A 72,089-nucleotide genomic window follows, 5' to 3' on the forward strand; every position below is an offset into this window, starting at 1 on the left:
TTAGAGAGAAAAATTATCTTGTTATTTCTATTTTTTGATTACTCGTTTGTATTCAATTCTAAAATTAAAAACAATATAAATTGAAGACTGCAAAACACATTTTATGAACTAATGTGTTTTTTATGGTTATAATTAAATCAGTTTTAACTAAGCCTATAAGCCTACAAAATTTATGTGTATAATTGTTTCTATTGTTATTGGTAACAATGAATGAAATTATGGATAAATGAAATTTTCTTGCTCATTGAATAATTTTTTGTGATATCTATAGCTAATGTTTTTGTTGTTATATTAATATATGCTTTAATATTGCCTATAAAATCATATAGGGGGAAACTTTATATTCAGCTTACAATATTTTGAACACAAAAGATTGTGATAAAACTTGTTATGAGTTATGAAAGAAAAAAGAACCACATTAAAAATATTTCAAAGTGTGGGGGTGTCTTGCAAAGGTTAATATACCTTTTAATGAGAAAAAAAAATCTTTGGTTATTTATACCGATAAATATTTAGAGATGTTTCCTTCAAATAATAAATTGACTAAATTTGTTTATGATACCTCGAGAACTATTTTGCCATCTAGTGTAATATTATTTGTGTTTCTATATTATGGCAAATATAATTTTAAAAAATAAATAATTAAAATAAAAAACTTACTGTTACTGAAGTTTTTATAGACCTTTAATTTATGGGTTAATGATTTTTATGGCTAACGGCTATATTCTTATTACTATTTACTTCTTTGTTTCTATTTTCTACCTATAAATACCACCTAGGTGCATGGGGAAAGAAATAACAACAAAGACAACAAACGATAGAGTTTTCTTTGAAATGTTCTTATTTTCTTCTCTATATTATCTTTAAGACAGTGGTGTTCATAAGGTTTGGAGATCCTTCGCTGCACTCGATCGATCTGACGGGTTGTTGTATCTTGGGAGAGAAACGCTTATGATTTAAAACACATATGATTGTGTATTTGTTTAGCCTTGTGCAGTAGAGGCGTTTTCTCTCTAAGGATAGCGCTATGCGTGCCTCAACCCAAGATATTTCTACTTCTTACCTTTTATCTATTATTTATTATTGTTAAAATAATTGTTGATCTCTGATTAATATTCATTGTTTTATATATTGTCTTAGTATTATTATTGATTTAATAATTATTATTATATCATTTTATATTTTTAGTATTATTTGAGTAATCATTTTCTAACACCACGACCCTCCTTGCTCGTGGTCCAGTAATCACAAACTCCTCATACCGCTTGGATTTAAAACACAAAACTTCCCTCTTCTCGCTTCGGCTAGAAGCCTCGATTCAAGCAGAAACACACAAATTTTCTTACCAATACTAGTTTTTAGCAAAAAGAAAGTTTAACTTGGTTCTTACCAAGGTTTGAACCCATAACCTTGCAAATGCCAAATCAATGCACAACCATTCAACCAATTCATGTTTCGTGATAATTCATATAATTCATTGATTATATTATCACTCAGCATGATCCAACACGTTATTAAAATAATATAAATTTAAAGCACATAAACATCATACATATAACTTGAACCCAAGTCCTTTCGACACACCTAAGTACTCTCAACCACTTGAACTAGTACTTTTTCACGTCATACATGATATGATTAAATGCCATAAAGGCTCCTACTACCTGTATTTATTATTTAATTAATTTATTTTTCACGAGTCTTACAACATCCATCTTGCCTTAGCCAATAAGGCTTCTAGAATGTGTTCATGTGCTCCTTTGTTGTCCTACTTTCCAGACTCTATGTTTTGTTATTTGCATTGTAATCCTTTTTAGTTTATTTGTTTTTACTAAGAGGCCCCTAGACACTTCTATTTAAGGGGACCTCTAACACTTGTACAAGGGTTGAATATTTTGGAGAAATTAAAACACCTTTGTGTATCAACCATTGTGAGAGTCTTCTTCCCTAGGGAGTGAATGCTTTAGCCTTATCTTGTATCTTGATTCAAGTGGCGGCACACATCCACTAATCTTCAAGGTTGCCATGGCTTCTTCTAGCCTAACCTTGTAGTGGCGTACTTCTCACATTTTTATCATTCCTTTCCTTTCCATTTTATGCTTTCTTCTTCCTTTATGTGTGACTTAGGTTTTACTCTTTTTATGTGTTGTCCACTCTTATTTGTTTTGAATCAATCCATTTTTCTCTTCTCTAGAACCTTGGAAAGGAACCTTAACATCTAGTTAGCTTGCTAACTTATTGTCCAGTGGGGATTTCCTTGGTTTTCTTAATCGATCATCACCATATTCAATAATCTTCTAGGCTCCAACCATCACAAAAGAAGGAAACTCCAAAGATTTCTAAGTTCTATGGTGGATGTGATCCCAAAATCTACCTTGATTGGGAAGTTCAAGTGGAACAAATTTTCAATGAAAAATCATGTAAAGGATCAAGCACAAGTTGATCTAGTAGTGTTAGGATTTTTGGAGTATGCCAAAACTTGGTGGCATAAAGTTTGTAAAAATTATGACCAAAGGCCACCCGCAGCTTCTTGAATGGACATTAAGACTCTTATGCGCGCTAGATTTTTTTCCTTCCTCCTATAGGAAGGAACTTCTTTTGAAGCTCCAAAGGCTTCACCAAGGTCCTATGTGTGTTAGTGAGTACTTTAAAGAATTAGAGTCTCAAATGTTTAGGGTTGGAATAAAAGAAACTAACAAAGAAAAAATGAAAAGGTTTGTGAATGGTCTTAGGAGAGACATACAAGACCAAGTAGAGTTGTATGAGTACTCCACCCTTCAAAATGTTTTCACACTTGCCCTTAGAATTGAAACTCATTTGAAAAGAAAGAATAGGGTAAGGAAGAGTTACTCACCCAACCACTACTATAGTCACTCATGGAAGGGAAAAGCTAAAGAGAAACATGATAAATCTCCTTTTAAGTCTCATCAAGCACCATCAAGTAAAAATAAGTCACCAAGTGGTCACACTCACCATTCCACTTCTCAAAGATCAAGTTCCATTGAATGTTTTAAATGTTTGGCGTATAAACACATTGCTTTGAATTGTCCAATCAAGAGGACAATGATCTTAAATAAGAGTGATGATGAGAGTGAACATTTTTCTTTCCCTTTCCCTAAAAGTACTTCTTCCCACACTTCTTCTTCTTCTTCTTCTTCTTCTTCTTCAATTGAAAGGACTAAACCCCTTGAAAGTGGATTGTTAATGGTAAGGCGCCAACTAGGGCAAGTTCCCAAAGAACTTGATCCTTCTCAAACACAAAACCTTTTCCATGGGAGGTGCCTTATCAATGACAAGATATGTCCCTTTATCATAGATAGTGGAAGTTGTGTAAATATGGCTAGCCCAAGGGTGGTGGACAAGTTTGGCTTGAAAACTATTCCTCATGTCAAACCCTACAAGTTAGCATGGCTTATGGAAGAAGAAATAAAAGTAACTAAACAAGTCTTCATTAACTTTTCAATTGGCAATTTTAAGGATGAGATATTATGTGACATTGTGCCTATGGAAGCCAACCTTATTTTTCTAGGTAGGCCATGGCAATTTGATAGAAAAGTTGTTTATGATGGCCATGCAAACACCTATGCTTTCTCCTCCCTAGGAAAGAAGTTCACAATACTACCTCTCCCATCTCCACAAGAAAATGAGGACAAAAATAAAATAAAGGATGAAAAAGAAAAAAAAAGGCAAGCTTTCCCTAAAGAGTTACTCGCCTACAAAAAGATTTTTTCAAAGCAAGAGGTGCAACACCACTCTTCATTCTCTTTCCAAACAAAGAGAGATGAACAAAAACACAAGCAAGAAAGGGAGATTTAATGTAATTTACATATTCTTTTAAAAAGATTTAATGTGGTCATATTAGATTAATACAAATATTGTTTAGAGATAACAGTTTGATAGAATGATGTCAACCAAAAACTTGGTAGTGAAAAACCAACACGGCAAGTGCACCGGTCGCACGTAACAAGTAATAAGTATTTTATCGTTCTCTCCCAAGGGACTTGTGCAATGCATGGCAACTCTCACAATTCACGACTCAATTAGACACAAAGTTCACAAAAACACAATGGAAACTTTTTTTGTATTTTTATCAAACAATTGGTGTGCAACAAGAAATTAACATAATGTATTTACAATTTGTCAAGATTAGACTTCAATCATTTCATTCTCATGCATTATAAATTATCCCAAATCCATATTCATGTTAAAATCAATTCACAAGAATACTCAAATCCTGTTCCTAGAGCCTTTGAGCCTATGATCACTCATCAAGTTTCAATTCCTTGAATCCTCAACAAGTGAAATCATGCATTAGTTTCAAGAATCTAAGATTACTAATGAACCAAGTTCTATTCCTAGATACAAGCATCCATTAGGTATTTAATTTCAAATCTAGATTCTAAAGATGTTTCCCAACACCTCAAGAATCATAAATCAAGCATGGGAACAATCCATATCAAGCATTAAGCATGGAAATCAAATACTAACATGAATTGGAAAAGCATATAAATTAACAACACAATTTTACGCACGAATTCAATGTTTTACATCTAATCTCAACAAATAGAAATTGCTCTCCATGGGGAGAACCTAGGGTTTTACAAAATTGAAGAATAGGGAAGAAATTGGAACAATAAAGTAGAAACAATCCCTCTCCCAAGGTTCTTGAATACTGCTCCATGCTCCACTTGCGCCACCCATTCACATCTCCGCCTCCAATTTTGTAGCCCATCATCCTCTCAAACCCAAAAGGGGTAAAATCTCCATGGATGAAGAAGGAGACCCAAGAAGGAGAATGGAGAGTTTCCCAACACCCCTAATAGCCTCCAAGAGTCTCTCCCAAGCACCCAAGGTGTTTCTATTCGTGAAAAATGAGGAATCCCCTAATACTCTCGTAGAAACATGATTAAATAACCATATTCGCGTATTGGGGTCGATATTCTCGCCTAGCGGCTTCATTCTCACCCAGCGAGGCCTAAAATCGACGTTCTTAGACATGTAACTCGCTGGGCGAAAATATGGTTCGCCCAGCAACTCGAATACTGCAATTTTGGTCTGTCATTTTCGCCCAGCGATCCACCAGCTCATCCAGCGAGTGACCCTGGCACCCAATGGTCATTTTTTGGCCTTCCAAGGTTGGTCCAAGGCAGTATATACATATAGGTGAGTCCTTTCTTGATGTTTGTAGTGTTAGACTTGATCTCGGTGCCCCTCGACATGGGTATTTGTGTAAAAGTCAATCTTTCATGTCCAATCATGCTTTCTTGAGTTTCAGCTTGTTTTTCTCCACCAGAATTGCTTCGTATTGTTTTATTTCACACACTCATAATAGAGATTAGAAGTAAAAAATCATAAAACAACTAAAATATGAAATAATGCAAAAACAACATAAACTAAAGGATTAAACAAGATAAAAGTTATGTAGGAGTTGATTTTACTCACAAAACTTAACATCAATAAAAGGTAGAAAACAATGTTATCACACACACACACACACACACACTTGAGATGGAGAGAACATGCATTTTACTCCTTTAATGTAGTTTATTATGCTTATCCTCTTCTCTTTTTTTCTTGTTCTCCTTTTCTTTATTCTCATTTACTCACAATCACATAATAATAAGTTCCAGAAATTGATATTAAAACGTTAACAATATTATTGAACAAGACAACAAAGAATATCAAACTAGGACTCCAATCGGTAGAATAAACAAACAAAAATTCATAATTATCAATGAAAATTTATTAACGAAAATAATTTGTTGGTAAAACCAAATTTTTTCGACAAATTTTATTGTAAGAGTTTAGAGTTTCAATTACCAACGAAAATATCCTTGCATTGAACTTGTCGATAAATTTTGTTGGTAGTATCTATCGCAATCGAAATCGTCACGGAACGACGAACCAAAAAATAAAATTTGAAAAAAAAGAGCTTGGAGTCATCACCATAGTTTATTTTGGAAAACTACAGAAAAATAAAAAAAGATAAGTCAAGGTCTACAAAAAAATAAATTTTGGATCCGATAGTCAATTACGTGTGGGGAAGGTATTAGCACTCATAGCGTTCGTCCTAAGACGATACCTTTAATTAAACGTGCAAAAGGATGTGGTTTTTCAAAATATTTATTTTCCTCGAAAATAATAATAAACGAGTTTACAAAAGAAACAAAAACATTGTTTTGATTTTGTGGGCCCGATGATGATAAATCTGCTCCTATGTATCTCCATTCATAATGGAGAATCAGGATTACGTAGTTTTTTTATGAAAAACCTATTTGAGAAAAGATTTGATTTTAATTTGGTGAATTTTGAAAACATTTTTATATATGTTTTTGGTATTTTTAATTATTTGGAAATGAGTGTCATGCGATGCGAACGACCGGACAGGCACAAAAATTAAACAAAGAAAATTGTTTTTTATATTTAGTTCTTTATATTTTTTTATATTTTTTAAGAAAGGAAATTTTAAAAATTGGTGTCTCGCGACGCGAGCGGTCGAACAGACACTAAAAGAAATGACAAAAACTATTTTTATGATTTTTATAATAAAATATTTACGAACAGTAGAAAATAATATTCATTAAGCAAAAGGCCGAAGTTAGGTGTAAAACTAAAACACATTCAATATTAAAAGATAATATAAGAAAAAGGAATGAATAAATAAAAAAAATAACGACAATGACATACCTTCTACACTTTTCAATTCCTCTTCTCTTGTATCAATCTCACCCTCTCATTTTGTATATTATAACTATTTTTTCTCTTTTTTTTTCTTTTGTCTCCTTTTCTAATTTTTTTTATCCAAGAGAGATAAAAAAAATGATGTATTTCTATATGGGTAGCAATGAGGAGAGAAGTGTAGAGAATGTTTTTGTTTCGATTCCTTTTCATATGACAGACTATGTATTTATATTCATACATTGCAATATCAATGCAATTCCAACCTTAATTATAATGAACAATATAAGGAATAAATTGGTCATGATACCAACACATTACGGGAATCAACAATATCAATCATTATCAGTAATATTAATTATAATCATTAGAATAGATATTGCTTCTAATTATTAGAATCATATCATTATGTTGAGTTGTTGGGCTCATGAGGAGGGGTGTGGTAATTAAAAATAAATTGGGCTCTTCCTTTTTTTTTCTTTTTTTCCACCTCTCTCTCACTTTTTTTTTTGTTTAATTGTGTCTTTGGTCCCCATTTTTGTAGCAAAATATTGATTTGGTCCCTTTATTTTTTCTTATCTCAATGTGGTCCCTATGTTGGGAAATTCGATGCAATCAAGTCATTTTCGTTAGTAGTATAGTAACAATGTTAAAGGAGTGCTACGTGTTAGTTCCTGAATTTTTTGAATTTTTTGAATTTTTTATTTTTAAATTTTTATTTTTGAATTTTTATTTATTTTTTAAAAGATTTTAAAAATTTGTCACATGTCACGCTAACGTCTTGCCACGTGGCATTAACAATGTGATGTGATTGTGAAAGTGCCACATGTTACTATTATGCCATGTGTCATTTACTCATTCTCAATTTGGTCTCTGTATTTTAAATTCGATCTCAATTTAGTCTCAATTTTTGTAAAAATGGAGCAATTTTGTCCCTCTCCAAATTGAAACTAAATTTAATTTCTATATAAATGTACACAAATATTTCTATCCAAAATTGATATTTCAAGTAAATATTTTTAACAAAATTAAGTTTATTTAAATTTATATTTTACATTGAACTTTATTTAAAATTGTTTTAAAATTGTTAATAGAAAATAATGCTGATAAAAAAAATCAGAAATTATATTGATATTTTATTACATCATACTTTAATATTGTTTTTTTATTTCAATTTATATTTCAAATAATTGTATATTTTTAAAATGTGTAAAGTTCAATAATTTCTATCCAATTTTTTGAGTTGGTGTAAAAATCACAATAATAAAAAATTTAGAAATAATTTTAACTAGTTTATGTAACAATCGAAAACAAATAAATTTAAAATTTGAAAACAATTAAAGTAAAGTTGAATGTGAAACACAAATTTAAATAAACTTAGTTATGTTAAAAATATATAATAAAAATATCATTTTGAATAAAAATATTTGTATAATATTTATATAAAAATTAATTTTGTTTCAATTTGGAGAGAGACGAAGTTGCACTATTTTTACAAAAACTATGACGAAATTGAGACAAAAATGAAAATACAAGGACCAAAATGAGAATGAGGAGATGACACCTGACATAATAGTGACACGTGACATCGTCATTGCTACGTCACTCAATCATTGCCACATGGCACGACGTCAACGTGACATGTGGCAAATTTTTATTTTTTTAAAAAAATAAAATAAAAAAAATAAAAAAAAAATCAGAAAAAAAAATTCAAAAAATCCAGAAACTGACATGTAGCACCTCCTTTAACGTTGTTATTGTACCATTAACGGAGAGGACTTCATTGCATCAAATTTTCCAAAACAGGGACCAAATTGAGATAAGAAAAAATAGAAGGACCAAATCAATATTTTGTTACAAAAATGAGGACCAAAGACATAATTAAACATTTTTTTTCTAAAATTAAAGTTTGAAAATCTTCGAAGAAAATTTTATTTCACCTTTTTTTTTATTTACCATTAATTAAAAAACATTTTTTATTTTTTTTTTAAAATAAATTTATTTACTCGGACGAAATTGGATGTTGGCAGTATCTATTGGCAAATTCAAATTTGTATTATCAATGGATATTTTCATCAGTAATATATCTGTCAATAAATCTTGTTTGTAATTTTTAGTTGTTATTACAAATGAATTTATATGTCAATAAATTTTATTGATAAAAAGAGTGTCAAACTTCCCGCTTTAGGTTTGACCAATTCGTGTAAAGTCCATTGGTAAAATTTGTTTATAATTATATGTCTTAAAATTCATCGTTAATCTATAAATATTTTACCAACAAATTTTTCTATCGGTAAATCTGTTGTAAAAAAAAATACTCATGTTTGATAATATTTTATTTTTATAAATTAAGTGGGATGTGTGAGAAGAATACAAGAAGAAAAAGGAGGAAGAGGAAGACGAGGAGGAGGAAAAGTCAAAGTCGGTGTCATCGACACTATGATGATAAAGCAACAGTGGATTAGTGACGGTGGCTGCGAAAACAATGGCGATTGGAGGTGAAGGAGGTGGTAAAGGAGGATGAATAAGAAGAGGAAGAGTTGAAAGGATAGGAGGTGAGGAAGAGGAAGAGCCAGAGGTGGAGCCGAAGGTGGCTAATTTGACGAAGGAGAAGGAGGAAGAGGAGAGGATGGAGAAAAAGAAAAAGACACAATCATGGTATTTACTTTCCGATTTTACTAAGGCCAAATGCCATTGGTAATTACTAACTAAAATCTACCAACGAATTTAAGTTATCAGTAATTACTCATAAATATTTATTGACAAAATTTTAGCTATTGATAATTATCGACAAACTCTTTTATTTGTTAGTAAAATTTATCGAGAAACATTCAACAAATTTTTAGTCTTCGATAAACTTACATTACCAATGAAATTTTTTCTATTAATGATTTTTATCCGTTTATAATTAACAATTTTATCAAACTCACAATCAACCCAACAGAACACCACCCAAATGCATGAAACAATGAAACAAGAATAAGGAATCCACAACTACAAGCACAATCGTTTTTTTGAAAAAATTACTCACCAAATCTTGCAAAAATTGAATCTTCAATCAACCGACGTAAAATCTTATTTCACTCTCTAAGCAAAACATATTTTTCATTTCAGTAAATTCATACGTTGCCCAAACAATATCCACGTAACCTCCTCAAAATGTCATATATGTATCTAATTATTATATTATATCTAATTTCCACTTGATTTTCAAACATGTAATATATATATATATATATATATATATATATATATATATATATATATATATATATATATATATATATATATATATAAAATCATTATACTATATCTAATATCCCCTTGATTTTCTTTAATTCAAGCAATCTAATAGGAGATTTTTATATTCTTTTTATTTAGTATTCTTGGTTTTTTTTTTTGTAAATCTTCTTTAGATTTCTTTGTTGATACTTATTTATCACATAAGATTTATTGTTTATTTATGCTATAAAAAAAAGTAGGGTTAAATATGTTTTTGGTTCCTCAAGTTTCCGTGAAATTTGAAATTAGTCCATCTTTAAAACTTTCAATCAATTTAGTCATTCATCTTTAAAAATACGTGAATTTAGTCCTTTTAATCAAATTTTGTTAAAGTTTATCTGACGTTTCAAGCGCATTTCATGATAGTATTTAAATTGTTTACACCATTTGACACATTTTTGCTTTAATGTTAAATCAAATATTATCATAAAATACGTTTAAAATGTCAAATAAACTTAACAAAATTTGGTAAGAAGGACTAAATCCATGTATTTCTAAAAATGAAGGACTAAATTGATATAAAATTTCGAAGAGGGTCTAATTCCAAAATTCACTGAAACTTGAGGGATCAAAAACATATTTAACCTAAAAAAGTAAAATATTAACATGAATGGTTTTTTGTATATTTATCAGAAGGTGTTTTTTCTTTCTTATAATTTTAATATATAATAATTATGGTTTGCATAAATCCATATGCACATGCACTCTTTTAAAAATTGTTATTCAATAGATTTTTATTTTATAATTAATTGTGAGTTGAAAATTTGAGCATTACTCCTCATTATTAAAAAAAAAAACATTAAATTTATAATTCATCATAGTAGTATAAAGAATCTCTTAAAAAATTCTCTGAAATTAATAGAAATTGGAGATGCTATAACACCGTTGCATTAGAGATGCTAATATGCTATCCCTAGTCACCATCCATGACCCTCTCCTAAAACCAGCAACTTCAATTCTTTAATTTTGTTGACGCTTCATCATCCACAATTCTCACCGATAAAACCTCTCATTGTTCAATATAGTCTTCATTGAAAATTATTTTATGTTATTAACTTTAATTATTCTTTTTATCTTTTGTCCACATCTAATACTATATACAATTGTGAACTAACAAAAGGCAAGTTTTTACATTGAATAATATATCTGATCTTCTTCATAATTCAAATTTTTATCTACAAAAGGAAAAAGAGCTTACGTGTCACTCTCTCAGCGTTTTCACGTTTTAAAAAAAATTGCAAAAACGTCTGAAAATCTGAAGTTTATATTTTCTTTCTCTCTCTTCCGAGTCTTCTCAGCTTCCTCTGTCTCAATGCTTTCTCTCTCTTGCTCATTTTCTCTGCGACCGCCTTCTCTCTTCTTTCTCTATCTTTCTCATTCTCTCTGGCAGCGGCTTCTTTCTTCTTTCTCTATCTTCTCATTCTCTCTGACCGACCCAGCAAAAAAACCATTCTGGAGATGCTTTTTTTATTTTTCTTACATTTCATCTGTTCATCTTCTTATGTTGACCATGTTTGGTTTGTTTACAGGCTTCAACTGTCGCTTATAAAGACATGCATCTCAGATTTCCTGTTGATCTATCCATTTTTGTTATGGATGTTTAATTTTTTGGGTTTGTCAAGCTAACTGGTATTTTTCTTGATGTTTTTTGCAAAGATCTGATGGTTTCTTTTGTTCATCTTATTTTTCAGGTATATAAATGGTTGAAATCAAGAGTACAACCACAGACATCTTTTTTAACCACCAAAAAACCGATTATGGAGATGTTTTTTTCTATTTTTCTTACATTTCATCGTTTCATCTTCTTCTGTTCATCATGTTTGTTTTGTTTTCAGGCTTCAACTCAAGGTTAAAAAGACATGCATCTGAGATTTCCCGTTCATCTGTCCATTTTTGTTGTGGATATCTTTTTTTTTGGGTTTGTCAACCTAACTGGTATTTTTCTTGAATTTTTTTACAAAGATCTAATGGTTTTTTTTGTTCATCTTATTTTTCAGGTATATAAATGGTTGAAATCAAGAGTACAACCACAGACATCTTTTTTTTCCCCCCAAAAACCGATTATGGAGATGTTTTTTCTATTTTTCTTACATTTCATTGTTTCATCTTCTTCTGTTCATCATGTTTGTTTTGTTTTCAGGCTTCAACTCAAGGTTAAAAAGACATGCATCTGAGATTTCCCGTTCATCTGTCCATTTTTGTTGTGGATATCTTTTTTTTTTGGTTTGTCAACCTAACTGGTATTTTTCTTGAATTTTTTTACAAAGATCTAATGGTTTTTTTTGTTCATCTTATTTTTCAGTTATATAAATGGTTGAAATCAAGAGTACAACCACAGACATCTTTTTTTTCCACCAAAAAACCGATTATGGAGATGTTTTTTCTATTTTTCTTACATTTCATCGTTTCATCTTCTTCTGTTCATCATGTTTGTTTTGTTTACTGGCTTTAACTGAAGCTTAAGAAGACATGCATCTGAGATTTCCCGTTCATCTGTCCATTTTTATTGTTCATCTCTTAACTTTTTTGTTTCTGAACCTAACTGGTATTTTTCTTTATGTTTCTTTCAAATATCTATTGGTTCTTTGCTTGATCTTATTTTTCAGTGTTTAAATGCTTCAAATGAAGAGTACAAGCACAATCTTCTGTTTAAAGCAGCTAAAACTCGACTCTGGCGAGGCTATTTATATCTTTCCTACATTTCATCTGTTCATCTTCTTCTCTTCATCATCTTCCTTGAATGGGTTTGCGTTCAACATGAAGACTACAAACACGTTCAACATCAATACTGGCTTCTCTTCAGATTTCTTTGTTTTTGTCGAAACCTTTTATTTTTTTGGTTTCTCAATCGAACTGTTATGGTTCTTTATGTTTTTTGCAAAGATCTCATTGTTTGTTTTGTTCATCTTATTTTCCAGGTATATACAAGGTTGAAATGAAGACTACAACCACATACATCTTTTTTAACCACCAAAAAATCGAGTATGGCTATTCTTTATCTATTTTTCTGAGCTTTCTGCAGATCATATTCTTCTGTTCTTCTTTTCTCGATATTGCTTCCTCTTAAGTTTGAGTTTTTTGAATTCTTGAAATGAAGATTAAAACACAAACATGTTGAGCAATTTATTTCGAATTTGTGTGGTTTTTTCGAATTTGTGTGATTTTTTCAAATTTGCCAGACATAGATGGCATGTTTTTTCATGTTGTAATTTGTTATTATTTTTAATTTATTTCGACTTCTTCTTTTAATTTTTAGAAACTCTTTGTATTCTCTGTGTATTCAAAATAACAGTTCACAAAGTTTAAATTTGTAATTGTAATTATTTATTTATTTATATTTTTTTTATTATTTCAACCCTATTCTCTTTTAAGTCGTCCTTTTTTTCACTTTTATATTCACAATTAATTGAATAAATTGTGATGCACGCTTCACCTGTAAGTACGGACCCTACCAAAAGGAATGACTTATCCTTTTCTCTTTCTATATATTTGCAACAGTAATGACCTTTCGTTTTCTCTTTCTATATATTGGCGTCTACATACTGACAAAACATATTTCTTTTCTGTGACCCATTATCTTCTCTTCCAATTATTCTTCATACCCACTATTTACTGAAACAATGGAATGCGTGCGCACACAACAAGCCATACTTTCTGGCAAAATGCTTGGCGGTTTCGTCACTATGTTTTTGAAACACCAGGTTTTTTCTTTATTCATTCACATTCCTTTTTATTTTTGGTTTGTATTTCTTTATTCTAACCTTCCTTATTTTGAAGGATTTTGGGTACGTCGACCGTCTCTTCATAATACGTAATTTGAAGGACCTTGGTTCACAGTGGACCATTGTTGATTACGAAAGGAATGTTCATACTGTTACGTACAACATGAATATTCACACTCCAATGATCACCCAAGGCTGGAATGATTTAATCTCTTTTTATGCAGATGAGTCTGACAAATTGGTTGTCTTCAAATATTTTGGAAATTCGTCCTTCCAACTACACGTCTCTAAACGTGTTTGCGACTCAACATTGAAAGCCAACTTCTTCAACCATCTTTCTATTCGTCGTCCTCTACATACTTCATACTTAAAGCATTTTGAAGTTCAACTATCAACATATTACTGTCGATCCAGCGACTTGGTTAGTTTTTTTTTTCTTTGATTATTTATTTACATGGATTCTGAATAAGTAAGATATTTTTTCCTTTTTGTTGCAGTATTTGAAAAAAGAATTTGCCACTTATTTTAAAAACAGTGGTCTTAGATCTATTGTTCTACACGGACCACGGGGACAAGTCGAATGTAAACTGATCATAAGACGTAATTGTGTTAAGATTGGAACTGGCTGGAAAAGTTTTTGTAATCTTCATCAACTTTCTGCAGATGATCATCGTCAGGTTTTTTTTGAAGTTGAAGGACACACAACAACCAACCATATCAAAGTGTTTTATCCATTAATCTGGTTTTAAGTTATAACATGTTGTATAGTCTTTTTGTTAATCTTCTTTTATATATATATATATATATATATATATATATATATATATATAAGAAGATTTTTAGGTCAATTATATTTTGTATGCACTTATAACATATATTAGTCTATGTGTTTGCTTTTATACATTTAGTTTGTATGATATTTTTTATTTTTTCTTATGTTTACGAGTTTTGTACATTTTTATCAAAGACATTAATGACTAATATATTTTTATAAAATTAAACTATTACATTTAAATCAATACTTTAAACAAAATATAAATTAATGTGTTTTTCAATTATAATTTTAATCAAGCACGTCATTAAAAGACATTAAATTTGAATCATTATATATTTGTTGAGCAACATCTCAATATTTATATTTATAATTAGTATAAATCATTTTATTTAATATTTCAATAAATATTCCTTTTTATTAATTTCAAATCACCCAGTCTATCAGGTTTCCCCGCATTAATTACTCCACTGCTCGAGGTAATGATGATTGAACTCCTCGATCATCTGCAACACTCTTTCATTATTTCAAATCATTTAGCCGATTAAATTAATGACCATTTCTTTTTCCTACGTTTAGAAATTTGAAACGTTTTTCTCATTATTTTTTTCACCTCTCACGAGAATGATGATTGCACTGTCTGTTGCCGTGTCATACTTATCTCATTCTCCAGACTCTTCCACTGTTTGGTATATATTTGTTTCATTAATTTTTTTTGCAGGATGAAAGTAATTAACTTATCTTCTCTGCTTGACATTAACACCATTACACTGCGATAACAAGCCTTCCTCTTCCACTTCAAGAAGTTCTTATTCATTACAAAAAGGTATGACTGTTAAACCCTTTTATCAACTCTACTTCTCTTCATCTCCTATATCTTCTCACCATATTTCTTTCTCGCCATATTCTATGCATGTTTTTACAAACAGCATTTTTTATATTCGGTTTTGATCTTCATCTTCGTTTCATTTTTCTAACCAGACGTGTCTATAAGCAGTGGTTTTTATAATATTTTCTGTTCATCTTTCTCGCCATATTGTATGCATGTTTTTATAACCAGCCTTTTTTATAATCGATTTTGATCTTCATCTTCCTTTCATTTTTCTAAGAAGACCTTTCTATAAGCAGTGGTATTTATAATATTTTTTCTTCATCTTTCTCTGATTTTTTTAAGCAATCTTTTTGATATTAGGTTCTGTTCATTATCTTTCTCTCATTTTTTAAAACAGACGTTCTTAGAACCTGTTATTTTCATCATGTTCAACAATTTGTTCAACACTGTTAGAGTCCGTTTAATTTTTATTTCCAAAAACAAACCTATTTTTCCAATTTTACAGATGACCACTAAGCAATGCATCCTTGGTGAACAATCCATACTTGGCTCAAAATGGAAGGGTGGATTCTTTACTATTTTCATGGAAGACCAGGTTTATGCGAACTTGCTTATTATAAAAAATTTACCATCATTGTTCTCCGACATCCTTTACTAATTCTGTTTTTATGTTGGTTTTCTTATGAAGGATTTTGCGTTCGTCAATCGTTTGTTTGTCATTCAATTAGGCATTGAACTGGGTCCACGTTGGACTATTTATGATAAAAAAGGCCATGCTCACCATGTTACCTTCAACATGAATACCTATGGTCCGCGAATTACTGATGGCTGGGTTGATATAAGAAAGTTTTATCAAATTCAACCACCGAAACTATGTTATTTAAGGCATACCGGGAATTCTGTTTTTGAAATACACTTTTACGATCATTGTTCAGAATCAACTGTCCATAAATTCCTAAGTCATGTTAGAACAAATGCTCCTCTCATAAGGACCAAGTTAATTCATTTTGAGTTCCGGCTTTCTAAGTACAACTGCAAAGCAAGCTTTCTGGTGATTTTTTTTATCTTCTTTTTCCATCATTTATTTTCTTTAACCTTGACACCTACAAAAGTAATTTTTGTCGATATTATTTTTTAAATTTTTTATTTCCAGGGCTTAAATTCAGACTTACGACAATATTTTGCCAACACTCAGTTCTCACACATTGTTCTTTACGGTCCAAAGGCACGAGTTGAATGCAAGTTGTTGATTAGACCTAGATCAGTCAAGATAGGAAGTGGATGGAAACGTTTTCGTGAAGTGCATGGACTCGAGGAAAAAGATTTAATTCTTTTTGAGGTTGACGGTCAACAAGCAAGCAATGATGTCAATGTTCTTCTTAATATAAATGATTATTATCATCCGCTATGAACAATCTATAAACAATATTTCTTAACAGATTTCTAATCTGTATGTTTTGTATGAAGTTTAGTTGTTTATTATTATATTATATATATGTATATGTTTTAGTCGGTTTATTTTGAACTTCTGCAAAGTTATTTTGTCATACCTGCTCCATATCTTCTTCCATATACGTAAATCTGTGGCATTTAATTACTGTCAGACACAAATCATATCATTTCTCTGCTTTTTAATTTTTTTTTATATATATTTAAATATATAACTTTCCAGAACATTTTTCATACACATCCCTTATAATACTTTTTTAATATTTCATTTCACTGTCTATTCATATGACATATTGCACTGCTTCATTATGTTTCTTTATCTTCCACCTTCCACGAGATTTCTTCTGCTGTAAGCATCCGTCATTTCATAAAATATTTAATTGTACTATTGATATTTTTTTTTTTTTTTGACGTTATTAACTTAAATAATCCAAACGAGTGCCTTCTCCTAGAAGTTTCAAACAAAGTTCCTTCTCTTAGAAGATTGTTTGGCTTCTGCACCATACTTTTATTTGTCTTTTTGTACAGATCCAACACAGTTTCTTCATCCACAAGACGTTTCTCATACATTAACGTATTCTTACAAGCCATTAACGTTTCCAGTCATCACAGGTATGTACTTCATTTGTTTTATGTACAAATATAGTAGTCTTGCTTTACAGACGAAATGATATGACATTTGCAGTTCTGAAATTTCGTCTAAGACATTATCGTTTGGTATCACTTTTCTCTACATTTCCTCTTTCGTGAATGCAAAAGAAACCAGCATGTATGCATGTATATGCAGTTTTTCATTGTTTCCACATTACTGTTTCACTTAATTGTTTTTTGCTTACTCCATCACGGCAACCCTTTTTTTATTCAATTTCAAGTAATGTGCTTCATGCTTTATTTTCATCAGAATGCTTTTCTCTGAATTTTCCTTTACTATGAAACCTTTCAATAAATGAATATCAATACTTTATTCCTTCTGACATCAATAGATGTTATTTGCAGGGTTGACCAATATATATTCCCATGACTTCTGTCAAAACGTTCGTACACCATGTTTGAAGAGTCCTTATTTGATTATATTCTACTTTTTGCTTTCTTCTAGCATTTCAAAAATTTCCATATCCACGTTTTGATTAATCGTTTAACTTCTTTTACTCTACTTTGACTAATAAAAAATACAATCTGATAAGTAAAGTATTATTTCAACCTTTTTTTGGTATATCTTTACTTTAGTTGTATGCATAAAAATTTTGTCTTATTAGTTCCTTATTTATGTATGTAAGTATAAATATGTCTCCAATCTAATCCGGTCTTTTTTACTTTTCACTTTTCAATATTTTTCTTCTGAGTTCAACATGTCTCTCTCTGAAGTTCCAAACCAAAGCCAGAGCATAAGCGAAGTAAGCCCCCAGAAGGAAAATTGGAATATTATCGCTAGGGTCATTTGTTCATGGTTTGTTCCTGATTTCACTAAACAGAGGTGTCCTTTTTCCATGGAGTTCGTTATTCAAGACAAAGAGGTTATTATTATTGTTATTCTTAAAATTCTTCCATTACACCTATTTTCCTTTACAAATTGGTATGAATTAAATAGTGGTATGCTAAACATATTTATACTTTAATTTATAAATGTTCTTTTTATCTGTTTCAGGGTTCTAAAATACATGCTTCAATTAGACGTACTCTAATTTACAAATTTCAAAATGACATTTCTGAAGGCCATGTTTATGCCATACAAAACTTCAGTGTTGCTCCGAATTCTGGAATATACATAACAACACACCACCCTTATAAGATAAATTTCCAGTTTGGTACAAAAGTTTCTTTGGTTAATGTTAATTTGGTTCCTGATATTAAACCACAATACACACCTTTGTCTTTATTGACAACCACTGCATTTGATACTGATTATTTGGTTGGTAAGTTAATCTTTTTAGTTCCGTAACTATTAATTTTTTTATTAATAAACATTTTTTGTTAAAGTATATGATTTAACACATATACAATGCATTTTAGATATTTTGGGATTACTGGTCGGAGTGGGGACTGAAAGAGAATTGCAAGTTGATGGAAAGACAACAAAATTAAATGTCATAGCAATAGAAGCCGATGGGTATTGTATATCTATACTATATTAAATTCCTTTTTATATTTCTTTCCAAATAACTACATCACATTATATTGCACTTTAATTTTTAGGTTTCGAATAGAGTGTACTTTGTTTGGTATTTATGTGGATGAACTGAATGTATTTCTTTCGAGTGGAGAAGTACAAAATACTGCTGTAAGTATAGAATTTGCGAAAGTCAAAACTTTTCAAGGTAAAATTTTCTTATTACTTTTACAAAGTAGTTTGTACTACTTATTCCATGTTACTCTCACATACACTATATTTTTAAATATAGATAAGGTTCAAGTTCAAAATTGTAAGTTCTGCACCTGTATTAAGTACAATGTTAACTTCAAGGAAGCATCTGAACTTAAATCAAGGTAATTTTTATTCGAAATTTATATTTAAAAATATAGTGTATCTGATATTTCAGATATCACATACAGTATATTATTCCAACTAACAATTTCTTCTTTACTTTGTAATGCAAATTATCCTTGATTGCCTTAACTTGATATTTCAGATATACATACATTCAATAATATATTTAATTTTTATCAGTATAACTATATTTCCTTTTGCACAGAATGTTTGAGAACAATGAATCTCCCTCTCAAGGATTAACGCAACTTTCTCAGACTTCAAAAAATACTGTCGAAGAGGACTTTTTAACACTTACACCTAGAACCAACATTCAAGGTCTAAAAGATTGTAAAGAGGTTAGAATATATTTTTGTATCATTGTGCAATCTTTCTTATTCACAATAATACATTCATTAATGTTTTTTATATTGAAAGGTCACCACTTTCATATTGTTTGGAACAATTAAGCATATCTTGGTTGACGATGACTGGTGGTATACTGCTTGTGTGTGCAACAAAGCTGTTTATCCAGATTCCAAGATGTTCTTTTGTGAGAAGTGTAACAAGCATGTTATAAAAGTCTTTCCAAGGTTAACGAATTGTTTTTTAATATTAATGTCAATTTAAAACATGGTAATTACAACTTTGGTTGATGAAATTTATTTATCAATTTTCAGATATAGGATTAAGATCCGAGTTATGAACTCTTCCGATTCAACCACATTTGTCCTCTTTGATAGGGATGCAACAACCCTTTTCAAAAAAACTTGTGCTGATATGTTAGACGCTCATGATAAGGTATACTCTTCAATATGTCCACTTATATATTTAATTACACTATGTTTAATTATTTTTTTTCTTGTAGATGAATTCTTCTGGAAATTTGCCTAAGCAGTTTGATGAGTTAGTTGATAGAAGTCTGCTTTTTAAAGTGGAAAGTAGGAACGATCAGAATTTCAAACTTGAACAGTCTTTCAGAGTGAAGAAAATATGTGTTGATGATGATATCATTGACAAATTCAATGATTCTTCGTTGAAATCTGTGGTAAGATGTAATTTAAGATAATATTTTTTACATTATAATCTCTTTATAATGCAGTCATCTTTTTCTTTTCTATCATCTCATTATTTCTACCTATTTGAAGGATGTTTATGCTGGGAATGGTGAGTTTAGCAGGGAAAAAATGCGTATAGTGAATGAGTCCACCGTTAATATTTCAGAGGTATACAACTTATATTCATGTTTTTAAAATCAATGATTTCTTTAATAATTTTAATAATTGTTCATTTTGGTATGTCGATTTTGTTTTAATAAATTTACTTTTAATACTGTAGGATTTATTAGTCCGATTTACCAAAGAAACAATTGAGTCTGGATCCCAATCACCTGAACTAATCCAAGATAATCCAACCAACGATGATGCTAGCAGTTCACATAAAAGAGAATCTGGAAAGAAGACTGCATCACTTGAATCCATCGAAGAAGACAATGTTCCATTGAAGCTTTTAAAAAGAAATATTAAGAAGGAAAAATCAACGATTTGAGATCCACTTTTAGTTATTCTATTTGAAGACTATTATTTTTATGACTTTCATTTTGGGGATGTAATATGTCTACGTTATTTGTTGTCTTTAAATTCCTCTGAACATCAACTTCTATGTTAAATTTCATCTTTAATTTCATCTGAACCTCAACTTCTATGTTCAATTTCATGATAACAATATTATGCGCTTTTGAGTTTAATTATTTAGAATTTAAATTATTTTATATGCTGGTGCACAAGATATTGTTGACATTTTTCAATTTTTGTCAACAAAGATTACTACCAGCTACATCAAAACTTGCTGAAATTGATTTCATTTTGTAGCATCATGTAATGGAAGTCGTAAATAACCTCTTTTTTGTGTAAAAGAATTCTTCTTTAAACTTGTGCCACTCATAAATAACATATCTATATTTTTTCTCATAACATTATTTCTAAATGTCTATTTTTCATAATATTTACTTTTCATAAATAATATAAATATGGCAAACGAATTATCTGTTGACAGATTTAAAGTTTTGACAACAGAATTGGATGCCATATACATTTTCTATTGAATACTTTTTTTGGCTTATCTTCTGTTAATTACTAACTTTTAAACCTTCTACGATATATTTGACATTTTTTTATACAACAAGTAGGAATGAAATATTAACTTTTTACGTATAATATTATACATTACAGAAGTTTATTTTTGGAATTTTGTTATTGGTTTATATTACAAATATTATATTATTATATTTGTAGCGTAATAGAATAATTTAATATATCTTTAATAACGTTATATATTTTTAATGTTTTATTCTGTTATTATCTTCTTCCAGTTTTCCAATGCAGTAATAATTACATTACTGTTGAAGAATCTATTTGGAATCGTCCCGTCTTTTCATCTGTCATTTGTCTTCTATAAATAAATATTCATCTCCATTCTACCATGAACATTAAACGGCAAGATCAGTTCAAGGATATTATACATTCTTCAAACTTTTACTGTACTATCTCTCTCAAAGTCCAACCAAATGGAAAACAACTTCAATGAAGATGATGTTATTAATAGAATGAGTAGGTACCAGTTCTCTATTATTCACCTTCAGGACGAGGTAAGTTCATTGTCAAACTTTTCAGACATATTTTCTTTTACAAGATTTCTTCTACTCTTTCTATTTCATAGAAGGATTTCTTCTTCTCTTTTACAATATCCTGTTTTTAACCTTAACTAATCCAATTTTTTCTTAAACAAATTCTGTCTTTCGAGGTTGTTGGTTTTGTTGATCGTGCATTCGCCATTCTTTATGATGACGATCTTGAGCGTCAATGGACTTTAAGAGATGAAGAAGGCAATAGACATGTGGTTGCTTATAACAAGAATTTACAAAAACCAATGCTAATTGGAGGATGGACTGAATTAAGGCACATATATGATCTTCACGATTTTCACACTATTTATTTTGGATATGTTGGTGATTCTTGCTTCCACATCACTATTTTTCCCAGTAAATGCAAACCTTTGTCTATTGCACGTTTTCTTAAAAGAATTCAGGTAGATCAACCCCTTTTCAATGGACCGAAGTTGCATTTCAAAATATTTCTGAATCCAAATCAATGCAATGCTAGCCATCTGGTGAGATTAATTTCATATTTTTTACTAAATGGATGTTTGTATCATATTTTGATTTATATTTCGAAATTATTTTAAAAATTTAATGCATATAGTAATTTCATTAATACTTTATGTATTTTTTAGGATTTGCCAGCTGATTTTGGCAATTATCTTCGTCAAGGAAGTTTTAAATACATTTATCTTTATGGACCGCGTAAAACAGTGAAGTGCAAACTACTGTTGAGAAATCATCCTAAGAAGTCTAGCAAAATTGGAAGTGGCTGGAAGGAATTTTGTACTGCTCATGGATTTCATCAAACTATTGACTTGGTGTTTGAAGTGGATCACATGAAAAGCAATCAGAATGTCAAAGTGCTAACATATTGTAATTTTTAATTTACAGTTACAATAAATAGTTTTGTTTTTATTTCTGCCACTTATGTAGTTTTCAACCTACAAGTTCTTTTATTTTCAGCAATGCATATGTATAGTTCTGCCTTCTTATCAATGAAATCTCTTTGAAGCTTCTCTGTTATGGTATCATATTCAGAAATAAAATTATTTTGTTCTATAATTCAAATGAAATATATATGATGAAATTGAAACATATATAGTTCCAGGAATAATTAAAAGTTATCATGTCTATAATCATATGTATGGATGTATGTTGCTTTAGTATGTGCATACACTGACTGTATGTTATCATTTTTATACATAATGAGGTCAAGATTGTACATAATTCCTTTGAAAAAGTTCTCTTTGTTTTACTATATATAGTACTGCATCAAAAAAACGTCTGATTGTACCTACATAAAAAGGAAATGTTTTCTTAGTTGCAAGAACAAATCAACTCTGAAATAAGTGCTATATATATGAATGATTCTGATATAGTAACACTCAGTACTGCATGCTCTTTCTGTTTTTTATGTTTGTCTTCTATTTTTATTTTTTTCTCTTCTCAAAAAACTGCTTCGTACTATAATTACATATATTTTTGTTTCCACAATTGTGATTAGAGGTACAAGCTACACAAAAAAGTTTAACAAAGACATTCACCAATATAGGAATAAAATAGTAAACACTTTTTCATCCATTGAGTCAACTTACCTTTATTTTTGCTTCTTCCATTGTAACCTTTGAAACTATTCCATAACATTTCTGTACTGTAATGGAGCATAACGTTTGTAAAAATGCAAGGCTGAGAAGGAAACTGCTGCTACAACAGAGGTTGAATGCAAAAAATCCTCAACATTCATGTAAGTCATTAACATCTGACTTAATCCATTTATGTTTTCTAATTCTTCATCAATCATTTATTTATAAATGATGCATTTGTATGTTTCTATGTTTTTTTATGTTGCAGATGACAAAGAAGAGAATGCAAGAAAGAAAACTAAATTTGCAAACCATACGTCTCAAAGTAAATAAATCTCACAATTTCTTTTTATATATATATATATTTGTAACTGTATGTTTTGGATTTTAACTTCAAAACACAGATGCATACTCAATCATCTTTTTTGTTTTACTCACAGATAAACCAACTGTATCACAAACATCATTTCACCAAAATATAGACAGGAATCCATTACAACAGTTGGATATTAGTAAGTTCTTTTCTTTCTAATCTATATCTTCAAAGAATGTTTTTAACTTAATCAATGAAGTCTTTTTTTTTATTTCTTTAATAACAATGCTTCTACAATAATCCTTTTCCAGATGTTGACTACAACAACAACAACCTTCACAATATGAATTCATTATTTCACAGTCAAATTGGTCAGTTGTGAAGTTCTTCCAATACTTAACATTGTTAACATTCATTATGAATTCATTATTAACATTGTTTATGAATAATATTAATTCCGTACCACTTTAAACTAACCTTCGTTTCAATGCAGAAACTGTGAACAAATTCTCAAGTTTTTCAAGTACTTTAGTTGAACAACAAATCACTTCACAATCTGCAACTTCTACTTTAACTTACCATAGTCCTTTCGGTATATTTGTACATTATTCTTAATTTGTTATATACATGTTGAAATGACAATTTTAGATTTTATATCAATGTTTTTGAATGACTCCAGCTTTTAACAATAACAGTCAGAGAAATTATGGACAAAATAAGAACAATTCCAGTGCAGGTAATTACATTTGGATTCATACTCACAATGCCAATGCAGGTAGGACAATTGTTTTTGGTTGTTTTTCATAGGTGGGAGATCAGATGTTGTAACTGGGTCGCATTCTGTTTCTAAGAATAAAGTTGTGAAATATCCTTTTCAAGTCATACAATCACTTCAAAACAGATTCAATCTTGATGATGAAACAACAAGACAACATAATTATTCAGACACAACAAACGATGATTCAGCAACAATAACAGATGATGGTAATTCTGATATTAAACTTATTGATTTTAATATAAATTCCTTTTAAATCATTAATTAGTTTTCATCTTACTAATATTGAAGAACATCATACAAGTACTACAACTACAAACGAATTGTATTGCAAAGGAGAGTTACAAGGTACATAATGTCCAACACAATTGTATATAACTGCAGATTAAAATATTCGCAGCTTCATTCTAATATTTTATATTGATTTTCAGAATTCCTCAATTGGAGAACCTTGCTTGGAATGCCAATACTGTAAAGCTCAACTTTGGTATGAAGAAAGAGCAGAAAAATGTAACACATCAAAGGGAGTTGAATTCTCATTGTGTTGTCAAAAGGGAAAAGTACAAATTCCACTATTAAAAAGACCACCTCATCTTCTTGAAGGTTTGTTAAATGGTGAAGATTAGATAAGCAAATCATTTCTACAAAACATAAGAGTATACAATAGCATGTTTTCATTTACTTCAATTGGTGGTAAGATTGATAATTCAATGAACAATGGTTCTGCTCCTCCACAATTTATTCTGAATGGACAGAACTATCACCGTATTGGCAGTTTACTGCCAGAGCATGGATCAAAGTCAAAGTTTGCACAGCTCTACATATATGATACCGAAAATGAAATGACTAACAGAGTCAAGCATTTCAGGTCAGTCAATATATTAAATAATTTCATTATATGAAATATTTAAATAAATGTGTTGACATGCTTTCTCTTTATTATTTTTTAGTTCAAACACAAAGGAATCTGTTATAGATGAATCATTGGTTGCTGATTTGATTCAAATGATTGACAATCACAATGTTCTTGCGAAAACTTTTAGAAGAGTAAGAGATTTGTCACTGGAACATATGGAATCAGATTTCACGCTAAGACTATTTAGAGGCAGAAACAAAGACCCTAGAGTCTACAATACACCTTCATGTGATGAAATAGCTGCACTTATAGTTGGTGATTTTGGCAATATGGATGTAGGCAGAGATATAGTGGTCAAAAAATGTTTTGGTGAATTAACCAGACTGCACGAAACTCACACCGCTTTCATTCCACTGCAATATCCTCTCATGTTTCCATATGGAGAAGATGGTTATCAAGAGGATATACCAATAAGAGAATGTCATTCAAAAACAAAATCCAGGGTAAGAGTTAGAATTTCTTTGCGAGAATTTATTGCCTTTAGAATACAACAAAGAGCTGTAGAAGCAGGAAATATTGTGAATGCATGCAGATTGTTCCAACAGTTTCTGGTGGATTGCTATACAATGGTTGAAGCGCAAAGGTTGTCATTCATCAGAGCGAATCAGAAGTTAATTCGCTGTGATATTCTTAATGGATTACAAGAAGCTGTTAATAGAGGAGAGACAGATCCTTCTTTAATTGGAAGACGTATTGTCTTGCCTGCTTCTTTCACTGGTGGTACCAGATACATGTTCAACAATTGTCAAGATGCTATGGCAATTTGTAAAAAATTTGGATATCCTGATTTGTTCATTACTATAACATGCAATGTCAATTGGAGTGAAATAAAAGAATTTGTGTTAGCAAAAGGCTTATCAGCTTCGGATAGACCTGATATTGTATGTAGAGTGTTCAAAATGAAGCTGGATGAAATGATGACAGATTTTAAGAAAAAGGACTTCTTTGGAAAAAGCACTGCAGGTATGTTATATATGAAGTTATATACATTATATAATTTTCTCTTAAATTAAATTCTCACAACTATATTTACTTTTTATTTATATATGCAGGAATGTACACAGTAGAATTCCAAAAAAGAGGTCTACCTCATGCACATATACTTTTATGGTTGGATGGAGAAAGCAAGTTGAAGAATTCAACTGATATTGATAAAGTAATATCAGCTGAATTGCCAAATTCTGATTTGTACCCCAAATTGGAAAAAGTTGTCTCAAGTTACATGATTCATGGACCATGCGGACCTGCAAGACATAATTCACCTTGCATGAAGGAAGGAAGATGTTCTAAATTTTATCCAAAGAAATTCACATCTTCGACTTCAATTGACGAAGACGGATATCCATGCTATAGAAGACTTGATAATGGTAGATTTGTTGAGAAGAATGGAATTAAGCTGGACAATAGAAGTGTTGTTCCCTACAATCCAGCACTTCTAATGAGGTATCAAGCACACGTCAATACAGAGTATTGCAACAAGACCAATTCAATCAAATATTTGTTCAAATATGTGAACAAAGGTCCCGACAGAGCTACTCTTAAAATAAGCAACAACTCTGCACAGTCTGAAAAACCAACCATTATTGATGAGATCAAAAGGTATTACGACTGTAGGTATCTATCACCATGTGAAGCTGCTTGGAGAATATTTGCTTTTGACATCCATCACAGATGGCCTCCTGTTCAGAGATTGACCTTTCATCTTCTTGGCCAACAATCAGCTTTGTTTAAAGATGATGATGATATTAATGTGGTCTTCAACAGATACGAAAATGCTAACACAATGTTTCTAGCTTGGTTTGAGGCTAACAAAGTTTATGAGGAAGGAAAACAATTGACTTATTCAGAATTTCCAAGCAAATTTGTGTGGTTTGCCAAAGAAAAAGAATGGAAACCAAGGAAGAAAGGCTACAACATTGGTAGACTTACTTATATTCCTCCTGGGTCTGGAGAACTTTATTATTTGAGGATATTACTGACCATTCAAAAAGGTTGTATTGATTATGAAAGCATTAAGACAATTGATGGAAAGTATTATGAAACATACCAAGAAGCTTGCTATGTTTTGGGATTGTTGGCTGATGACAAAGAATATATTGATGCAATCAAAGAAGCAAGTGAATTTGCTTGTGGGTATCAACTTAGAAGATTATTTGTTACTTTGTTGTCCATGAATACAATTTCTAAACCAGATATAGTTTGGAATTCTACTTGGAGTATCTTATGTGATGAAATTTTGTACCAAAAAAGGAAGGAGATGAACTTACCAGGTACTTCATATTTTTTCTTTTAATTTCGTATACATATATATTTTAATTGTATTATTTACTTATTGCAGGTCTTCTCAATCTATAAACAATATTAATTTACAGATTGATAATCTGTATTTTTTGTTGTTTACTTATTTACAGATCTTCTCAAGTTTAGTTGTTTATTATTATATTATATATATGTATATGATTATTATATATCTGTATTTGCAGGTCTTCAAATTGAGACTGCTGAATTACAAAAACTATGTCTGCTGGAAATAGAGGAAATGCTAATGTCAAATGGTAGAAGTTTGAAAGATTATCCTTCATTACCTCAACTTGATCTTTCAGATGTACATACATTCAATAATAGATTTATTGTTGATGAGCTGCAATATAATAAACAAGACATGGCGAAAGAACATGACAGTTTGTTTAAAGCACTCAATGATGAACAAATTGATGTATATCAGCATATCATGACAGTAGTTCTTTCAAAGAAGGGAGGATTCTTTTTCTTATATGGCTATGGTGGTACAGGTAAGACTTTTATGTGGAAGACATTGTCGGCTGGTCTAAGAAGCAAAGGCATGATTGTTTTGAACGTAGCATCAAGTGGAATTGCTTCTTTATTACTTCCTGGTGGAAAAACAGCACACTCTACCTTTTGCATCCCACTGTTAATTAATGAAGAATCAACTTGCAACATAGCACAAGGTAGTCTTAGGGCAAAACTTCTTATGGCTGCCAGTTTGATTATCTGGGATGAAGCACCAATGATGAATAGAATGTGTTTTGAGGCATTTGATAGAACACTAAGAGATATTATGCGAAATGTTGATGATGCCAATAAAGACAAACCATTTGGTGGCAAAGCAGTTGTGTTAAGAGGTGACTTTAGACAAATTCTACCAGTTATCAAAAAAGGATCTAAGTTTGATATCATAAAATCATCAATCAACTATTCAGAGTTATGGAATAGTTGTAAAGTGCTAAAGTTATCCAAGAACATGAGATTAAGTACTACATCAAATACTGAAACAGCCAATGATATTCAAGAATTTGCTGATTGGATTTTGAAGATTGGAGACGCAAAAATGGATCTAAATGAAAATGGTGAGTGCATTGTTGAAATTCCCGAACAGATCCTGATTACAAACACAGATTTACCTTTATTGTCATTGGTTGAATTTGTCTATTCTGAATTTGTGGTTAACATGTTGAATCCTAATTATTTTGATGATGGAGCAATTTTGTGCCCAACAAATGATTCTGTAGAGCAAGTAAATGATTTCATGTTGTCCTTAATTGGTGGTGATGAGGTGACTTATTTAAGTTCAGATACACCATGCCAATCTAATGAGCAAGATGAAGTGCAATCTGAATGGTTTACATCTGAATTTTTAAATGATATCAAATGTTCAGGGATACCAAATCATAAACTGAAGTTGAAAACAAGTGTTCCAATTATGCTCTTGAGAAACATTGATCAAGCAAAAGGTTTATGCAATGGCACAAGATTGCAAGTCAAACATTTAGGCAAGAATGTAATATGTGCAACTGTAATTACTGGAAAAAACATTGGTGACAGCATTTTTATACCAAGAATGGATTTAGTGCCATCTGATTCAGGGTTGCCTTTCAAATTTCAAAGAAGACAATTTCCGATATCTTTATGCTTTGCAATGACGATTAACAAAAGTCAAGGACAAACACTTTCTAGAGTCGGCCTTTATCTTCCACAACCTGTATTCACACATGGCCAACTATATGTTGCTATTTCTAGAGTCAAAACCAAAAGAGGATTGAAAATACTTATATTGGATGAAGATGGAAAGGTAACAAACACAACTAAAAACGTTGTGTACAAAGAAATTTTTGAAACTCTTTGAAAAGAAATCAATTATAGGTATGTCATTTCGAATTTTATTTTTCATTTCAAAACTGTTATAAATATATATCAATTGATTTATGTTATTTTCTGCCATGTAGGAAAATCATTGTACTGAAAAAGTTGAATAAAGAAGTCATTGTGTACAAAAGGAAGTTATGAACTTCAATACAAAAGGATACATTCTATGTATGTAATTTATTCTTTTTTAATTCTTATATTAACAAAGTAGTGTATTAGTCATATAGATTATTAAATATCCAAAAACCCATTGCTATGACCACAATTATTACATATAAAAAAAACCCGTGCGTTGCACGGGTAGAAGGACTAGTAAGAATTAAAAAGCCATGGATATTCTTTTACAACCCGAATACATCCACGACAAGCATAAAAAATTCCAGATTTGTTTTCAGGTATTGAAGACGATGTTGTCCACGATGTCTTTAGCATGAACATAAATCCAAGAAGAAAAAAACACATATGGCTCAATTCCTTCACATGACGTTGTGACTCACCACTTCAAACGCAAAACACGAGCTTCGTCTCAGAGTTGCAAAAGTCATTATTTGAGGTTGTCGTGGTTGTTTGAAGCATTTAATGGATAGATATAATATGGGGTTTGGTAGTGTTACTGGCAAAGAAAGTGGTGGTGTTGGTTAGAAGTGTTCGGATTCAATTTAGTTACATATTTATTAGGAGTTATATTTTAGTTAGAGAGTATGGAGAATTCTAAATTAGAGTATTTAGTAATTTCTTTTTTCATTATTTTGGTTAGAAAGTATGGAGAATTCTACATCGACAAATATGACAATAGAATATGGATTCTTACTTGATGTGCATTTTTTTTATTTGAATTATATTTCTTTTTTGTCAATTTTGATGTACTTTTTTCTTTGAATATCTCACTTTCAAGTAAATTTATTTTCAACTAATGTTTCAAGGAAATTTATTTTCAATTAATGTTTAGTACCATGATATTTTCATAAACTTTTTTTAATAAAGTTTGACAAAGTTTATTTTTTAAAACATACTAAACCCTCTTTTTTCTTTTTCTAAATTACATTAAACCTTTCTTCTTTTTATTGAGATGCTATCGTGTATGCATTATTATTAAAAGTTCGTCAACAAAATTTTGTTAAGAAATAATTTTTCTAATATTTACTATGCATGAGGTCGATGACGAAATAATTTTTCTAATATTTACTTGCATGAGACTGATAACGAGATGATCTCTATTCCTAAACCAACATAGGATCAGATAACTTCGTACTCTCGTACTAAGCTAGAAATCTTGCAACCCGGCTCAACCTACCACAGGTTGGTGAATTGAGTGGGTTGATTCACCAACTCACATAAAAAAGAAAAAGAAAATTATTTATTTTTAAGTATTCAAATATTTGAACATTTTTTTAAGTAACACATGAGATGACAATCACAGTAAAATCAATAATCAATGTCTTCATCATACTCACCACCAATAAATGATGAATTGTTTATAAGAAAGTGTCCATATAGTCCAAGAAAACATGACTAATATTATATAATTTTTGTCATGCTATTCAACAAAATATAAATGAAAAAACTATACATTTTTTTCATGTTAATTTAGAAAAAAAAATATATAAGACGGTTATTTGAGTAATTTATTATAAATATAATAATTAAAAATTAAAGTATCAACGTGTAAAATTGTTGGTGGATTAAGTAAAACCCACCGTCAATCTGACTCGAATCCGTTTAACTCGTGAGTTAAATAAACTGTGTTGAGTTCAATCCATTTTTAAAAAAAAATAATTTTTCTCAATCTAACTTGACTCAAATCCGTAATAAACCGGATTGACTCAACAATTAAAATTCATTTTAACATCAGTATATGACAAGGTTATCTCGGTAGAACCAATAAAATATAATTAATACAATATTAGGGTAACTCTAATCACGGCCTAAAACCCTATACTAGAATACACCTACAAAACCTAAGTATATGAAGGACAAAAAGCCATACAAGTGTTATAAACTTCACAATTATATTTATTAATAATAAATTTAGTAATTTACATATATTAAAACTATTTTAAAATTATTATATAACCTAGTATTTTTAAAGAATAAAAGAAAAACGGCTCAGAAATCGGTTTACGAAAAGTCGATTTCTAACAAAAATGTGTACAAATTCATTAAAGTGACAGTTGACATATTGATTGCTGGGACCCGATTATGTTTATGTAGAAGAATTAGGTTTATTTTTTTTAGTAAATAAAGTGTGCAGTAATAATTGTTTTCTCTGATTTTGGTCTATTCAAGGAAAAAATTCTAATGAATTTTGCTCAGCATAACCAAGTGTTGAATTTGGATTGGTTGTTGTGATAGAGAATAATAGTCATTTAAAAGTCCAAGTAACTGAATACGTAAAAACGTATACTTTGTTTGTCGTATGTGAATGGTACTTCAGTAAAAAGCCTTTTCCGACGATTAACAGGAAGAAAACACCACCAAAAGCAAGATCAGTGATTTGGTGCTTCTTGTGAAAAAGAAAGAAAAGGATGTTTGCGAAGGGCGAGTGATTAGTGGAGGTGGTGAGAGCGGGACCCAAAAGAGTGTTGTGGATGCAAAATATCATTTCTCGTGAGTTCCGAATCAAAATCCCGCAGAGGAAAGAGTACCCCGTGATCTGCTACTTCTCACCACACACTTTCACAACTCATCTGGTGTATCTGTGATGACTCAATCGATGTCGCACAAGCCTCTGGACTCGCGCCACTCCATAGACTCCTGCATGTTGCAGCTCCGCAGCTGGAAACCCTTCAAGCTCCAAGATGGGCCCCACCCCAAACCCTACTACTACAAGCGCCCTTGCCTCTCCGATCGCGCAACCACCTCGTTTTCCCTCGACATCACCAAACTCACCCTAGCCGACGCCGATGACAACACCGCCGCCGCAAACAACCCCAAAAATCGCGCTACCAATTACCGACTCGTCGCCCGCAAGAGGCGCCGCCGCGGCTCTAGATCCGTCTCCGGCCGCAGCAGCGACCGGAGTGGCACGCGGCGCTGCTGCTCAGTCGGGGCATCCGCCGCTTACGGCACCTGCTCCGACTTCCCGGTGGCCATGGGCACCGACTCCAGCGGGGAGCTCTTCGGCAACGGCGACTCGAATTGGTCTTCGGATGTTAGCGAGGCCAAGAATTCGAGGAGGGAGAGAGAGAGGGATGGCGAGAGGGAGAACGTGGGTGTGGGGTTTGGGGTGAGTGGGTGTTCTGACGCGAATGGGAATGAATCGGGGTATGGAAGTGAACCGGGTTATCGTGGGGATGCGGAGTTTGGATATGGCGACGAGTTTGATGAAGAAGAAGATGATCCCAGGTTGTTGTTTTGGGGCGATCAGTTTGGAGGTAAAGCTTCTTCCGTTTTAGGTCCTTTCCTTCTATTGCAGCTCTTTCTTTGTCTTTGGAACTCGTGAGTGATGCTTCTTGTGTGTATAGTCGTCAACTTGTTGCTTTGCTTTTACTTTTGTTGAATTTATCTAGTAGGTGCTGGTGAATTTATGTTTAGAATGTTTAGCATAAAACGACTGGTTTTCTTTGTCTGCGAGTTCTTTAACAAAACTTGTTTGGATTAGTGTTATTGCTTCAAGAATGAGGTTTCAATTCATTCACAAATCACTTTGGGGGTAATGTTCCGCGTAGCAGCGTGGCGCTAAAACCTTGTATAAGGGTTTTAGACCGTGGAATAGCAGATGGCAGGATAGCTGTTATTTTGTAAATTTTTATGTAGCTTATTTAACGTATACTATATACATATAAATTCTGAAATGTGATAGAAATAACTCAAAATTTATGACATTCATAATTAACAATAAAAAGTCATTAGTGCCTTGAACAAAACATACCAATTCAGATAAATATGAAAAGAAGTAAAATTCAAGTTCTACATAGGAATCATGAATTATCACTCATCATCTTTTAAATCCAAGTCCTCCCACTTTAAAGATTTCGCTATCATTTCATTTTTGAATTTTGAAATCGCAAACCAGATCCCCGAGCACTAATGTCTTTATTTGGAGGGCTTTTATAGAATCAACACAAACAACTGCTATTTAACCTTTTATTTGGTCGGCTATGGCCACTACACTGAACCCTGGTCTATAAACCCTACCTGTTTTTATGGCATTGCTAAATTTGATTTCATGTGGATACTGCTTAACCCAAAAGTTGTGGTATTACAAATATTGGGCTAGCGAGTTTGTTTCCCCTCATATTTGGATATGCTTTTAGAGCCTTTGTTTGAAAGAAGAATTGAGTATAACATATTTCTGCTAGACGTGTCTGTTGTTTTGCCAACTAGAACTGGGAGTTAAATAAATTTCTAGTTCTAAAAACGAAAAAAGAACAATTAGCAGAACCTTTACATTGGTCATTTTGACAGCAAAGGAATAGTCATGGAGGTTCTGTTCATCCAAGAAGGGTTAGACCCTTGTCCACACATACCTCATCCCTAACCATGTGCTCCGGAATATGACAACAGTGTGGTGCTGTGCCTCAAAGAAAAACATCTTTGAAACAGTTGGCTTTACAAGCAAAGTAAACGACTGCATAAAAAATGAATCAGTCTTGTAATCCATAAAAATGGCAGCACTGTTTCCGGTGAATAACTCCATCTGCCATGGGTTTAAATTGTTAACCGTAGAGGCTGCAGAGAAGAGACTAGAGGCTGAAGCCAGAGAACATGTGGTATGATAATCAGGCTTTGCTGGATAATGTGGACTGAAAGTTTATTTATATGAAAATGAAACTCAGGACTCGGGCTGGAGAACATTATCATATTCTCCCTTTGAATGAAGTTTTCTCCTTAAAGAGGAAAATGTATAGGTCCTGTAAATTATTTTTTCATTGTATTCCAAACATCAACTTTTATATAAAACTTAACTCATTTATTCCTGATTTGCCCCCAAACCCTACTTAGCCTCAGTGATTTTTGGTCTAGGAAGGGTGATCCTTGGATTCCACCATGCTGTGTATATTGGGGGAAAGCATTTGATTGGTGAATAAAAGGATCATCTAATCTGCATCCCAACTTATTACTGGACCCTTTTCTTTTTAAGTTTCAACTTGTTGGGAAAACAAAAGTGACGATCTATTGCCTCATCCTCCTACCCTTTTAAACCATGTAGTATTGCAGTGGGTAGATCTAAAGTATAGTTTGTTCCATTAGCTGCCTTTAGAAAAAGGTCCACCGAATTTGTTTTTTGTTCTGAAGGAAGTTGAAGCCCTCTTTCTAGATGCTAGGCAAGATGTTTGGAGACTGTGCCGAGGAACTCTAACTATTTGCAAAATTTAGGTTTGAGGATTGGGGGTTGAGGTCTCAATGAACACAAGTTGATGAATGAAACAGTACAAATTGTATGGTAGTTGCTACTGATGTTTTGACTGAGTTTAGATTACTCCATGGTGTGCTGAAAGTGAAATATCATTGAGAGAATATTTGTGGCAAAAGCTATTGACCTTCAGAAAACAGGAAGGGTGTATGAAATTACCTTGCTGTTTTGGCAGTAACTTTTTAGGTGGAATATCTTGAAGATGTTAACTAACCACTAGAAAAATAAAGAATACATTTGCAACAGATTGTGTTTTGCATCTGCTTTTTCAACCTTGGAGATTTTTGTATTGCTGTTCTATTGCATGCCATGAGAGTTTAAATGGAACTTTCATTTTATATGTTTTTTTTCTCAATAGTATTCGAAACTAAATACTTCCCTTTTAAACTTTCCTGAGCCTCTGTTGCATGTGACTCGGACACAGACCAATCCGTCACGCAAAAGTTGATAGGTTGAAAGGTTCTGATTTGATCATGGTTTTGGATTTCGTCAAATATCTTTGAAGCATTATCTAAAACATTTGTTGCATATAAATCTAGTACTCTAATTGGTTGTTTCAGAGACTGACTTTACCTTCATTGCACCGTAGATTCTAAAAGAGAGATGGTTGGGGAGAACACCTTGCTAGATCAAAAATCTCATCATAGATGCCGTCGCAGGAAGCATGACTGTAGAATGGTTGATGCATTGAGGTGACTATTGCAGAAATATGTGGACTATTGACACGACAGAATTTTCTCTTTCCTTCAATAGTGGATGAACTGGCTTCTTTTGTGCATGAATCCTTGACCAAGTGGTTTTGGTGTTTGTTCTCAGCGTGACCTATTTGCTAAGTCAATATCGGAAAGGATTTTGGCAAGTATGAAAATATGATGTATTGATGTGGTATCAATCAGCTTCTGTAGATTTTGATCGAAATATGAAGTGATGTACTTTCGGTTATGATTTCTGAAGAGGAAAGTATGTACAAGGATTGAGCTATAATTATTTGTTTGGGATAGGAACGACTTTTTAATCTGAATCATACAAATTTCATAGAACACAGTTGAAAAAAAATCTCTTGAACCTGAGCTAACATGTTGGCTTTCGTTTGAAAAATGTAAATGAACTAACCTGCTATTGATATTTTTTAGTTTTGATTGCAAATCGATATTACTGTAAAGTTTAATTCCTGTTTGATAGTAGATCTACAGCAGAATTTCGTGCTCATTATTTTCATTACATTAAGAATTTTTAACACACTATGTTTCTATTTTCAGACATTGCAGGGCTACGCTTTATTTTAGTTTTCTGCCTCCATAAGAAGTTGGCTTCATTTTGAAAAAAAATAAAATAAAATATGAGTGTCTGTGTAAGTTTCTAAAAGGATTTTTTAGTTGTTTTAAGTAGTTTTTTTGAAAATGTAATTAAAATTATCGTATAAGTTAAATATTATTAATTTTATAATTGTAATAAAACAATGTCTTTTTTTTATTAATTTCTAAAAATAAGCTAAAATTTATAATAGTTTAAACAAATGGGTCTTAGACTTAACTTCAATTCTTGATTTTACTAAATATTTAATTAGTATTAGTTACTAATATGCGTAAATATGCGGACCTTAGTCATCCTTAATAATGTTTTTTTTTTTCTGTAATCACGATGTCTATATGTTTTTTTTTTAATAAGTATATTGGTCAATGACTACAAAGGCTCACAGTTTAAATGATTTTTAAGCAATTTTAATTGTTAAATTATGGTCAAATTACATAAAATAATTTAAAAATACTCTAATTCTATTTTTAATTATTTTAATTCTAATTATGTGTGATTTTAATTTCTCAATTTTTTTGAAGTTCATTAATTATGTATATATTTAAAGATTGACAAATTTGCTTCATGTATAATGACCAATTCCTACTAAAAATATTATGTATTGAAGTTATTAAACTATTTTACACCTTTTTCTTTACCTAAAATCTTACCAAGGATGGTTAATTTTATTTAAATTAAATAATAATATTTTTTTTCTTCTTCTTTATATCCGGATTTCACAATTGATTATAATCTTTACACTTCATCAACTTTTCACTAAATTTCAAATTCTTAATGTCTGTAGTTATTTCATATTTCAAACTCATCGTAAACCTTTAGACATTTATATAAAAATAAAAATAAAAAATTTAGTTTTATATTTTCGATTAACCTCAATCAAAATCCCTATATTATTATATTTCAAAAATTATATAAATTTAGTTGATATTTTAAAACTTAATTACGTTTTTATTAAGATATAAATTTAAATCTAATTACATATTAAAATATTTAAATCAATTTTAATATTATTATTTTAATTTAAAATATAATATATAAAGATATTTAATTTTATAAAATTTGTTTTTGTTATTTAATATTAAATATTCTTAAAAAATAAAATAAAATGCTGGTGTGCTTTCCGCGGGTGCAATTTTAAGGGTTTGTAAAAAGACGAGAATTTGATAGGAGTTCAGACGGGTTGTGATAGTACTGCTACACATCAAAACAAGCTAAACTAAGAACGACTCCCAGGAGACAAAGAGAGATCGGAGAAAGTGAGATGGCGAGAAGGGAAGTTCTGAGCGCGTACCGCGCGCTTCTGAAAGCGACTAGGAAAACATTTTCCGGCGACACTGTGATGCTGAGGGAATCGGCGGTAGAGGTAAGGAAGAAGTTTGAGGAGAACAGAAACGTGAGCTCCGAGGCCGAGATTCAGAAGCTTCTCGAAGAAGCCGGCGAGGCTTCCGATTTCATCACCAACATGATCGTCCAGGCACAACTCAACACCGATGCCGGAAGTTACGGTATGCTCTCTCCATGTTTCTTCATTTCTTTGGCTTTTCTTTTTCATTCCTCAATCTTAAACTTGGTATCATGCTTCGTTTTCGTCATGGAAATATATCTATTAATTACTACTTCAGAGACTCGCATTTCAGTCACTGTAAGACCATCATGTCATGGAGCTTGAGTTAAGAGGTCATAACGTTAATGTCGCATTTCAGTTTATTTATTTTGAAAAATTGGTTTCTGTTCATTGTTTATTTGAGGATCTCATGCCACTACTGACTTGTGATGACCCTATCCTGCTCCTATTTCTTCTTGTTTTGGATTTGGACCATGTTTGTACAAACGTTTATAGAAAATGAGAAGATGAAATTCATTAGGTTTTATAGAATCTCTTTTCATTTGACTTCTCAATTAACGAAATATCGAAAGTTGATTTTAGCTTAGGTTGTCTTTATATATTTTTTTCCTACAAATGTGTATGTTGAAGTTTCTACAAATGTTTATACAAACTTTGGAATTACTGATCAACAGAAGCATGTCATTTCCAATTATGACATTCATTTTTGAGATAGGTTTCCAGTGCTACCTCCATATGAATTAAAAAATACTTCTCATTACAAAAGTCTTAAACAATAGGTTTATGAATCATTCTACTTAAATATTGTCCATTTTACTCATTTCTAATCAATGTAAGACTTCAAACTCACCTTAAATTCCTAACATTCAAAACATGGTCATTGCAGCCAGGCATTTGAGATGTATAAACGTATTATATCTGCCCGTTTGCTTAATAAGAGTATTTTTTGTAGTTTTACATTTGAATACTGTGGCTTTGCTTTTATCATTTTTTTTTTTTAGCTTTGGAGGAGCTAGGAACTGTATTTGATAAAATCTGTATATGAGTACACTGAGTCCTTTTATCATTTTTTTCAAACTTATTGCTGCAGTGGTGAAGCCGGGTAAAGAGCATGCTGGAGCAACACTTGAACTCCCCTCGGAAGAAATTATTCGGAAATCAGGATAAGGATAGACAAGAGAGAAGAGGTTAGAACACGGTGTTCCCTCTTCTAGATTTTTTATTTAGGATCAATAAGTAGTATTGCCAGTAATTTTATGGAGGTGCTTCAAATTTTCTGCCTATATTCCTTTTTGTGGCTGTAGTTTTTTTTTTTTGTTCCTAATCCTTAGTTTCCTTTCAAATCTATCGGGCAGAATGGACAGGATATAAATCTGACTGGTAAAAGTATATGATACCCTTCGTTTGTCCTATGATTACATAATTTATCTAAATTGTTTGCTGGCTTTTTTTAATTTTCCTGTAACATAATTTCAAATTGATTTAGATGAAATTGCAGTCCCTGTTCGGAAGTACATACAGGGATTAAAACCTAAGGGTAGAAATCTAGGGACTGGTACCTTATAAGATAGGGAGCCAAAACTGAAACAAGAGAAGAAACTGGTATTTAGTGCTGACATATGTGTTTAAGTTAAAGGTATGGCCATGATAGACTGCTTGACATGGGCCATAATACTGGATCAGATGAAGATTCCTTAATGGACCTTAAGCAAGTTAGACCCATGATATGGAGAGTTTATGAGTTTGAGAAAAAGAAAGAGCATAGGGAAGAGAAATTAAGGAGCTGCTGATGTGGCAGTTAGTTAAGAATGATTATAGCGAGCGGGTGAAGGAGTGGAGGATCATTATATGTCTTTTCCGTCAGAATCCTTCAGGTTGGCAGAGAGAGGATTAGTCCCTCTGCGAGGAGCATAGCTCTGGTTGTTCTCGAGAGCTTAGGCTCTTTCTGCATTTCTAATATATACTGTTCTTCTCATTTTATCATTCCTTCTGCGTTCTATCAAAGAACAACTTTACAACTTTGTAGATGTCAAAGCTAAATTGGGTGAAAACTATGGGGGATTAAAATCACGTTTAAACCTTTCAAATTGAAGGTCAGGTCACACTTTCCTCGTGCATGGTAGTTTGATGCTTTGAGGTCGCATTACTAAGATTCCACATGTAATCTTTGTAGCAATGACCTCCTTGGTGCTCAGATTCATTAAAAAAAGAAATTAAATGTACTTGATAACCTTGGCGCAAATGAGCAATACTTATGATTTTATTACAATCAAGGCTTAATGAACAGATGGTTTGACATAATTAATACCTGTAGGGCATGTGGTTAAAAAGAACTGTTTGCAACACATTTGCTGTCACATTCTTTATTATTAGTTGAAATTCATATGGAGTTACTAAATAAAGAGTGAAACTTGTAATACTAAAGTAAGTAATATACCAGTAATGGAATAACTTGTGGAATTTAAAACACTGATAAATACTCACTTGTTGAAGACATAATTAAGAATAGTGAAATTATTCTAGAATTTTCAATGGGACAAACCCTAGAGAGCAACTGATAATTTGTATGACAGCAAGGGGACCTGGCCTCACTATTTATTAACCCTAAGCACTCCTCATGAAGGGCCTAACTAGGCCCACACTATTCCTCCCGCCAATTAGAATTAGGTGTTCAAAGCCCATGAACAATTAACCACATTATTAGTTGATTCAAGGATCGTCAAATGGATCATAATATCAGTCTGACTTAACAAAACGAAATATTAGAATTGATTGCAGCCTAGAATAACATAGGAAAATTCTAACAAAACTCACATGATTTACCGAATAATAAAAAAGCGTGCTGGCATTCATCTTTGACTGAATATTTCATGAATTGCTGACTGCCGATTTCAGGCAAGTTGCTGAGTAATTAAATTCAATTACAGATGTAGATAGGGTAATAGACAATGTTCCAAATTTTGGTGCGTGAACTGAAGGTCTTCTCTCGCATGAGGAAGTGCTAGAAGCAGAACAATCCTGAGTCTGAACAGTACAAACTGTGCCGTAATCTGACCAGTCACTAATCACTTGTGCTGTTTCAGAAGGCTATAGAGAATTTGAATAGAAGAGTGTTCTGACCCCAGTTTACTGTTAGCAAAATTGATGGTTATTAGCACACCCACCCTGCTCAATATTACTTAAGAGAACAGAAGTACATAAAAATAGCATATGTTATTTCTTCTAAACGGGGGGAAATCAAAGAAAACAGACTTTCATTGTGTTTTGTTTGCATGCCACATGCTACCATAAGATGGACTTGTACTCACTCAATACTGTAGTGTGTGTGAAGCAAGAGATCAAGCCCATTGAAGAGATGGGGACATCTGTCAAAAACGGATCAAGCCTATTAGAGTTGATTAATAAATTGATTTGGGAGGAATTCAAGTTGCTTATTATTGATGAACCTAATATTTTACTTCAAATTACAAAAACTAAACCTCGTTAAACCTTCCGTTTCTACCTGTGTTCTAATCAGATTCTAGTTGTCTTTTAATTCAAGTCAGACAAATAATATCGTGTATTCATTTTTTAAAAATTTATAGAAAAAGGAAAGCATAAAATAGACCCCGTGTAATTAAGGCTGGATTTTCGGTCACTCATGTCTTTTTCTTCTTCTCATGACTTCCTTTTCATTAGAATTTTAGGTATTGGGAAGAAGTTTAAATTGCTAACTAGACGTTAGATACAAGTAATGGCAATATGACACTGTTGGTATGTCTTATTTTTTAATACGAGGAAGGATTAACAAGATACATAGTACTTCAAATAATTGATGGCTGTAAGTACCGCCCTTTTCATAGGTTTTCGTTAGCATGTTGGTGAAATTGATTATTATAAATATTTGTTATATTTTTGTTCTTACCAGAAAATGAAGGTTTTTAGTCAAACACTATTTTTCAATTTAAGTTTAATCGTGATAATGCAAATTATGTTCTAATGGTAAAGTGAATAACTGAACAACAGAATAATGAGCGACAAATAAATATGAATATTGAGAGTGAGTTGAAGTAAGATTTTCTGATGTGCTCATGTTTTTTTATAGATTTCTGTATAAGCTTATCTTTTTGTCTATGATGTCTCTTATCATATTAAGTTATAGTCAAGCAGTATATTGGAAATAGTTAGATTTTATTTGTTGATTATGTGATTAATATGTCAATAATAGATTATTTATAGGATTAAATAAGTTTTTGGTCTTTTAAATTTTAGTGAAAATTAAAATTAGTCCATCTTTAAAATTTTGGATTAATTTCGTCTTACATTTCTAAAAATGAATGAATTTATTTATTTTAATCAATTTTTTTAAATATTTCGAATGTGAATAATAGATATATAACTTAACTTCAAAAGTAGTATTTAAATTAAGCACATGGCCAATGGTGAAGTAGTTCTGAATAACTTAAAAAATCTTAGCGTGGTGCTACTTTTAAGTATGATGACGAGGACAAAAATTTTTGAACAGGATTTTGTGTAGTTAGTTGTGTTGCACAAGTTTGGAAAAACGTAGCTCAATGTTGAGTAGGAATATATATATAATGTTAGGTTTTCCGAGGATTGAATAAATTTATATAAAAGAATGGGACATCAAAGTTTATGTAACACTTTTTGGTTGGAAAAGGTTGTATAACCTTGTGAAGGCTTTGTGTGTCTTTCTTTGCAATTTTGTTTTTCTTTTTATTTTTAACATCGTATTATAGCTGGTATGACGAGATGATCTATATAACATTTCTGACCAGAAACTGTCCATCATTCACACTTCAATAACATTTCTTGCATACCCGTTTTCCTAATAAAATAACATTTTTGATCTGAAACTTATCATTATTCACACTACACACCGATGTTTCAAATTTCAAATAAAATAACATTTTAGACTTGAATCTGTGCATAATTCACACTTCAAGCCCAAAGTGCCATTTGCAAGGACGAATACAAAAAACAAGAAAACTAAATAAACTTTTAGTGTTTGATAGGATGAAAAGAAATAGGTAGAGAGAAATACGTGTTAATATCCATTTTCATCGGGTATTCAGGAGATGTTAATTTAAATGTAGTAGAATTTATTTGAAAAGAATGTAAGAGAAAATGACAAAACATTAAATGTTAACAAAAAAAGAGAGTAATATCTTATTTTAAAGTTTAATTTGTCAAAAATCTAAAACCAAAATATGTATTATTTTAGTTTCTTTCAAAAAACAAATATAAGAGTAAAAGTAAAAAAATAATAATAATAATGCTTAAAATCTGATATAAAATGTATTTTGTTTGTCTTCTAATATATATAAATTAAAACCAAATGATAAATAAAAGTAAAATGATGATAATGATCTTTTCTCTCACATAATCTTTTTTTTTTCTTTTGCTCTCACTCTTTTTGTCTCGCACTCTCGCATCTCAGTCACTGCACATTACTTTTCTTAAATGTCAAATTATACAAAAAGAAAATAAATAATCATGTGTTATTGAATTTCATAACAATTACAACATTTGTTATTTTTTCAAATGTTGAGAGAAAATATACATTGGAAATCTAAGTGAATTTGATGATATTGAACAAATCAAATGGTTGAGAAAAATAACAAAAAATTGTGTAAATATGAAAATGTTCTATAAATTAAATAAAATTAACAAAAGAGATAGAAAATGCATCTTATATATTACCGATTAAATTAAGGAACTAAGGCTTAAACACTTGAAATTGAGAATTACATATTCATTACAAAACAAATAACAAATATAATATTAGAAAAATAAAATTATCAAAGTGTATTTTAATTAAAGTTCACAATTTTTAAAATGTTACTCGAACAAATTGCATAAAAGTAAAAAAAAAAAAGATATAACAGAATGTGATAAAAGAAAAAGTTATTTACGTAAACTTGAATTGAACACTCGAAAGAGAACCACATTTTAGAGCACAAAAAGGATTATTAAGAATAAAACAAGTCAAGGTGTAACACCCAAATTAATAGAAATTACCTCCTAATTTAAAATATTTCATAATTTGATATTGAAATAAAACTATGCAAGTAAAGACTATCTATATTACCTTCTTTTATGAGTATATATATATATATATATATATATATATATATATATATATATATATATATATATATATATATATATATATATATATATATATATATATATATATATATATATATATATATATATATATATATACACACACGTTTAATGTTTTTTAAAACATAAGGTTTAGTTCAGGTAGATGTCCTCATAACTCTACTTTAAAGTAGTATCAGTACTAGTTTTTCACATGTGATATCCTCTTCTCTTATATACACACACGATCATAGAAAAAGAAATACAACTACGTAGACGAGTAAGGTAGTGTATTTAAAAAAGATGTTTTGATAGAAACAGGTCATATCCAAATAATTTATTTAATCAAACATTGTATAATTAGATCTAAAAACTACCTCTACAAGATTTTGTATATAGAGTCGAACCTAGAGATCCTACCCTATCATTAGAATACCAATAACATTTTGGCTTATGAAGCATGTAGTCACACCCAACACTAGCTACATGGCGCCAATGCTACCCCTCACGTCCAATTAGAGTACTCTTGGAGATCTAAGTGTGAGTCTAAATCACACATTGATTAAAAATGAGAAAGTAGAGCACTATATAAGAATAAAGACTCATAAACCCATAGCCTTAAGGTTTTAGGTTGAGAGTGGTGTCAATGTCTTATGTGGTTGGGCTTAGATCTCATTGGTGTTGTATCTCCCCAGTGATACCCCTTCTATAGACCTAACAAGTGGTATCAGAACCGATGGTTAAAACTGACTAAGACGAGTGCAGTATGGTCCTAGTATCGAAAGTCTTCCTTGAAAGGGTCCAGGTAAGCGTACCAATGTGGTTGAAAGGCTCACCCTTGAGCGGCTCAGGTCTCATTGGTGTTTGTTCTCCCTAATGAAACTCCCTCCTCTGTAAACCCATCACCTCACGCCCAATTAGAGTACCCTTGGAGATCCCAAGACTTTAAAATAAAAGGTATATGATATTGAGGGATCTTAAAATATTAGTTGGTATTAATATTATATGAATTATGATTGAAAATTATTCATGATTATGGACTTTGTAATAAAATTAGATACGGACTTTGTAATATAAAATTATTCATGATTATTGAGAATTATGTGAAATTCAAAGAGTTTTGCCAAATTCATACTATAAAAATAAGGACTTTGTAATAAAATAAGATATATGAATTATGATTGAAAATTGAGTTCTATTTGTGAGATTTGTGTTGAGTTTTGTCTTATAAGAACCTCAATTTTGATCTTATCAAGGTAATCTATGATGATTATATCCATGATGTATCATTCACATTTTTATCTCTCTTGAATGTGGTGTTAATATCTTTCCCCAAACTGAATATCACAATGATCCTCCCTAGTTTGGACTACAACACTAGGACTCCTACAATATTTTTCGATCTTTAAATAAATCGGTGAAAGGTTAGAATTCTTAAAGAGGAGGTACAGGAAAGAAATTTTATTTTTTTCTTAGAAATATAGTAACTTTTATATAAATGAACTCTATTTAATTATTTTCTATTTATATTAAAAATTTTTAATATAAAATAATTAAGTGTATTTTTTAAAAGTTTTATCTCACTTAAAAAAATTTCTAGGGTTTTACAAAACAAAGCAATAAAAATAAAATTTTGAAGTAATGTAATAAAATAAAGTGTTTTAATGAAAACAAAATGATATATATATATATATATATATATATATATATATATATATATATATATATATATATATATATATATATATATATATATATATATATATATATATATATATTTGGATCATATTAAAAAAAAAGCTTAAATAAGTTTTGAGCGTTTGATAAATTTGAATTTTTTTAAGAAAGTCCAATTAAATCTGTGTACTTTAGTGAATTTTTAAAATTTTAAAACTTTTCGATTAAATTCTCGTAATTAGATTTTTTATTATCTTATAATTTATTAAGTTTTTAATTTTTTAATTTTGTATTTTGTAAATAATTTTATGATTTTATAATATAAAAATTTAATACTTTTATAGCTTCATATTTTTCTAATTTTTTAATTTATTAACTTTATAATTTTATAATTTTTCAATCTTACAATTTTATAATTTTGTACATTGATAATTTTATAAAAATATAATTTTATAAATTTATGATTTTATTGTTTATACATTTATAATTATAATTTTATAATGTGATGCTTTTATAATTTTGTAATTTTACAATTTCATATTTGTATAATTTTATAGATTTTTTATTTTATTATTTTGGATAATTTTATAATTTATAGTTTTATTATTTTATAAGACATTTAACAAAAAACATCTAAGTGTATCTACCCAATTAAAAAATTTTAAAATTTTGAGAACTTAACGTATCACAAAGATTTAAGAGAGATTCAATTGAAAATTTTTAAATTTATAAAGTCTACAAAAGTCAAATATTTTTCTTATATGTTTATATGTATTGCTCTTATATTGCTCAAAAATTGCTCTTTAACATACCATAAAACTTAATCAAGTACAAAAAAAAAATCAAATATTGCTCTTATATGTATTAAATTAATATAATTAATATAAATAATGTATATGAAATTCATGATATATTATATGAATATTTAGAAAACAACAAATTTATATAGTGTTCCTAATTTCATCATTATTCTTGTGCATAGAGTGATGAAGTGAACACTAATAACAACAACAATCAGAATTTTATTTTCTGTTGAAGTGGTTTTTGAAGCTTAAAGATAGTGTAAGAGAGTGGAGTAACATGCAAATGTGTAAGTTAGGCAAGACAATTAGGTATGTATTTAATAAGATGGTTTATTTGTTTATAATTAAGTCAATCATTCATTTAACTAACAAATAAATGGTTATATTGTTCATCATTTATCTTTTAGAAGACGTTGACTTAAAAGCCCCTCACGCACTACTGGAAGTAGGGCATATGTGCCTTTATATGTTGTTTTCCGCCACGTGATAAAAAAATCATTTTTTTTTCTTTTTTTATGGTATAATTTAAATATTAGTTTTTACTTTCAAATTATATAACTTGAAATTAAAAAAAAAAAATATACGGTTCAAAATTTAAAAATGACATTTTGATTATACAATTTAAAAGTAAAAAATAACTTCAAAAAATTTGAGAAAATTAATAAAAACTAACTTTCAAATGACACAGTCTGGAACTTATTTAATTTCTAGATTATACATTTCAATTTTTTATTTTATTTTTAAATTATACAAATAAAATTCTTTTTCATAAAAGAAAGTTATTTTCAGATTATATAACAAAAAAATTATATAAACTAATTCATTAATCTATTATATTAAACAATTTTATTTCAAAGGAATTTACCAGCTTTTAAATCTTACCCTTTTTCAATTTGTAGGGGCTATTTAGCTTTCAATTTGCATTTTGAACTATTATTTCTTGTAAGGTAGTTAAACTTAAACCAAACAAAATGTAGATAATTTATAAGTTAGGCACCTAGCTTCTTTTTTCCTTTTTCTTTACTGAAAATATATTAATAGAAATGTTTGGTACATTTTTTTATTAAATATAATTAATTTAAAAGTTTTGATTTAATAGTCTATAAAATGAATGTATGAATGTACGATTTACAAGCAAAGAGTTGATTGATATTTTTAAAATTGTTACAATGACTTTTTATCCTCGCCTAATTAATAATACTTTTTAATAAATTAACACTACTTCTAACATGTCATTTAATTTTTAATTTTTTAATACCTGAAATTATAATTAACTTTATTATATTTGACAATAATTTTTGGTAATTTATAGTATTTTTGGGATGTTACTTCAAGAATATTTTTAATTTGCAAGTTTGTAATTTTTTTTTATTAAAATACTTATTATTTTTGTTTATTTTTGGTTTAATTATGCCTTTGGTCCCTATTTTGGAGTCAAAATCTCAAAATGGTACCCAAATTTTTAAAAGTCTCAAATTAGTCCCTTTTTTTGTTAAAACGTCTCACGTTTGTCCTTTCTGTTAAGTCAAGGTTGACGCCGTTAGAGGGCGTGCCACGTGGACCAAAAACATAATTAAACCTTTATTTTTTCTAGATAAAGTTGAAATTTATTACATATAGCCGAGACGAAAGGTCGAACAGAATTGATCTCGACAGGAGTTTGAGTCGAGTCAGGTCGTGTCAGAAGTCAAGCTAAGTCAACCTGGGATGAAATTATTGACAAAAGAAGAAGATAAACATCTTGCTTTAGTAAAGATTTTAATGATGATGACTTATGGAGAAGTGTGAAAGACTTAATGATGATTCATGGAGAAATGAAGACATAAGTAATGTTTGGATTTAAGATATACATTGAAGAATTAAGAGTTTAGTTGTTGAAGTCTTGTAATTTGTGTATCTTATTTAAAATAGTTAAATTAGTAGATTAAGAGTCAAATAACCGAAGCAGCAGACTATTGAGAGAGTTTTAATTTTTATAGTACTTACTGAAATAATCGATTATTCTTAGTGATCATTGATTACCTTAATGAAAAATAATTTTTGAAAAAAGTCACCGGTGTAATTGATAATCAACGATGGTAGTTGTGACTTGACCTTTCATATTCTTAACCTAATTTCGAAAGTGGCTTCTATAAATGAAGGTGAGAGCTTTCTTTAAAAAAACACGGAAGTTAGATAAGTCTAAGTACTTGAGAATTCTATGTGGAAGGTTTTGGAAACTTAGTGTGGGTAGTGGAATCTTGAGTGATTAAGTGTTATTACTATTGCTGGGTGAAGTTGTTCATCCTTTGTGTGATTCAAAGGATGTGCTTATTCCTTATGGATTCAAGAAATATGTTTCTTCATCTCTTGTGTGATTCAAGAGATGTGTCTTCATTCTTTGTGGGATTCAAAGGAGGTGTTCATCCCTTCTGGATATTAAGGGAGGTGTCTTTCATCACTTATGACTTCAAGAGAGGTGTTGTTACTCAAATTTGTAATTTTAGTTTATTTTTAGTGTTTAGTTAATTCCTTTTTTGAGAGATTAATAACTAGACGTATGTCTTTTGATTTGAACCAATATAAAATATCTTGTACAATTTTATCTTCCACACTCTCTTTATTTTATTGTGATTATTAAAAAAGAGGAAAAAAAAATTAATTCGACTTTGATTTTAAGACGGGTTAAATTTTAAAAGAACAAATTTTATTAACAAACCAATTTACTCCACCCATTGGTTTTGTCCAAATGCGAATATTCCCCTATGCGATTCTAACATAAATTTGAGCCAAGTCAGCCTGGGCCGAAAGTCAAGCCAAGTCAGTTTGGGCTAAAAGTGGAGCAAAGTTGGCCCGATTTAAAATCCAACTTAAGTCAACTTGGGCCTAATGTCGAGTAGTGTTGGCCCCAGACTGAAGGTCAAGTCGAGTTAGGCAAACCGAAGGTCTAGCCGAGTCGGCTCAAGGAGAAGTTCGAGCTGAGTCGGCTCAGATCAAATGTCGGGCAGAGTCAACCCGACTAAAGGTCGAATCGAGCTAAGTTGACTATGGTTGAAGGTCGAGCTGAGTAAGCCTGAACCGAAGGTTGAGCCAAGTTAGCTAGGCTGGAGGTCAAGCATAAGGCTCGGGCCGATGGTCAAGCCGAGTCAATTTGAACCAAAGTTTGAGCCGAGTCAGCCCGAACCGAATGTCGAATCGAGTCAGTCTAGGTCGAATGTGGAGTTGAGTCAACCCAGCCAAAAGTTAAGCCGAGTTAGCCTAGACCAAAGGTCGAGCCTAGTCGACTAGGCCAAAGGTCAAGTAGAAAATGCCCGGACCCAAAGTCATCTTGAACCGAAGATTGAGCCGGACTAGCCTGGGTTGAACGTCAAGCTTAGTCTACCTAGGCATAGTAGAGCCAAGTCAACTTGGGCGAAGGTGGAGTCAAGTCAACCTCGACTGATAGTTGAGCTTAGCCAGCCCAAGCCGAGTGTCAAGTCGAGTCGGGTTCGGCTAAGTATCGAGTCGGGTTCGGCTAAATATCGAGCTGAGTTGACTGAGTTTAAGGTTTAACCGAATCCTAATATTGTCGAGTCGAGTCAACCTGCGATTATTGAATCGTGTCAGTATGAGTCGAATATTGAGGTCAGCTCAAGCAAAAGTCCATACGAGTTGTCTTGGATCGAAGGTGGAACTAACTCGAGCTTAATAATAAAATTGTGTTTGGTTTAAAATTAAATTACTTTATCCAAATAAAAAAAAATTAAAACTTAAGATATTTATTGTATCCAAACAAATTATTTAAGTAATGAAAATAATTCAAATATTATAAATTTAAAATTTTTTAAATTGTTTAAATCTCTTGATCCAAACTTTAAAACCGGTATTTGAATAGCAATCAATCATATATATATATATATATATATATATATATATATATATATATATATTTATTTATTTATTTTCAGGAGAAGAGTGGCTTTTGATAGGTTAAATATGTAGTTATACATATCATAATGTTGACTATTATAGGTTTAATTGAATGGTTAGTTCACTCTTATGTTTTGTTTGTATTTTATGATTATACTATAATCATATGTTTTGATGTTAAAAAAGTTAATTTTATAGATTGAAGTTTAAGAGAACTTATTGATTCTTTGAGATATTTTTAAATTATATATTTTACTTTGATTATGTATTTATTTTTTTTAATATATATATATATATATATATATATATATATATATATATATATATATTACAACTAAGAAAATAACTATATATTTTATAATATTTTGAAACTATAAATTTAGGATATTGCAATAATTGTCTTCAAATGATACCCTTTCTTAATGTGCAAAAAATACTATAAAAAAATTCTTCCAATACAAAATTATAATTAGTTAAAAGTAAAATAATAAAAATCCTAACGACCAAATTTACGAATAACCAAGAAATAATAAACTAAACAAGAAAACTTAATTTGCTGTAAAATAGAGCAACACAATTATAATCAACCCCTTTCATTTATATCTTTACTTATTGGTAAGCTTATTCATTAGTTCCCCTTTTCTAATACACTTTAAGATTCCAATTTTAATGAAATAAATTATCGTTTCGTAATTTTGTATATAAATAACAAAAACTCTGAACAACTTTCCAATCAGTTAAGCTTTTCACCAGTCATGCCCAAAAACAATGAAAACGTTATTCCAAAAACAAATATAATCATAAATCTTTAACGGATTATTAGAATTTGAAATTCATTATCATATTTCGATAGTATTTTAATAGTTCCTACTTTCTGTCTTTATCTTTTCACAAATTTTTTTAATGAAAGGAAAAAGAAGAAAATAAAAAATAGTACATATAATCTGTAAATATTAATATATATTTAGCGGAGGAGAGTTTGAATCATGTATAACAGATTTCTGTTCAAATTTCACTACTGTAATTATTCATACAAGATTGAAAAAAAAAGAAGAAAATATAATAATTTAAGGATTAAAATGAAGTATTTGATAAGAAATTCAAAAGCATGATCAGCGACGAGGTTATCTCTTTAGGATTAAAAACAATTATTTCTACTTTATTAGTACGTATTGAAACAAATCATTGATCGTTTCAAATAATACAAATTAATGTTTTAACATAATGTTAAAAATATGTGGTATTTCAAAATAAGTTCTTAAAATTGTAAAAATAAATTATATTTGTATATCTCAAAAGAAATATTAAAAATTGAAAATAATTATATGAAAACGAATATATATATTTAAACAGAGATAATATATAAATGTATATTTTTTGGCCGTTTCTTTACTTGTGTGTTAGCCAAAGTCAAACCCACGTTGAACTTCATTGTTGCATCCTACAATCACGGATCACATTTTCGTTACAAAGAACTCTCAAATTTTATGTTCGTGGTTAGGCTTAGTAACAGATTCAGACGAGTTTCTTGTGTCTTTCCTTGAATATTTAAGTCTAATTGTACTTTTTTGAATTTTATTTAATTTAAGATTCAACTTGATTTATTAACATAATATTGTAATTCTAAGTATTCATTTTTTTAAATTTAAATCTAACGATAATACCAATATCAATATAATTTTATGGAAAAAAAATATTTTTTTTTTTAACTTAGCTAAAAGTTAATAAACACAGTTTAATTTATTTTTTTAATTGAAATTCCTTTGGTAGACTGCGGGGAGTGATAGCATATTAGCATCATCACCAGATAGAGCCTTTCCCGGATCATACCACTTTTTTTTATTTCCATGCAGGTCCCTCCCATAAGAACAAAAATGGACCAGGTGACTGTGACACCCTATTTATTAACAAGCTTCGCTTCATTAATAATTTTTTTTATATTTTAATTCCAATAAATGTTTCATTTATTTAATATTTCGAATTTCATGTTAATCTGAATTTGAACATAAAAATCTGAATTTGAAGGCGAAGCGAAGCAAAGGTGTTGGAAGAAATTTGAATATTGTATATTTGTATGTTGGTTGCGATTCCGTGCAATGATGGAACAAGGTGGCGTAGAAAAGGTACAAAAAAAACGTGGCCACTTTTTGAGCACCAAATTCACATTCACATTCACATGTAATATGAAATGCAGGTCAACAACTAACAATAACATTAAGATTGCTTAGGAAGCATGCGACGTGCACGCGGCACTCACAGATTTTTTTTTTTTTCTCATTTTTTCTCAGGTCACATAATTATATTAAGAACAACCTTTATAATGTTAGTAATTTTAAATCTAAAGAATTTTTTAAACGATTACAAAAATATGTTTTTAGTGTTTATGCTTTTGGTCAAATGCGAATATAATTTTGTAAGGGTGATTTTTATTCTAGAGTAAATGTGATTTTTTTTTATTAGAACATGATGACTAATGCTGTAAAGAAATAATGACTGCATTTATTTATTTTTATTATTAAAAGGTCAGATTTATCAATACAAAATTTCAAAAAGATAAATAGTAAATAGTATAGTACGAAAAATATATATGATTTTCTAAATTATTAGCTCATGTATGAAAGATAAGTATTGCATGTAAAAGTTATACAATGCTTATATGTCTCTGGCCATTGGTGAGACACTTGAATTCTAATTAATTAATTAATTATTAATTAAAATATGTTGACATACAAACGTATTCTTTTTATAAGAGTTAGGTGTTATACATAAGAGTCTTTGATATTATCCTTTTTCTTTTACCATGTTAAATTAGTTAAGAGGTGACTAGATCTAAAGCAATCCGATCCAATTTTAATTGACTTACCTTGTTCTTTTTAGTTCTATTTGTGAGTATCGTAGGGTTTCACATTGTTAACAATGTTTTCTCTAAGTTGGTCTATTTTCTAATCAGTGTGTTGTTTGTCTAGTTCGTGTAACTTGGAGTTTCTAGTGATTTTGAAACATATATAGCTTCCTTTCCATTTAGAGTTGTTGTTACTTGGCAGGCAAGCAACTATCAAGTAGGGAGAGTTAAACTATACTAAAATATCGTTTCAAATTTCCTAGAGCTATTTAAAGTTGTGCATTAAATGTTGGATGACTTATTATTGATTTTTTAGTTTCAATTCCAGTTATTGCACTTTGTTGTTTTTGGTTAATTTGAGCATTAATGAACCATATTTTTATTTATAAATAAAGTTGTGAATTGGGTTGCAATAATAGGTGTAGTTAGATGTTTAAACATGTTATAATGAACATGTATGGTTGAATGAGACTTGAAAATTGGTTGCACAATTTGCACAATCTTACTATTACGTGCATATCGGAGGATTGTTTTTATTATAGGTGCTAAAATGAGCTAAAAATAATACAAATTGTGCAATATTTATCGCTAATCAAATCAACGAGAAACATAGAATAAAAGACATGTAAAGTAAGATAAGAACAAATAATAATCTCATATTCTGCAATTAATGTTATTACATGCAACATTTATTTTTGTAACTTTTACGCAAGAATAACAATATACCCTTATGTATAGCTAGAAAATGATTACAAGTAAGTTAAAAGTATGTAATGATAACTAACTAATATACTAGAGTGTAGAAAGATTATTAGTTTATCAAATAACAAAAAGACATGATCATCGTGTAGAAAGATTATTAGTTTATCAAACAACAAAAAACATGGTCATCAAATGATCTACTGTTTGATGCCATCTACAATTGCTTGACGATATTTACAATAATCAAAATACTAAATCCTTGAAGCACGCCAATGTCTACAATAAGTGCATCACACAATTACTTGAGTGCCCATCAAGTTGTTCAAACTTTCTTCCAGTCATTCAACCAATAAAAAATATTGCTCCAACTATGACTTGAAATTTGAGTGAGAGAGATGTCAAAGTAATTTTCTCTCCTTTAGAATATCATCACATAGTGATGAAAATGCATGACTTATAAGTGGATTATGAGACTTATTAGGGTGTTGCTCAAGTCAAATTGCTTAAGTGATGGTATGACGAATGAGTAATGAAATGCAATGTCAATCATCTCTTCACCGGAAGCTTGGACACTATAAATGTTAATTGATTACTTAAGTAAGGAAAATGCCATATGAACCATCCCTTCGTGAAATATTGATCAAGTGCTAAAAGGACAATTAAATGATATGTTATATTGTTTAGGTGAGAGGACATCCACTAAAGTTATGTGAGTTTTCATTCAAGCGACACACTCATAAATCAACCAACATTTCTCTCAAGTTAATAACTCAATTTTCAGATTTTTTTATTCCTATTACTCAATTTTAAGATTAAGTATCCTTGAGTAGTTGTTTAAATTGAGTATGAGTTTTGTTATCTTTATATAAATGATGTATTTTGATTTAAAAGTTGGTTATGTAATCACAAAGTCTGACTAATTAGTATATTATTATATACATGAGGTGTTGAGAATAAATATATATGATGATGTTGGAAAGTAATATTCATAATGATATTCTTGTGATAAGTGTATGCATGAGTGGATAACTATGAAGGTATTAATATTAAATTATTGATTTGTTGTGTAAGTATTAAGTCGAAGTTTGATTGATATCTATATTCTAACTATACACCGAGTTAGATAGATAAATATAGGGTTAAATATATTTTTGGTCCCTTAACTTTCAGTGAATTTTGAAATTAGTCTATTTCGAAATTTTTGACCAATTTAGTCATTTATCTTTCGAAATGCGTGGATTTAGTCTTTTTAATCAAATTTTGTTAAATTTATTTGACATTTCAAGCACGTTTCATAATAGTATTTGACTTAACATTAAGAAAAAAATGTGTCAAACAGTATAGATAACTCAAATACAATCTTGAAATATGTACGAAACATCAAATAAACCTACTAGAATCTGATTAAAAAAATTAAGTTCACGTATTTCGAAAGATAAAAGACTAAATTGGTCCAAAGTTTCGAAATTGACTAATTTCAAAATTCACTGAAAGTTAAGGGACCAAAAACATATTTAACCTATAAATATATTATATGTAAATGAAAGTTTCTAACATTAAATTTATTAGGATAAAAGACCATTAATACTTGATAAAAAGAGTAAAAAAATTAAGGTTAGAAGTCATTTATACTTAACAAAATGTATAAGAGATTACAATTTCATGTAGATTATATAATAAAAATATCTTAACTTTATCGATATATTTAAAATGTATTTTATTACTAATTTACTAATAAAAGATATCTATGATTATTTTTTTCAAAAACAATTCATATACAAAAAATAAAACTAATAATGTGAACAAATATATATACAACTCAATATTAATTATTAGAACATAAACTTTCAAAAAGTAAACTAATATTTCAATTAACAAATTTCAGTACATTTTCATTCATTCATTCTCTCTATATATAAATAAATAAATAAATCAGTTACTCTTATATTTGAAGTCGAAAATTTCAAATTTGAAGTCCCCTAACTCAAATAATAAATTTAAATGAAAAATTGAAATTAATAAGCTTGCACAAATAAATAACAGATCAAAAATGAATAATTTATGAATAAACCTTAAACTAAATTTCGAATTTCATTCATATATGATAATGATAAAATAGGTGTATGTATTGTTGACATATGTTGAAAAATGTGGCATCAAAGGTTAAGTGTGAGATATTATTGGATATGAGTAGTTAGTTTAGTTTGTTTTTCAAGTAAATAAAATAGACCAGAAACACTTAGTTAATTAATTAGTTAATGCCACATACCGTCAAACTTCAAACCAATACTTATTTTTAAAATAAAAATATCTAAATATAAATAATTCCAATTTAAAAAAAAAATGACCTAAAACTACTTTCATTCAAAATCAATTTTTATAAATACTCACAAATTACACATGTTTGTTATGTGATGGCAATGGCTGAAATAAGAACCGAGGATATGTTTACGTTCATTGGAGGAAATGCATGTTACTCACTTATGGTAGCTTATCCCGCAAAGTAAGTTTTGGCGTGAAAAACACACACACATGTTATAATTGTTTTGTATAAGTACATTTTTTTTTATTTTAATTAATTAAAATGTCTCTTGATGATACTTAAAATAAACATATTCAGTTTTACATTCAATCGAGTGAAATTAACATGTAAAAGATTAATTATTGAATTAAAATAATGCATTCAAAATATAGATATTGAAATCTTGAAAAATATAAGTAAAACTAAAGCAATGGATTAAACTAATAAAGAGTAAAGTTGCAATCAAAATTTGGTCTTTACTCACGTGCCTAAAATTTTGTTGGCGGAAGTGATATATAATACATTTTATTCATGCGAATGGCTTCAAAATTCGAAAATCTATATATACCATATTACATTTTACTCCTTTTAAGTATATTATTTTGTAATATGGATATTCTTCTATTAAATAAATAAACAAAAAGGAGATATATACACGCTTTTAAATACAAAAAAGTTATAAATAAAAATGTCAAAAAAACATATTGATATTGCTTTTTTTATCAGCAAAAATTAAATTATCATCTATACTATAAAACCATCAAATGCTTGTATATAATTTTTATAAAAATAAATAATACAATCTAAAATACATAAAAAATATACACATATACAAATATTTATACAAAGATAAAAATAAAGTAAAAAATTATATTTTTTATTATCTTCCAAACATTTTTATTTTTACAATTGTACATATATTTGCTCATAAACATAATCTAGTTATCACATTTTACAACATAAATAAGTATAAGAGAATGTTAAAAAAAAATATAAGTTAGAAATCTAAATATGAATTGAAAGTTTCACATTATTTAAAAATGAGAATTGTGTGAAATATATAAAAAACTAGACCCACAAACATTAAACCTTAATGTTTTATACTAGATATGGTGTTAGGTCTATTATATATGTAACTCATACCTTAGAGGTGGTCAACCTTCCTTGTCTATTCCAGTAAAAAGACTTTCAACAAGGACGTCAAAATCTATGATTTCTCATGATATCCGGCTTGACAGAGACAAGTATGTTTGTTGATATAAGACCCAACCATAATTAGGATCAATGAAAGTGTGTTTAAATAAATGGGTAGGACAAGTTTGTTCTATTACGGTAGAAACCAATGATAAAACTAAACTCACACTTGTAAGGGTGATCGTTAGGAATTCAAATATGAGTTAGAAGTCTAACATTGGGTAAAAATGAAAAAGTCAAGTGGTATATAAGAAAAACAAAACCCACAAACATTAATCCTTAAGGTTTTATGTTGAATATGGTGTCATGGTCTCTTATATGGGCAACTCATACCTCAGAGGTGGTCAATCTCCTTAATTTAGAGCCAATGATGTGTCTTGGTGGGCGACTCGGGTGGAGACAAGTATGTACCATTGTGGTAAGATCCAACCGCAATTAGGGTTAATAGAAGTGTGTTAAGATAAATGGGTGGGACAAGTGTGTCTTATTGTGGTAGAACCTTGTGGTAAAACCCAACTCTTGTGAAGGAGACATAGAAATGAGAAAATTGAATGGTGTATAAGAAAAACAAGACTCGCAAACATTAAGCCTTAAGGTTTATGTTTGGTATGGTTTCATCTCTTATATGAGCAACTCATACCTTATAGGTGGTCAATCTCCCTAGACCATTATAGTAAAAAATTCCAAAAATATCATTGTTAACAATTCATAAATAATCAGATTTCAATCAAACACACCATATAAGAATCGTATAGACCAAACATGGATATATATGTCAATGGATATTCAACAAGCGAAATATTAATTGAAGCCTTTCTGAAGACACCTATTAAGTATGTCCTACTAGAGAATAACATTTGATGCGATCCAAGATGTGGATTTACAAGCAAACCAACAAATCATGAAATCATGGTAAATTCATTTTAGCCCAAGTCGCACATCTACATATGTCATGATGTGTAATTGGATATCTATTGTCATATAGGTGTCAATACTTAATACACAAATCAATCAACAATTCACACATCATCCCATATATATGACCACAAGTTCATATAAATTCAATAAATCTTAATAAGCATTGTATGACAATTAATCCATTTAAATAAAATCACAAATCAATCAAATATAAATATTTTGCTTAGTAGGTCTTTTGGTCCCAATATTTGTGGGGTTTATTCAATGTGATCCCTCAATTTTTTTTCTCCTTAATTCAGTTCCCATTTCATTTAAAAGGAGCCAATGTGGTTCCTTCCATTAAATTGGTGTTGAAACTAATTTGAAGGTGACCATATGTCATTTGAATCCCTATTCTCCCTCTCAAATTCCCTATTCTCCAACAACATATCCCCACCTTGAGCCATATCCTTGCAATTGTCGTGTCATACCGATGTAGTGAAACAACATTATTATATTGTTTGGAAGAAGGTGTATGCTACTCTGGTACACCAATTTCCCTTTGCCCTATGTCTGATCTGGCATCCAATGCGATGTTGCCAATGCATCGTGGTGGAGCTCCCCTATTGTTCTCTCTAGAGATCTTTTCGCCAGTGTATTACTAGAGCTCCCCAATCTCCACACCCTCAATCTCTGCATCAAGTCCCTTTTCGACACCTTCCCCACCGTCGTTGTTGCCTGTGTTGCTTTCCACAACCTATTGATGAAGTTCTATCACTTCTCTCCAACATGATTGGCCCCATTTGGTTCAATACCTTCCAACGAGTTTTTCTATCCATTTTCGATAGGATTTGGATGAACTCGGTCAATTGGCTTAGTTTAATGTCTCTTATAACACGTTAAGTGGTTTTATTCCTAGAAATTTGCAAACATTGATAAAGATTCACTTTTGGGCAATGCACTTTGTGGGAAACCACTTGGGATTTGTCCTTGAGATGATATTGATAGCATAAATGGTAGTTCAAATTCAAGTGGAGTTGGAGTGGGTAGAGCGAGTGTGATTGAAGGGGAAAAGAAGAAGGGATAACTTTCTATGGTTGAACTGTCGTAGGGGGAGAGGAGTTTTGGGGAAGGAGGAGGCAAGATAGTATATGTCTTTGATGTCACATGGGTTGAAGTGGAAGGAAGAGGTCGAGGGATTGTGGTAGCTAAATGTGTTGGAGAAGGAGGAGGACGCTTGTAGTGGTAGTAAAATAAGGCTCGATGTGGTGTTGTGTCGTCAAAGAAAAGAGAGCTTGATAGGGACAAAAGGGTTTAGACTGACACGTGGTCACCTTCCAAATGGTGTCAAAGTATTCATGCTTACGATCATATTAAATTCATAAGTAATCAAATTAATTATTATACATTTTTACTCTATTTATCTAAGATTGATGATAAAATCATAAGAAAATTAAGAGAATGAAGAATTTATAGAGTAAATAGAAACTTACTCGGTTTAAAATTTGACCAGGTAGATATGCTTCCTAACTTTTCAACTATGAGGTGTGATTATATTGTGAAAGATAAGAGGTACGGATAGATGATACTAGAGAGGATGGAAAGAATAAACTCTTGGGAGAAAGAACAAAGAGAAAAAGGAACCGAGAGAAATAACATTACCAATATTTTCTTTATCAGTATTAAATGTTATATTATGTTAAATACACGCTTAAATGAAATAGATTTTTTTTTTATAATAAGCGGAACATATTGAAATCAAAATATTTTTTTAAAAAATTTTAAATTAATATTATTAAAATTTTAAAATTAAATTTATTTAAGAACATATTCTATATAGAATTTTCTTATGTATATTGAATTTGAATATTTTGAACAACAAATACTATATTTATAACATTGCAACTACAAAATATTTAAACATTTAAAGTGTTTCATATCATATGTAGTGAACATTGGGTTAAATATGTTTTTGTCTCTGAACTTTCAGTGAATTTTGGAATTAGGCCATTTCGAAACTTTGGATCAATTTAGTCCTTAATCTTTTGAAATATGTGGATTTAGTCCTTTTAATTAGATTTTGTTAAGTTTATTTGACATTTCAAGCGTGTTTCATAATAGTATTTGACTTAACATTAAAGCAAAAATGTGTCAAACGGTATAAACTGTTAGAAAATGATTACTCAAATAATACTAATAATAATACAAATATAAAATGATATAATAATAATTATTAAATCAATAGTAATACTAAAACATATATATAAATCAATGAATATTAATAAGAGATCAATAATTATAATAAAAATAATAAATAAAAATAAACAAGGAAAGGAGTAGAAATATCCTGGGTTGAGACACGCATAGCACTATCCTTAGAGAGAAAACGCCCTTACTGCACAGGGCTAAACAAATACACAGTCATATGTGTTTCAAATCATTTGTCTTTATCTCCCATGATACAATAACCCGTCAAATCGATTTAGTGCAGCGAAGGATCTCCGAACCTTATGAACACCACTGTCTTAAAGATAATATAGAGAAGAAAAGAAGAACATTTCAGAGAAAACTTTAATGTTTGTTGTCTTTGTTGTTCTATCTTTCCCCATGCACCTAGGTGGTATTTATAGGTAGAAAATGGAGACAAAGAAGTAAATAGTAATAAGAATATAGCCGTTAGCCATAAAAACCATTAACCCATCAATTAAAGGTCTATAAAAACATAAGTAACAGTAGAATTTTTATTTTAATTATTTATTTCTTAAATTATAATAAAATATTTCTAACAATCCCCCACATAATTTAAAAATAAAAATAAAACAAAATATATTATCTTTTAAAACAAAATATTGTAGTTCAGTGTAAGGAACCTTCCGGATTTGACCCTTACACCTAGTGCTTATAAACTTCCACCCGAGAAAATGCAGAAACTTGATTGTCTTGAACTACATCCCTTATGACCAGGTTTTAGTAAATAACACATACAATATCGGTGTTCATTATAGGTTCTAATCAGTGGGTGCACGTTACGGCCTTGTGCAAGTATCTTGTTTCATGAGTGTCACTTAGAGACTTGCCCATGTCTCACAATGGCGGCCCCACCATCACACTCACTAGGTAAACCCTCAAAGGGTGGTTTGTGACTCACACCCCTACAATAATTGACATTGGGTTTATTAAGAAGTATTTTATAAAATAAGCATAATAATGCACATACCTCAACCATTGGGTTTATTAAGAGGTATTATATAAAATAAGCATGATAATGCACATACCTCAACCTTATTATTGTCACAATTTATAGTACACCTCGCCATAGGAATGAGACATAAAATTTAATCAAATTATTTGGTGTACTTTAGTCAACAACAACTTCGTTGTTACCCATTGAACTCCATTCCATGGGATCGCCATTCATGTGGAGATGAGTGTCCATTGTTGCAACTAATTTATGGGTTATAGTCTCATTCCCCTCGACAACTCAAATACTTGTTGTTGATGCATCAACCATTTGATAAGCAGATCTGCAATATTTCTTTCCGACCTGACAAAGTCAAGAGAGACAGTACCATGAGTAATTTAGTTTCTAATATATTTGTCTCTCATTCTCATATGTCAATTTCATTGACATTTTTACTAAAAACTTTAAATATAACAATTTAATTGTCAGGATGCATTAGAAAAAGGAATAATTTATGCTTGCATGATAAATCATGACAACAATTTTTTAACATATTTTCATGATAGTTCACCTCCATCCAAGGTTAAAACATAACCATAACCAATAGGTGATTTTGTGTCACCAAAATCAGTATCCAATTTACATTAATATATATCATTCAATAATCTCAAGAAATTGAACATATTGCCATAACTAGAAAAAACACAAATAATATTACATTAGATGGCAAAACAGTGAGATATATATTCATTCACTTTATAATATATAACCAAGATTTTTTATTATTAACATGTATGCTAACCATTGCAAGACACCCCTACACTTTGAAATATTATAAATGTGGTTCTTTTTGTCTTTCATAACTCATAACAAGTTTTATCACAATCTTTTGTGTTCAAAATATGGTAAGCAAGATATAAAATTTCACTAATATAATATTAGGCAAGCTAGAACTTGTAGAATAACATTTACCATATCAAAGCATTTTTTTTCTTTCTTTCATTAGCACTTACATGATCTTAAACATGATATCAATTAAAATAATTCATTTTAATTTCATGTCATAAACAATAATTTTGAATTCATAAATTTGATAAATGTTATATTTATTATTATTTTTTTCATATAAATATCAAACTATTTTTTTTTTCTTTGTGAATGCTAAGTTTAGTTCAAGTGTTTTCCATAACAATATAATAGTTTTAGTATGACAAATTATTTTATAATTTTTTTCATACAAAACAATTAAAATATATTCATGATATGGAACAACTTTATCAATGGTAAGAGTAGACAATATTAAACCATAAATTAATATAACAACAAAAACATTAGCTATAGACATCACAAAAAAATTATTCAATGAGCAGGAATATCATTTATCCATAATTTCATTTATTGTTACCAATAGAAATAGAAACAATTATACACATCAAGTTTTAGGCTTAGTTGAAACTGATTTAATTATAACCATAAGAAACACATTAGTTCATAAAATGTGTTTTCAGTCTTCAGCTCTATATTATTTCTAATAAAAAAAAATAATAATAACAAGATAATACACTTTTCTCTCTAAGAATGTTAGAAAATGATTACTCAAATAATACTAATAATAATACAAATATAAAATGATATAATAATAATTATTAAATCAATAGTAATACTAAAACATATATATAAATCAATGAATATTAATAAGAGATCAATAATTATAATAACAATAATAAATAAAAATAAACAAGGAAAGGAGTAGAAATATCCTAGGTTGAGGCACGCATAGCCCTATCCTTAGAGAGAAAACGCCCCTACTGCACAGGGCTAAACAAATACACAATCATACACAATCATATGTGTTTCAAATCATTTGTGTTTCTCTCCCAAGATACAACAACCCGTCAGATCGATCGAGTGCAGCGAAGGATCTTCGAACCTTATGAACACCACTGGCTTAAAGATAATGTAGAGAAGAAAAGAAGAACATTTCAAAGAAAACTTTAATGTTTGTTGTCTTTGTTGTTTTGTCTTTCTCCATGCACCTAGGTGGTATTTATAGATAGAAAATGGAGACAAAGAAGTAAATAGTAATAAGAATATAGCCGTTAGCCATAAAAACCATTAACCCATAAATTAAAGGTCTATAAAAACATAAGTAACAGTAGAATTTTTATTTTAATTAATTATTTTTTAAATTATAATAAAATATTTCTAACATAAACAACTCAAATATAATCATGAAATGCATACGAAACATCAAATAAACCTAACAAATTTTGATTAAAATGACTAAATCTACGTATTTTGAAAGATGAAGGACTAAATTGATTCAAAGTTTCAAAATGGACTAATTCCAAAATTCACTGAAAGTTAAGAGACCAACAACATATTTAAGCCGTAAATATATAGATATGATGAAAAAAAGTGGGATATTTATTCTTGCATACGATGCTTTTTGAGAAATTTCGTTGTCTTTTATGGGATTTATTTTAAGCTGTGTGTTATATTAACTCACTTTTTCTAAACTATCCTTAATTACTTTACAATCCTTTAGTCAATAAATAAAAAAATGTTGTACAATCTAAACTATGTAACCATTATTTTAGACCTTCACTAATTAGATAAGAAGTAAAAGGGTGAGAAAAATTGACATTATAATACTCCTTCCGTCAAGTTTAATCAATTCCTGGGGCAAGAAATGAAAGTTGGATGAGGAAAAAGGAATGGCACTTTGGCAAATGAGAAAGAATGGATTTCAAGTGGAAATAGACACATGATTGCCAACAAACACCAGTAGTACAATCTCACCAAAACCTATTGCTCTAAAGTAGTGAGTGTTAGGTGTTTACAATAAATAAAGTTCATCCTAATTAATTTCCGAATTCTCTTCCCTTCTTCAGAAGCATATCAAATTATTACGCCAAACCTTTAATTGAGGCTAACACAATCCAATTAGTTTTCCAAAGCTTTTTACAAGTCATAAAGCGAAACATTTTGTTTTGCATGTCAAGTTATTGTCCATTTATAACAATCTTCTTTCTTATGAACCAATCAACTTCTTGTCGTGACTGAATCAAAGAGAAAAATGACTAAAATCAACAAAATGTTACCTCAACTCATGTATGCATAAACAAAAACCATCCATTTTTTTTAACTCGTGTTATCGGAAATGGGTAAGCAGTCACTCTAGAGAATGCGTTTTCTCTTTTGTCGTGGTATCCCATAAAATTATTTGACGAGGAAAAGGGTAATAAAATAAAACGTTGTATTGTGACGGGTTTTGTTAACCTACGACGGTGGCCCACGATGTACATCAGTTTGTTTGACCCTTTCTATGCACATTGAAATTTATTATATCGAAAGAAGTTTGATTTTAGTAAACGTAAAATTTTGAAAAGGTAATTTAAAATGCCACATAGTAGTATTAGAATTAGAAAATAAATTTATTAAAAAAGTATAGTAATTAGCGTGTTATCATATCTTTCGTTGTTAACATATCAGGTCAATTGTCAATCTTCCAAATAACATGTGCATACGGTGTGAAGGGTCAGCAGCCACGAAATGGTACCCAGTTTAGGACACCATTCTGTTGGTTTAGAATTATATAAATTTCTTTAGACTTTGTCAAATCTGTTTCTTATTGTAGTTTGCACTAATCAATAAGTAAGAAAGAACTTCACCAAGTCATCATCATGGATTAGGTATGATAATCGGTTGAATCGGATCTAGATAATACATACTTAGTACTTTACTTGTAAGAAACAATTTATCTTTATCCTTCCATTTATCAGTCGAGTACTCATTTAAAAAATATATACTTTATAAATATATGCTTATCCGTAAATATTTTTAAAAAATATATATTTTATAATTTTTTTTAAATAAAATATATATTAAATTAAATTAAATATAAACTAAATTTTAATTTTAATTAAATTTAATCAAATAAAATTTTAATTTTAATTAAATTTAACTTAATAAAATATAAATTAATTTTTTTAAAATAATAAAAATAAAAAATAATATGATATCACATCCAATTTGTTTAAAAACAAATATTAAAATATTATTATTCATTATGCGTAAATAATAAATACTTTATCACAATGCTGATAGAACATACTTATTATTTATAAACAATAGAACATACTTATTATTTATAAACAAAATTTATCTGTTATCTATTCATTTATCTATCGAGTACTCATTAAAAATATATATACAGGTTTATTTAAAACACATGAATACTCATATATACTTGCATACCCACTAATATGTAAAAAAAGATATATTTTATAAATTTATTAAATAAAATTATAAATAATAAAATATAATATAAATTAAATTAAATATAAACTAAATTTTAATTTTCATTAAATTTAATCAAATAAAATATAAATAAAATTTTAATTTTAATTTTTTTTCGAATAACAAATAATAACAAATAATATGATATCATACCGATTCGTTTAAAAACAAATATTACAATATCTATTATGTGTAAATAATAAATACTTATATATTAACTATCAAATTCCGCGAACAGATTTAATTTTGCCATATCTTTTGATGCTACCAATATTCCAGCCGGGACAAAAACGTAAACTTGGCTTAATCAGGTTGTTGTCATTGCAACTATTCCCGAGAGAGAAAACAAAACGCATTTATTCGTAGTCCGCAATTTTATTTTGTTGATTTTGGAGAAAACTTATTCTGACTCTTCTAAATAAAATAGTATTTTTATTTACTTACTATAACACGATAAAGAGTAGGACTTTCTTTTACAACTTTAAGATAATGATATGTTGTTGCAAAGTAAGAAGAGAATATATGAGAGGACATAATCTATTCGTGGAATGAGTGTAGAAATAGGTGGCAGTGAGTTAATTTCATGAATTTAAATGGTATAATTAAAAAATAGAAAGCTATATATATGTATATAAAGTGATAAATAAGTTGTAGCCTGTACGTTGGAATTTCTATATCTGGTCAACGTTCAGCTTCGTCTCTTTGTAAAAACGACTGTTGCATTTTTTTGCAAGTGTCTGTGCCCAATTAAAATCCTACCATCGCAGAACTGGAATATTTATCACGCAACGTGATTCTGCTGAACTCAGAAATTAATCATGGACATAGCAAAAAAAACGAAGGGAAATCGTTGGAAGTGTTCTCACCAAAAAAAGTACTACAAATTGTAGTTTAAATAATAGTGTGTAACCAACTAGAAATGATGGTGATACATAACCCGCTAAGCGTCATTTACCCCCCACATATTGTTATCATAGTTAATTACATTTGCTTTTAAATTTCTATATTTTATATAAATGATTGAGGTAATTATGAGCGTATTTTTGGTTTTGGGGGACTAAATTATTATTTGTTTAAGTTGATTTGGGGGTGGTGAGGTGAGATGTGTTTTTAGTGACATCAGCGGTGGCGGCAGACAATTAACGTATGACTAAAGATGAAAAGATTATTTTGAGGATTTGACGCCAGTGGCATGCTTTCGTTGCAAATGGCAATTACCATTGAAAGCGAGGTAGCTATTGAGAGCAAAAAAAATCCCAATCCTGAATTAAAAGTTAGCACTAGCGTTCCCCATTTAGGGCATATTAATGGTTAAAAATCCCTTAATTGACAGCTTGGCCAGTTGTTGCCATTTTCATCACTCCAAACTTAATTTACCAAATTCTGAAAATCCCGGGACCCAAATCTTACCCAACCTTGACCACGCACCCAAGGGAGAGGAGGGTACTTCCGTCATTGCGCCCAAACCCTTTCCAACTTCAACGTACGCTCTTTAAATACCAAAAAACCCACCTTCTTCACCCACAATTGACTTCACCCGCATCTCATTCCCCTCCCGGCGACTCAGTCGCGGTGGTCTCTTTCCAACCCCAACTCGCTCCCTTCCACATTTCCGTTTCCATTTTCTCCTCAAACCCCGAAACAGAGACCCTCTCCTTCTTCTTTCTCTCGGATTAGAAGGAGCAGGTTTCAGAATTCATTCAGAACAAAGCAGGAATGGGCTCAGAACTGATTTTCAGAGGGCATGAGGCCCAGCCCGTCCACGACGCCTACTCGCCCAAGCCCAACAAGCCCTGGCTCTCCGTCACTCGCCCGATTCACTACATGCTCCGTGAGCAGCGACTCCTCTTTGTCCTCCTCGGCGTCGTCATCGCCACCGTCTTCTTCACACTCGTCCCCTCCTCTTCCAACTCCTCTCCCACCGTCCCCTATGACCCGCTCCCGATCTCCTACTTCGAGCGCGAGCGCGTGCTCGAGCCCAAGCTTCCGGCGTACCACCGCGTCGCGGCGGCGGTGCATTCGGTGGGGAAGGTGCCTCTGGGGATTAAACGGAAGGGACTCCGGATCGTCGTGACAGGTGGCGCGGGGTTCGTAGGATCGCACCTGGTGGATCGGTTGATTGCTCGAGGGGACAGTGTGATCGTGGTGGACAATTTCTTCACTGGGAGGAAGGAGAACGTGATGCACCACTTTGGGAACCCTAGATTCGAGCTCATCCGGCACGACGTCGTGGAGCCTCTGCTGCTGGAGGTGGATCAGATCTACCATCTCGCTTGCCCTGCTTCCCCTGTCCATTACAAGTTCAACCCCGTCAAGACTATCATATCCTTTTTTTATTTTATTTTATTTTTTGTTTTAGCATTTATGTTTTCAGGATCTGTCGATTGTTACGGGAAATTGGAGTCCTTAATTGTGTCTACAAGACCAATGTGGTGGGGACCTTGAACATGCTTGGGCTTGCTAAGAGAGTGGGTGCGAGGTTCTTGTTGACCAGTACCAGTGAGGTTTATGGAGATCCTCTGCAGCACCCTCAGAAGGAGACTTACTGGGGCAACGTCAATCCGATTGGTTAGTACCAGTAACAACATTCTTCTCTCACGTTCTACTCTTCTCCGGTCACCGCTATTCCTGGGCCTGGGTATCTAGGCCCGGGCCTTGTTTTTAGATTACAATTAGAATATGACATAATAGAATTAGAATTGTCAGAGATACGCCTTGCTCTTGCCGCACACTCCCTGTGGAATTTATTTTATGGGATTTCTTTTTCCTTAACTTACTTAGACACGTGGAACAGAGGTAAAGGACCACGTACTAAGAATTCCAGGGTCTCGCCATCGAGGAACCCGTTTTACTCGGGTCCACAAATGAAGGGTAGATATTTGTGTTGTTGTCGTGGTGGCGTAGATGGCCATTTTATTTCATTGTAGAGCAGAGGAGCGGTTAAACGTGAAAAGTAAAAACCCGGGTCGTAGAAAAGTGAAAGAAAATGGCGGGTAGTTGGCAGTGGAACTGTGGTAGTACTTGTAGGAACAATGGAAGGAGGAGGGAGGGGACCCCAACGCTCAATACTTTAATTAATTATTTTATTAATTTTGGTACTTAAAGAGGGGTAAAAAACAAGGGCTAGTTTACCGTTGTGAATTGTGATGGATGGTTTTATGATTTTTATGAGCGTGCTTTGACGTGTGACAGGTGTCCGGAGCTGTTACGACGAGGGTAAGCGTACGGCTGAGACGTTGACCATGGACTACCACCGAGGTGCCGGCGTCGAGGTCATTTTCTACCGACCAAACTAAACTTTTCCGTCTCTCATCATTTTTCGTTGCTATTTAATTCAGCTGTTGGGTTCAGTTCAACCTTACTTGATTTGATGGCCTTTTCAACTTGTGAAAATCAAACGGTGCTCCTATCTTACGTTTTTTTTTTTTCAGGTTAGAATTGCTAGAATCTTTAACACCTACGGGCCGCGAATGTGTTTAGATGATGGTCGTGTTGTCAGTAACTTCGTTGCTCAGGTTGGCCTTTTGTTTTTTTTTATTTGAATTTGAAAAAACAGGTTGTTTTCTTGGCTTTATTTGTGTAATAATTGTCTGTATTTCGTGATTTTAATGCAGGCACTAAGAAAGGAGCCTTTGACTGTTTATGGGGATGGGAAGCAGACAAGGAGTTTCCAGTATGTCTCTGATTTGGTAAGTGAATAATATCGTTCTTGCCACACGTACTACTACTTGCCACTGGCCTGCATTTTGTTTATGATGAATTATCATATATCTTCGTTCTTTAGCTGAGAATGTTTAACATATCCTCCTCTGCCCCAATCTGTATATTATGATGCTTGTTGCACAGGGTTGAATTTGGATTATTGGTAGCTTTGGTCATTTATTTGGTAGGAACTTTAAAATAACTTCTCCCCATGTGCATGCTGCAAATTTAACAGAAGCAATTCATGGATTTCTGAAAAGGTTCCTTTCCTTTAGTAAATGACAAGGTTCATCCGTTTGTTTGAATGACTCGTTCATTGTGCGTACTCGTGTGTGATGTTTTCCGTGGCTTATTTCGCTAAGAAGCATTTGCATGTGACTGCAAAAGAGTTGGAAGGCCCCGGTGGGCCAGCTCTTATTATTGCAGTTTACTCAATAAAAAAAATTCACAAACTCAACACTGAAAACAATGGAGTATAAAGCCTACATAAAGAAATAAATCTAAGTGAGAGTGTCGTTGTAGGCTGAATTCGCAGAGCTGTTAAATGACACGGGTACTGCAAATAATTAAATATTAATATTTTCGTCAATTACTTGGGTTATGATCTAGATCAGCATGCTGTGAGATTGTTGGTGTGCGTTCAGAATCTAGCTCAATATTTGTGTATTAATGTGATGTTTATGTTGGTATAGGTGGAGGGTCTAATCCGCCTCATGGAAGGAGAACACGTGGGACCTTTCAATCTTGGAAATCCGGGAGAATTTACCATGCTTGAACTTGCCAAGGTAAGTTGGGTTTTTCTTCAAGTATATTTTATAAGAGGGGTAAGCTTGAAACTTTCTTATTTTTAAAACTAGGAGAAACTGCTCAAAAGAAGGTGCAAAGATTAAGAAGGAAATAGAGTTGCTATTGTTGTGTGCATACTGATAAATCTGAAATGTTCATCCGAATAAGTTAAACCTCACTATACGGAAACACATACACGATTCTTGACACTGGATACCAGTTTCTCCACTTTTACTATTCTCATTTTCCAGAGCAAATACTATGCGGTGCAATTTAACCTGTGGCACGATTGTTTCCTAAATTCTAGATTTTTATTCATGTGGATGCATATGAACGAAATTAAAAGGCCGTATCGTATTGTTGTCGGTGGAGTGTATATAGCTTCAAGCTCAGAGCTTATAGACCCCATTAATTGAATGCATCGATATACTTGTCCTTTTTGTATTTTATAATTTTGTTGTTCTGGGGATTTAGGTGGTTCAAGAAACAATCGATCCTGAAGCGAGGATTGAGTACAGGCCCAACACAGAGGATGACCCGCACAAGAGAAAGCCTGATATAGGTAGGGCTAAGGAGCTACTTGGGTGGGAACCCAAGGTGGACCTGCACAAGGGTCTCCCACTAATGGTTTCTGACTTCCGGCTACGCATTTTTGGTGACCACAAGGAAGGTGCAACCGTAGCCTAATTCTTGGCATGAATATGTTACATCCATCTTAGAGTGAGAAAAGGAAAAAGATAATATAGTTTGGAGGATAACCCTGGTCCGCAAAGGTCCACTAGTCACACCATTGTATGAGCTCTTCTACTGTAATGTCCCTTCTATTGTTCTTCTCCTCCTCCGTCAATCTCTTTCAAGATTGACAATCACCCATGATTCCATTTTTCAATTTCCTGCCATCTATATTCTATTCTCTATTTTTTTTTTAATGTAATTGCTATCTGCTCTTCGTTACAGTTATAGTTATCTCAACATTTTATCTTTCACTACCATTTTACTCCAACTTCAATGCTTTCCCACTTTTTTGCAATTTCATCTCCTGCTACACTCAAGTTCAAATTGTTACAAGGTCATAACCGTTCGTTGTCTATGATTTCCTTCTATTATTTCCTTAGTAACAACGTGATGGTGTTAAATTACTATTATGGGCCCTACCAATGGATTACCCCTGGTGAAACTCTTCAATTATGTATGTTGGTATGAAATCTGTACATTTGATTTTTAGCACTCAAGTATTTTGCTACAATTTTTTTAACGATTTGAACCATCCGTTTGCTAATTACTCACTCGTATAATGCCTCACTTATTTCGGATTCTGAAACAGTATCTTTCTCTACGCTAACTGATCCAAATAATAATGCCGCTATCGATAACTGACGTAAGAATACGAATATTAATTATTGTGCCAGTGCGGTTTCAAAAAGATGCTTATGGACAGTATTAGGAGTATAAACCAGGGGTTCTTTAATTATATTTTAGTAATTTATGTTTAACTTCTGAAAAATATAGTTTGTTCAAACTGTGTTCATCTATTTAATCAAACTCGGCGCGTTTAGAAAAAAGAAGCTTGATTTGACTTATGAATTCATTTATAATTTATTTATTTTGGTAAAAAAAAAATCCAAGTTATTTTTCGACACTATCAATTATGTATGTTAACATAACATTATAATACTAGATAATAAATAGCAATCCCATGTTTTGGTTTAGACTAAATCATATCTAAGTGACAGTGACTTTGGGATTAGACTACTGTTGTTGATGAAACGATTTGGGGCATGTATTATTTTTATGGAAGGTCTAGTGTTGGTGATTAAACTATGTTGGGAGACGGTATTGATTGATGAGTTAGTGATGGGATGTCTTCATGAACTCAAAGTCTTTCACATATATCGTTACTACGTGATGATGCAATCATATACCATTTTTCATGGAATGCTTGTTGCTTATTATTATTATTATTATTATTACAATTATCATTGTTTTATTTAGATTGAAGTCTATCATTATAACTTTATTTTCGTAAAACTTATTCTTTTTACTTATGTGTACGCGACAATAGTTTTCATAACAGCAAATGA

At 30.8% G+C, this 72,089-nt stretch overlaps 4 protein-coding genes, 1 long non-coding RNA gene and 1 pseudogene across 5 annotated transcripts; all 6 read left to right on the top strand.

Moving 5' to 3' along the window:
- The first annotated feature begins 13,520 nt into the window (after positions 1-13,520).
- Positions 13,521-14,436, top strand: LOC146884769 (uncharacterized). The gene is made up of 3 exons (XR_014996513.1): positions 13,521-13,661; positions 13,738-14,103; positions 14,180-14,436. It is a non-coding gene; the product is annotated as an uncharacterized LOC146884769 (long non-coding RNA).
- Positions 14,437-18,084: 3,648 nt separating this feature from the next.
- Positions 18,085-20,841, top strand: LOC114187752 (replication protein A 70 kDa DNA-binding subunit B-like). Its single transcript, XM_028076103.2, has 11 exons — positions 18,085-18,249; positions 18,381-18,648; positions 18,746-18,842; positions 18,929-19,050; positions 19,135-19,219; positions 19,426-19,558; positions 19,638-19,792; positions 19,880-20,000; positions 20,068-20,247; positions 20,348-20,425; positions 20,538-20,841. Exons 1-11 carry the CDS (start codon positions 18,085-18,087, stop codon positions 20,745-20,747), a joined length of 1,614 nt encoding a protein of 537 aa, XP_027931904.2. The 3' UTR covers positions 20,748-20,841.
- Positions 20,842-21,765: 924 nt separating this feature from the next.
- LOC146884770 (uncharacterized) lies at positions 21,766-29,592 on the top strand (annotated as a pseudogene).
- A 2,473-nt stretch (positions 29,593-32,065) lies between these two features.
- On the top strand, positions 32,066-36,111 carry LOC114192700 (LYR motif protein). The gene is given in 3 exon segments (XM_085675428.1): positions 32,066-32,983; positions 35,526-35,549; positions 35,552-36,111. Coding segments are annotated over 3 exon segments (807 nt in total). The 5' UTR covers positions 32,066-32,310; the 3' UTR covers positions 35,662-36,111.
- Positions 36,112-37,421: 1,310 nt separating this feature from the next.
- Positions 37,422-41,056, top strand: LOC114190414 (complex 1 family protein / LVR family protein). Its single transcript, XM_028079287.2, has 3 exons — positions 37,422-37,784; positions 38,715-38,811; positions 40,552-41,056. Exons 1-2 carry the CDS (start codon positions 37,541-37,543, stop codon positions 38,789-38,791), a joined length of 321 nt encoding a protein of 106 aa, XP_027935088.1. The 5' UTR covers positions 37,422-37,540; the 3' UTR covers positions 38,792-38,811; positions 40,552-41,056.
- A 26,004-nt stretch (positions 41,057-67,060) lies between these two features.
- LOC114191009 (UDP-glucuronic acid decarboxylase 2-like) lies at positions 67,061-70,998 on the top strand. Its single transcript, XM_085676117.1, has 7 exons — positions 67,061-67,847; positions 67,946-68,088; positions 68,713-68,792; positions 68,952-69,035; positions 69,135-69,209; positions 69,915-70,007; positions 70,483-70,998. The coding sequence occupies exons 1-7, from the start codon at positions 67,237-67,239 to the stop codon at positions 70,693-70,695; spliced, it is 1,299 nt and encodes a 432-aa protein (XP_085532243.1). The 5' UTR covers positions 67,061-67,236; the 3' UTR covers positions 70,696-70,998.
- Positions 70,999-72,089: the final 1,091 nt, after the last annotated feature.

Source organism: Vigna unguiculata, chromosome 7, assembly GCF_037176805.1.
Source record: "Vigna unguiculata cultivar grain cowpea cultivar isolate G323 ecotype 2 chromosome 7, ASM3717680v1, whole genome shotgun sequence".
In the NCBI taxonomy this organism is placed as follows: Eukaryota; Viridiplantae; Streptophyta; class Magnoliopsida; order Fabales; family Fabaceae; genus Vigna; species Vigna unguiculata.

Excerpts from the sequence above, each read along its gene's own strand:
- LOC114187752 (XM_028076103.2), top strand. The coding sequence starts at position 18,085 with ATGTCTCTCTCTGAAGTTCCAAACCAAAGCCAGAGCATAAGCGAAGTA. Across the intron at positions 19,559-19,637 it reads GTCTAAAAGATTGTAAAGAG|GTCACCACTTTCATATTGTT; the intron begins GTTAGAATATAT and ends TTATATTGAAAG. Across the intron at positions 20,001-20,067 it reads TGTTAGACGCTCATGATAAG|ATGAATTCTTCTGGAAATTT; the intron begins GTATACTCTTCA and ends TTTTTCTTGTAG.
- LOC114190414 (XM_028079287.2), top strand. The coding sequence starts at position 37,541 with ATGGCGAGAAGGGAAGTTCTGAGCGCGTACCGCGCGCTTCTGAAAGCG. Across the intron at positions 37,785-38,714 it reads CACCGATGCCGGAAGTTACG|TGGTGAAGCCGGGTAAAGAG; the intron begins GTATGCTCTCTC and ends TTATTGCTGCAG.
- LOC114191009 (XM_085676117.1), top strand. The coding sequence starts at position 67,237 with ATGGGCTCAGAACTGATTTTCAGAGGGCATGAGGCCCAGCCCGTCCAC. Across the intron at positions 67,848-67,945 it reads CCCGTCAAGACTATCATATC|CAATGTGGTGGGGACCTTGA; the intron begins CTTTTTTTATTT and ends TGTCTACAAGAC. Across the intron at positions 70,008-70,482 it reads CCATGCTTGAACTTGCCAAG|GTGGTTCAAGAAACAATCGA; the intron begins GTAAGTTGGGTT and ends CTGGGGATTTAG.